A 68856-nucleotide genomic window follows, 5' to 3' on the forward strand; every position below is an offset into this window, starting at 1 on the left:
GGAGCAGCAAGGGGAAGTATTTGTTTGGTGACCTCTTCCCATGCTCCATCGGCCTGGCAGCTCCTCAGGAGACTCCACCCATCACCCTGACCAAACAACGATCTTCTCATGCTCACGTAAAAGAGCCAGTGAGAGGCACTGAGCATGTGCACACCAATGCATCAGGGTAAGCCAGAGCTTCTCCTGCCAGTTCCCCATATCCTGCTATGAGGGAAACGCAGAGCTAGACTTCCTCCTGAGAGGAGAATCTCTTAGTCCGCTGGAGAAATGGGACGCTTGAAAGGGAAATCGGTGGACACAAAGTACAGGTTTGTTATATACTTGGGTTGTTGCATATGCTGGAGATGAAAGCACTGTACGTAATTAAGCAAAACAGAATATGTTAAAATTCATCCTCATCTTCATTTTGCCTTGGATATAGTTTCGGGCACTCATCTTCAAAATAATTGATCTCAAGTATTGATATTAATCCACCAAGAATTCAACAGTGTCTGAGAAGAGTAAAGATAAAATACATTAGATTGAAATTTCTTCTAGACTTCGCAGTCTTCTGTAAACTATTCAGTCTTTACAGCAGATGTGCTTCATTTCTTTATCCTGAAAACAATGGCAATGATTTTTCTTTCCTTAGCATGTTTCACGCAAGGAGAGCCAGTGATGTGAAGCAGCCCCGTTGGTGGTGTTGGCACCTTCCCCTGTATGCAACTCAGATTCCTTTTGGGGCCGGGTCACTGCGGTGCGGGAGTCCCGTCAGACGAGGAGGACAACTTTGGTGGTGACAGCCCTGGTGGTTTGGAGGAGGAGGGTGGGGAGGACGCTGAGAGCCACCCCTCTGGCCCCAACCACTGACTAACCAGAAGCAGATCCCCACACTGTATGCGACCAGGTACAAGTGAGCCCACGTGTCGGCTGCGTGGACTCCCCAGATGCCAATGAGTGTCCCTGTGATGGTGGGGCTGGCGGGTGAGACGGAAAGATCCACAGCATCGTCCACGGCTACAGCCAGCGGGAGCGCTGGGGACTGTGGGGCAGACAGCTTGTGGGGACGCACTGATCCTGGCTGTGCCTCATCCCGGTTTCTGTTTTCACATTCTTTATGCGTGTAAATAATAAACCATCCAACCTTTTAAAAAAAGATTTTATTATTCATGAGAGACACACAGAGAGAGAGAGACAGAGGCAGAGACACAGGCAGAGGGAGAAGCAGGCTCCATGCCGGGAGCCCGATGCCGGACTCGATCCTGGGACCCCAGGGTGGGGTCGCGCCCTGGGCCGGAGGCAGACGCTCAACTGCTGAGCCCCCTGGGCGCCCCTACACCAGCCGACCTTTAAAGAAAGGGCACAATGAGACTGTCGGCCACTCTTCAGGGGGAAGCATTGCTGAGGAAGAAACAGCACTGATGGAGCCAAGTCAGTTTTGATCCGGATGAAGGTGAAGAACACAGGTTCACAGCTCATATTCAGAACAATCCAGAGCTCTCCGGCACTGTCTACACTGCAGCACCTGCTGTGGGAACCCCCTGGGTGGGCTGCGCTCCTGGCCTCGGGGGAGCCCCGTACAAACACAGGAGGGGAAAGGGAGGAAACTCGAATAATAAGAGGCGGATGGAGACATCAGTGGACTCAGCGAGGGCGCGGAAGGGGTGAGAGCCGCTGGGAAGTCAGACTGGTCACCCACGGGAATGCCAGCCGGCCTTCTGTGGAAAAGGCAGCTAAAAACCACCAGAGGGAGACTTTCCTGACCCTGCCCACGGAGTTAGTGTGTCGCTGCCCTCTGTGGAGCCTGGGGCCGGGTGAGTAGCCAGGACTCCTCACACGCACCTGAGAAAACTCAGCGGGAAGGAGCTTCAGCCAGGACGAGCCTCACAGGCACAGCCTGAGGGCCCCAGGGCTGAGTGGGGTCGGGGGCTCACCTTCACCCTCTGGGAGCCCCGAGGCACACAGACACCCCCCCCCGCAGGTGCAGGAGGAGCACAGACCCCCCCGTAGGTGCAGAAGGAGCAGACACCGCCCCCCCCCCCCGCAGGTGCAGGAGGAGCACAGACACCCACCCCCGCAGGTGCAGGAGGAGCACAGACACCGCCCCCCCCCCCGCAGGTGCAGGAGGAGCACAGACACCCACCCCCGCAGGTGCAGGAGGAGCACAGACACCGCCCCCCCCTTAGGTGCAGGAGGAGCACACAACTCATTCCGATGAAAACAATGCTTTGGAAGAAGACAGGCCAGAGCGATGTGTCCCCAAACCTGCGTGTGTGCAGTTATGTGGCTTAAACATCAGGCCCGGGGACATGTTTTTCCAATACTTAACTCAGTAAAGACTGAGAATTGTGGCTTTAGGACTGTAATTCCAGATTTCCAACATGGTATTATGTGGCACTTAAATTTTAAAGACGTGACTGTAGAACTTCTCTTCCCTTCATAGTCACACGGCGTCTTCACCGGGATCCTGTGAGAGGCATAATCGTGGCTAACAGCTTTGTTAAATTTAAAAGAGAAAAGACAAAGAGGAGGCCCTGGACGGCTGAGCCCCGGGCTGCCCTGTGCTGGGGGGGGGGGGGGGGAGGGCGGTGGGGGGAGGAAGCCCGTCCAGGCTGTTCCGGGTGCAGAGGGGCGCGGGCCGCCTTGGTGGCGCACTTGCCCTCGTTAAACGCTTTCTCCAGGTAAGGATGGATCCTGGCCCCGGACGGCGGTGGAGCTGCCTCGGAGAGCAATGTGACCTCGATCGAATGGCTCAGGGCTTAGGGGTGACTGGTCAAGTCCCCCGCCCGGGGTCTGGATCCCCTGGAGAAAGGGCGCAGCTGGCAGTGGACGTGGATGCGCAGATGCCCACACGGTCACCCCTGCAGCTCCCGTGGGCCACGGCACCCACTGTGCTTGTGGGACGGGCACCTGGCGTGTTCCTGGCAGGCGGGACGCTGGAATAATAACCTGTTTGGGGGGATAATGGAGACACAGGAAGTTTCAAGGATTATTAAAAGGACAACAGAGGAATGTCGTGAATATTCATCGTTTAAGGATCGAGGAGGGAGAGACGCAGAACAGTGAGTCGCAGGGAGGACGGAGGGAAGAGGCCACCCGCCCCCTGGGGGCCGGGCCTGGGGCGGACACGGGCACGGGTGCCGCTTCTCGGGCTCCCGCTGATCTAAGGCACCCGGACAGCGGGTCTGCACACAGATTAAAGGGAAATAGTATGAATCGTGAATAATTACATCGTGCTCCTTTAGTTTGAGACGGTAAAAGGCCGCAGGAAATGCCGTGTGGCGAGAGCCTCACGGGGAGTGGGTGACTGTCGTGCGGCCAGTCCGCTCACAGGTGGCCGCCGAAGCCCGAGCAGGGGAGGGCGCTGGCCTCGGGTCCAGCGCGTGCACAGCCGCTCTTGTCGCCGACCGCAGCAACACGGTGTCTTCAGGACCCGGGACTTCCGAAGACCTCCGCGGTGGGGGCCACGCGGCACGAAGACGACGTGCCGTTGACAAGCCACTGAAACCCACAGATGCAGGAGGAGCTCTTCACCTGCCCCCGACCACCCAGGAGTGTCAGATGGGGGACGTGCTTCGGGAGGGGCGCCGGATGTGGCCTGGGCAGGTGCACGGGGACGAGCCCGGCAAGGCCTGTGGGTCTCCGTCCTCCGTGTGTCCCGCGCTCCTGAGGGGCTGTGAGGACACATGCTCTGTTCCGTTGGCCTCCTGCCCCCTGCTTGGTCCCCGGGGACACGCACACCTCATCCCGCCGACGGCCTCGGAATCGCCGGGTCTGTGTCCCCTTCTAGCACGTGCTGCCACAAGGAATTGACTCTCCCATTTCCCAGGTGTGACCAGCTGAGGCCCCGAGTTCACAGAACCCATCCAGGGTCCAACAGAAGTGACAGGCCGAGTCTGCAGGAGCACGTCCGGTCACGTTACGGTGCATCTAGAGCTGAGGTTTGTCCCAAGTATTCCCCGTCCATCCCCCGCCGTTCCCTAGAATGACGTTCCCACGGTTAGGTCACGCCACTCTTGTCTTTACCCAGGTCCCTGTGCCCACGCCCCCTTCGGGCTGGACGGCCGCCACTGGCCTGCCTCCCACCCCACGGCCGCGCTGCTGCACCAGCCTCACTTCCCAGCAAATCTTCATGTTGGGCGGTGTCTCCCCTCAACCTCACTCTTCTTCGAGACGTTCTGCTGCCCCCGGTCCCCTCTGCTTCCGCGTGAACTTTACGTCAGTGGGTATCCTGTCACCAAGCAACCAGCACCTGCTCTGGTTTAGGGAGAATTTCTCTCCTCCGTGCATCGCTTCCTGCAATCCAGGAAACAGCATGTCGTCCATGCAGCTTGGCCTCCACGATGTGTGAGTGGTGTTGCTGGCAGAGGCCTTATGCGTATCTGCTGTCTGCGCGTGATGACTTCCGATGTGAGGGCTATGGTAAATGGGATCATTTCCTTTTTTCCTTTTTTTTTTTTTTTTTTTAAGATTTATTTATTTGAGAGAAAGCAGGCAGGGGGCAGAGAGAGAGGGAGAAAGGATCTCCAGCAGACTCTGCCGAGCACGGAGTCAAGGCAGGCCTTGAACCCACGACCCTGAGGTCATGACCTGAGCCGAAATCAAGAGTTGGCCACTTGACCGACTGAGCCCCCCGGGCGCCCCAAATGCGTCCTCTCTATCACAGCTACGATAGGGAAATGCTTCTGGCTGCGTTGGGAACTCCATCTGGGATGAAGATGGTTGCTTCCTCCTTCCAGGATGGTCAGAATGAAGAACTGTCCCAGCGGAGCCGAGCCCCTTGGACCCCGCGGACACACAGCCCGGCTGTCAGCATGACCTACGTAATCTGTCTGCATTGGACGTCATGAGAACACACAGCTTTCCCGAGAATCACGTTGTGTGCAGGACCCCCAGGCTGGCCGGGGGCATCCTGTCCCGCCTGACCCACACCCCGTCCCCCGTCTGCTGTGGACCCGGGAGAGCCTCCCTTCATTCTGGCCTCCACTCAGGAGGCCCCACCAAGTTGAGGGCCCCCTCGCTCTGCATCACAGCCCCCGTGGAGGCGGCCTGCGCTCGCGTCGCAGACCCGCTGTCCTCCAGCAACGGCCGCCTGCCGGCCCGTCACCAAGAACGCAGTCCCCGCAACTTCAAATTGACCGGGGACGTTGTTTCTGTGCAGCGGGGGCTGGAGCACAGGAAGACAGGAGGTCAGCGAGCGTGCAGGCCCGTCAGATGGCGCGGGGCCTCACTTCTGACGGGTGTGCAAAACGGCAAATGAGGAAGAACCTTTATGAAACTGGGATGAATACTTTCTGTGATACGCTTCCAAGTGGGAAGAACAGGAACTCAACTAGGAAACTGGTCCCGGCAGGAGAGAAGGCCTGAGTCTCGGCACCTCCCAGAATTCTAAATTAACTTGTTTTTTATGCCAGAAAGAATTCAAAATAGATATATAACCCCAATCCCATTTATATTCCCAATGAAAAAAAAAAAGAAAAAAGAAAAAAGAAAAAAGAAAAAAAAAGGAAAAAAAAAAAGAAAAAAAAATATATTCCCAATGAAGAGCAAGTATAATGAGGTGAAATAAGAAATAGCAAATATTACTCTCACGTAAATAATTGGGATTCCATAAGAGCTAAGAGAAGATTATAGAGGGGAGAGATGCTTGGTCCTCCCTGAAAATAAGTAGAGAGAGTGGGGCGTGTCTCCCGAGACACAGAGGCCCGCGGCCGTGGCGGTGCACACGGGGCAGCCTGAGCAGGTGCACACAGGGAGGGGCCGTGGTTTTCGGCTGCTGCGGTCAGCGCGTCCATAAAACAGTCCAGGGGCCTCTTCTGTAGTAAAAGCTCTTCCCAGGTGTGTGGGGGACATGTATTTGGATGGGCTGAACCTTAAAATGATGAAATTGAACTTAGTATAAATTTATGAAGGTTAAAGGAAATGAAAGCATGCTCTGGAAAGTGATATGGGACAGAGTAATTACTAAATCAAGAGAAAGACAAGTTCTTGACTTTCTCACGTCCCTGTCATTCAGCGTTAGTCTCTCTGGGTAAAGGTAATTATTAAAACACGCTTACGTTAGACGTCTGTGAGGAAAACGTCACATGCTAACCAATAAAGTAAAAACAGGCTCGGTCTCTCCAGCAGAAATAACACACCAAACCGATGATTATTTAACAAAAACATTGCTTGAAACATCAAACTCTCATTTGCAATGTAGACTAGGTATTTGAACGGTTTCATTTGAGGGAATGGTTTTATATCTATCTATATCTATCTATATATTTTTTTTAACAAGTGTCATTCTAGCGATGTCCCAGGATGACAACACGTCCTTCAGCCCAGGACAGAGCAAACTTGGCAGAAGTGTCTTCTGCACAAGCAAGGGAACCCGGCCTGTTGCATCCCGTCCCCTCACCTGAGCAGCGTTACTCCTTGGTTGGTTCATTCAAAGACCAAGACAGCGCTGACCGGAGCAGGAAGACCCAGTTTTATGTCTTTTAAGGAGCCGCCCACAGCCAGGGCTCACGGAGGAGCACAGTAATTTCAACCAAATGTCATTCGATTGTAATTAAAGAAAAAGAAAAACCCTAAAAACACCTAAATGTAGATTTTTTTTTTTTTTTTGGAATACTGTCTCTGTTGTTAGAACTATGATGAATTGATCCACATTTCCCTATTTAATGAGGATGTTGTCTCCTGAAATTCCAACTATTTTATGCCGAGGATAGTGCAGGAGTCTGACTGACCAGGTGCACAGTAAAGATCCCACCTGAGCAGGGGCACACGGGGGAGATCCCGCCTGAGCAGGTGCACCCGGGGAGATCCTTCCTGAGCAGGTGCACACGGGGAGATCCTTCCTGAGCAGGTGCACCGGTGGAGATGGACAGGGATCTTCATGTATCTCTCGGAATTAGTTAGACATTCGTTTCCAAATCCATCAGGGAATCAGTGAAGAGGGACTTAAGGAAGATTTCTAGTGATGACGATTGAAGGAGATGCCTGAGCGCAGATTTGAGTCTCATACGAACACGCGCCGGACGGTCCCCTGCACAGAAGGCTTTCAGCAGGGAGCTCCTCCTCGGCGGGGGCTGGTGAGCGTGGGACGGGGGACCGTGGGTTGGCACAGTGAGCCCGGCTCTCCTCCCCCACTGTCTGCTGCTTGCTGTGTGGACACAGGAGGCCCCCCTACAGGTCGGCTCCTGGCAGGGACCCTGTCCTGGTGGCATCGCCAGAAACTGCAAGCCTGGTCCTCACCGGGTTCCTCTGGGTCACTCACACTGTGATGTCTTGACTCGTCACTGAAATTTCATGTAAAACATCATTCCTGAGGACACCACTTATTTATAGCAAAAAAGTAAAGCCATGTTGGACCCGGTGGTCTGACCATGTACTGTGGTACTGGAGTGATCCTATAATTTATCATCCCAAACGGGGCCGTTTGAACACAAAGGAGGCTGCTATTAGTAGTCACTTCCGCGGCAGGGTGTAACCCAGCATTTTCCAGGGTAGGCCAGGACATGCAGCCGTCCTGGTTCCTCCTAACACCTGGCCTCCGAGCCGTGACACGCGCATTGATGGAAACGCGGGAGTGCAGCTGCCTGCGAAGGGAGGGGATGCCCGGCGGCCTCGGGAGGCTGGGCCGTAGGCGATGCGGGGTTGTTTCTTCCTGACCCGTGGCACGGGGTCTGGGCTCGCGCTGAGGGACACAGACGCGCACCCTTCCCTGCTGCCCCCCATCATCGGCGAGACGGCCGCTTCTGTGCTCACAGCCGGTGTCCTGCTGGCCTGTAGCTTTTGACTTTCACTACAGAAAGTACCAAATCCTCACTGTAAGATTTTAAGATGACCGAGGGATATTGAATAGGGAGATCTTAATACACAAGTAATGGAAATGAAATTCAAATTACAAATATCCAAATCAAAGGCAAATGAGAAATGTCATAGTCTGGGGCACCCGGGTGGCTCAGCAGTTGAGCGTCTGCCTTCAGCCCAGGGTGTGACTCTGGGGTCCTAGGATCGAGTCCCACATTGGGCTCCCTGCGGGGAGCCTGCTTCTCCCTCTGCCTTCATCTCTGCCTCTCTCTCTGGGTCTCTCATGAATAAATAAATCTTAAAAAAAAATATGGTCTTTTTAAAATCCCAAATTCACATAGTACACTTAAAGAAATGAATCAATGTCGACTGTTCTTCAATCTGCAGCCCTGCTCTCTGACTTCACATCCTATCGTGCTGTTTCTCGGACCGCGGTGTGGACGGCTGTGACCTTTGCTCCAGCTCGGATCACTCCAAGCAAAGGTCAGGCTTTGTGTTAAGCTGCCTGCGTGACTGCAGGGCCTCAGCGACACGCAGGGGATGAAGGAGACAGCCTGGGGCGGGCGGGTCCCTGTGCGCAGAGCCGGGAGTCTCAGCTGCATCCTGATGCGAGACACACGCCCCCATTGCCCTCAGCTGGAAGGTCCTCCTCTCCTGCCTCGTTTGCACTTTTGTGCACAGCCTCCGCCCACTAGGAAAGCCTGCCAGTCTCTGGGGAGCCAACACATTTCAGTTGTCTCTACAGGTGCGTGGCTGGAGTGTGCCTGGGGACGGCGTGGAGAGAGCATCCTGGAGCGAGAACGGGGCAGAAGAGGGGCAAGACTCCTCCAGCTCTGGGAACAGAGAATGGGCGCCAGCTGCTCAGTGCTAGGCCCTGGCCTTCCAGACGTAAGTGAAGATGCAGACTTCTCCTGCAGGGAAACCACACGTAACCAGACTGAACGAGGAACGCGTGGCTCTCCCCCGAGGCCCCGGGGAGCCCGCCTCAGAAGCCTCGACTGTCACACAGAGAAACTTGTCTCCAGGTGGCCCTCGAATCCGTGACCGACCCCATGTCTGAACGCGCCGTTCGTTGCTCTGCTTCGTAGGGAAGCTGCCGTCACAGGAAGCGCGAGTCCCAGCATGTTTGCTTTTGCACCACCGGGGCCGCGAAGGGGCCGCAGACACGCTGCCGCAGGACCACGAGTGGGCAGTGTGCGGAGGGGGCCGTGAGCAAAAGAAGACTGTTTTGGGGGTGTTTCTTGGTGATTGTGTGCTTTTAAGCAATAATTGAAGAGAGCTTCAATGACCACCCCGCGTCCGGGAATCTGCGAGGCTCCCGGGGGGCCTCCAGTCTCACGCTGTGGCCTGCAGTTTCTGCGAGTGGTGGCTGCAGGAGAGGCTGGCACGGGCTCGGGCACGGACCACGGGTGCCAGCGTGCCGGGCGACAGGGTGCGTCCGGGTCCAGCGGGGTTGACCTTGTTTCCAAAGGGAAAGCTTCAAATGGGCCCCGTGCCCGCTGCAGGGGGCGCGGGAGCAAAGATCCACGGGTGGGTGAACTGATGTGGTGTGCAAGCTCCACAAAGCTGTAGGATTGTCTACGTGTATCATCGTATTTTAAACATGTTAAGAAGCCTCAACTTTAAGAATGGCTCTGCCTGGCTAGAAGCAAAAGCAAAAAATGAAATTAAGGTGCTCAGGAGACTCCGAAAACCTTGTTAGGTCTATTTTATTTTCTTTATTTTTCCTATCCCTTCCGAGCGTTTGCAGGAATATTTCTCCTAAAAGAGGTCACTCGTAAGTCATACTTTATTTACCTCACTCACTTGGTGGATCTTTCCGTGCCGTCTTGTATTTTGCTGTGGCCCGGGGGCTCTGGGCACTGCGGCCTGCACGTGCAGGTCCCAGCGGCAGCTGCATCTTTAGGAAAAGTTTATACAACCGCGTGCATAACGTAGGCGAACTGGCTCTGAGCACTCTCTCTGCCGCAGCAGACACCGGAGGTCCGGCCTCGGCTCCCGGGCCGAGACACACTTGATTTTCTCAGCGCCTTGTGCGTGTGCTCTGCACGATCGCGGTGGAGGGGGAGGGCGAGAGCGAGAGAGCGCGCGAGAGACAGATGGTACAACTGAGCACTTCTGGAGGGAAAGGAGGAGGCTCCCTAAGGAACTGCCGGTGGGGCCGGCGAGGCGAGGCGGACGGCTGGCCCCGCACGTCCCCCCAGCCATCCCACAGGTGGCATCCCACAGCCGCCCCACTCACGGACGGCGTCAAACGCCAGTGTCAGCCTCGCTGCAGCCCCACGTGTGGCCGGGACCTGGTGTCCCCTGGCCCGAGCGCACGCAGCATCCGCCAGCACAGGCGGGACGGCCTTTCCCAGGAACCCCACCCCCAGGGGGCGGCGGCCGCCTGACTCGCAGGCCTGTTGGTGCCTGGGACGGAGGTGGCCGGGCCGGCGGCCGCGGAGCCCACACTCAGCCGTCAGGCCTTTGCGCGGTCACACTCCGCGGCCAAGAAATGAGAGGCGGCGTTCTCCCCAGGGGTGCACGGGCCCCGAGCAGTGTCACCCTAACCCTGGCACCTCCTGGCCTGCGGCCCGGGACAGGTGCACCACCAGCTCCTCCTTGCCTCACTGGGTGCAGGGACAGGGTCTGACGACCTCTGTCTCCAGGACGACCAATTAAGTTAACTGAATGCCGAATTTTCCAAAGCATGGACACGACTCCGTCTCCACCCCTCAGGTCACTGTTCCTATTCCCGCGATCCTGGGTGTCCACCGGCCCGTCACGCAGACACACCGGGTCAGCCCCTCCGGCCTGGCGGTGGCCCAGCGTCCGGTGGGAGGCGGGCCATGCTAGGCGGCGGCCAGGGTGCAACAACCGGACGGACGTTTCCCAAGCGCCCAGTTCATGCCAGAGCCCGGTGTGGACGGGCCTCCACGGCTGTGACACAGGATGGCGGGGGACAGAGCCCGACCTGAGGCCTCAGGCCACGCCGCAGGGACATTCGTCCCAACGTCCGCGGCCCCGTGGGCCCTGTGCCCAGGACATCACTGGGGCGTGCTCTGGGCCCGAGCTCTCCCAGAGCGCGGCGAACACCCCAATGCATGACGCTGTGGCCCAGCTCTCAACCTTGCTTCGGGGTGTGACCCACCTCGGGGCAACGACACAATCAAAACGAGAGGCGCGATAGCTCCAGACGCAAACGCTGCTCTTACGGGGTGACCAGGAGCCAGGAAGCTCCGCGGAACCCTGGGGCCTTGTGGACCACGAGCCCCTCCAACCCTCCCAGCCGCGCTCCCGGGAACTCTGCGGTCTCCAGCACCCGGCTCGGGAACGAAGCGGAGGGGACGCCCTCCACAAACGTGTCGGTAGTGACTCAATTTTCCCAAAAGAAGACATAACTGCTTGTCTACGGATGAAAGGGAGGCCAAGATCTCCAGGGGTGCTCCCCTCGGGCTCCCTCGACAGCTCCTTTCACCGGCAGCTGCTGAGCACTTGCGGGGCTGAGAGTAGGACACGTGGGCACAGGGCTCGCGCCCCGGGAGGCCCAGGCCCAGGCACGGGGGCAAACCCGCTGAAGCCCACACGCGACCTGAGCCGTGAACCATGGTCTCCAGTCCTGCGAGCGCCCAGCTGCACACCCTCCTGGAGGGCGGAAGCTGTCGCGTCGAGGGGCGCCGGGGGCTCCAGGGTGCAGCGCCGGGCTCTTGGTTCGGGTCAGGTCAGGACGTCCGAGTCCCGAGATGGGGCCCCGCGCTCAGGGGGCGCCTGCCCCTCCCTCCGCCCCTCCCCTGGGCTGCTCTCTCTCTCTCAAACAGGTAAATTGTCAAAAAAAAAAAAAAAATACGTAAAGTGAAGATAAGATATTAAAGTTCTTGGATTTAACCTATAAACTTTTATTATCCATAATCACAGAGTTTTCACAAGCATGTTTTTAAACGACTGGCATTCCGCAACGGCGATCCACGAAGTCAAAAATAACGGGTCTGAACGATCCCATGACGCTCAGAAAACATTTCTCCATCTAAAATTAAAGGACGCCCGTAAAACCTGCCAGTGCGACAGCCGCGAACACGGAACACTGTTGCCAACAGTCCCGAGGCCGGGCGCGTGCTGCCACCTGCTGCCGCCCGGTGAGGCGGCGACTGGACCCGTCCACACGGGCTCCCCGACCCCGTCCGCCTGGGGACACGGCCGGACAGGAGAGCGGCCCTGGGCCCAACACGCGTGACACGTCCCACCTCCGGGGGGCCCCGGCGCAGGGGCCGCTGGACACATGGGAGCCCGGGCCTCAGTTAGGACGTGGGGGACACGTGCACGCTGAAGGGAAGGGACGTGGCATGGGGCGGCGGGGGGGCAGGGGAGCAGGGGAGGCCCCGGGAAGGAGGCGGGAGGTGTGCAGCGGGCGGACCGGGCCACCATGGGGGTTTCTGGAGGTCCCCGCGAGGCGGGGGTGGGGGGCAGCAGAGGGGGCCGGGACCCCACTCCTGGGGCAGCCCCACAGGCTGGTCCACCCAGGGCACGGACCTTGGGGTTGACTTGGGGTTTGATCCTGTAGTTCAGGAACCCCACCTGCCGAGACGCCGGCCCTCCACCCTGGGGGCCCCTCCTCCGCCGGGTCCTGCCGAGACTCCGCCTGGGACCCAGAGGGTGGGCTGTGCCCCGGGGGACCCCGGCCGGTGAGTCTACGGGTGGCCACGCTCACCCACCCTCGCCTGCTCCTGGAACCCTGGGCCCTGACTCGACCCGAGGGCCCGGCTCCCACGCCCTGGACCAGGCACCCCGAGCCCACACCTCTAGGCCAGGGTAGCGCCTGGGGGCCTGCCCCCCTGCCCCCCGCCGTCCCCCCAGCCTGCCCTCACCTGAAGCCCCGGAGCAGGGCCTTCCGCACCGCACCTGTGCTCCCCGGGCAGCGCTCCGACGGCCCAGGTGTACAGCGACCACAGCCAGGTGACGTGCACCCACCCACAGGGCATGTGCCACCAAAAGGGGGTCCCTCCCAGGCCCTGTGTGGCCCCAGGAGCCGGGACACGGTCTCCCCCGATCCCTCTGGGTCCAGCAGTGTGGAGAGTCACCTGGTAACCCCCAGGAGCACGGACACAATCACCGTCCCCCGCGGTCCCCCGGGCGCGGTCACGGTCCCTGTGCCCTCCGTCCCCCCGGGGTGCAGGCAGGACGCGCGCCCGCCCCGGGTCAGGACGCGGAACCGTGGACACCGACGCGCCCCCCTGTCCCGCCGGGAGGGAGCCCATCCGGGACCTACTTCCGGTTCCAGCCCCAGACGCCTTCTAAAGCCGTGGGATACCGCGAGACGCGACTCCGGTCCCCCACAAGCGGATATCGCGAGATGGCTGGATCCGCGCAAGTTTCGCGACAAGTGGAAATGCCGCGAGAGGCGACGCCGGAGGCGTTCCCCGTGCGAGCGGTCTGGGCGGGGACAGCGAGGCGGAGGGGGTGAGGGTGGGCCTTTCCGGAACGATGCCGTCCGCCTTCTCCGTCAGCTCCTTCCCCGTCAGCATTCCTGCCGTGCTCACGGTAACTCGCCGCCTTCCTGACGGCGCCTCGGGCGGTGGCAGTTGGGGCCGCTCAGGGTTTGCCCGCTTCCGCGTGGGCGCCAACCGCACCGGACGGCGCGTGGGGGCGGGGCTCGGCGGGCGGGGCTCCCGGGGCGGGGCTTGCGTGCGGTGGGCGGGCGCCCGGGGGCGGGGCTTATGTGCCGTGGAGGGGCTTGGTGGGCGGGGCGTCTAGGGGCGGGGCTTGCGCGGTGGGCGGGGCTTTGACGGGGCGGTGTGTGGTGGGCGGGGCGTCTAGGGGCGGGGCTTGCGCGGTGGGCGGGGCTTGGTGGGGCGGGGTTTGCGCGCGGTGGGCGGGTCCCCGGGATGCTGGAGGCGGTGTGGACAGCCCCGCGGTGGAGTTGCTGGGCGGGGCGGCGTGAGCTCCGGAGCGGCCCTGGCGGGGTCCTGCACACCCCGTCCTCCGCCTGTCCCGCGGGTGCCCTCCGCACCTGGTGGGGCAGGGAGCCGTGGCCAGTTGGCCCTGCGGAGGCGCGGGGGCCCTCCGAGAGTCCCCAGGGCTCTGCGGGACGCGGAGGCAGGGCCGGCCTGGGAAGGGCAGACCTTGGGTGTGAGCCTGCATCAGGACGTCTGAGATTGGGGGGGCTCTGAGCACGTGGGGGGGGAGCTGGGCACCTGGGGGGATCTGAACACCTGGGGGGGGGACCTGGGCACCTGTGGGGGGATCTGGGCACCTGGCGGGGATCTGGGCATCTGTGGGGGGGATCTGGGCACCGGGGGGGGGGGTCTGAGCACCTAGGGACGAATCTGGGCACCTGTGGGGGGAAATCCGAGTACCTGGGGGGGATCTGGACACCGGGGGGGGGATCTGGACACAGGGGGGATTTGGGCATCTAGAGGGTGAATCAGCACGTGGAGGGTAGGTGGGCATCTGGGGGTATGGACATGCCCCACAGAGTTGAGGAGACCCGGCATCTTGGTGCTATTTGGAAGGCTCACAGAAAGTTTGGAGAAAAGAAAATCTGGTAGACTGGGATGCCTCGGATTTCCCAAGGCCTTAAGTACTTGTGTAAAAGATTCAAGGTAGTTCTTGGTAAGCCTTGGAGTCACCAAGTGCATCTCCTGACCGAGTCACTTAATGTCCTCCTCAAGTCACAGGATGATCCTTAGAAACACCATTCTGTTCCCTACATTGACGGGGCAGGTCCACAGGCACAGGCATCACACCGGCGGTGTTCCTCTTTAGAGCCAGGGCAGAGGGTTCCTGCTGCATCCTGCCCTTCCCTTCTCCGGCCCCCGTGTCTACGAAGCCTGTGGGGAGGGCTCTGGACCCCTTAGCCCAGGGAACGCCCAGTAGCGAGGGACCACTGCCCTCCCTGACCCACAGACCCGGAGCCCCACCTGAGCTGACGATGAGACGACATGTGTCTTGTAGCAGACGGACTGGACGGAGCCGTGGCTCCTGGGGCTGGCGGTCTTCCACGTGCTGTGCCTGCTGCTCACGTGTCTCTCGTCCCAGAGGTACAAGCTGCAGGTCGGGCATTTCCTGTGCTTAGGTGAGTACGACAAACAGCTGCGCAACGCCGATTGCTGTGTGATATGGCCAGGTGCGGGTGGGACACCTGAGGGCTGTCGGCAGGTGTGCACCTCCCCTGTCAGCGCTGATGAAGTCGTTTCCAGTCTCCCTGCATTGCCATCAACTGCGATGAGTGCAGTGAAGGAAGAGCACCCCAGGTATTGTGAGGCGCCCTGTCCACATTGCTAGAGGTAGCTGAGGTGGGCCGCGAGCATGATCCGTGCACGGCCCAGAGGCAGGCCCCTCGAGCAGCACGATGGCCTGATCAGAGCAGCTGACGGGCTAGAAACAGCCTGCAAACTTCAGAACTCTGTGGGTCTGTTACTGTCTAGGGAGAGGACGGGGTGCTTTGTCCACTCACAGTAATAAATAGACACTGTTCTCCATGTGCACACACACTGGTCATTTCACTCTCAAACCAGCACAAAATTAACTTTAATCGGTGCAGCATCTCTTGCTACACTTTTGCAGATGAAGCAGAGAGGTTCCCTAACCCCCTGGGTCCCTTAGCGCCTGGGTGGCACGGCGGAGACTCGGGGTGGCGTTGGAGGCGCAGCGCCTGGCAGAGATGGTGCCGTCCTCCCCCCCATGCCTTCTGAGTCCTGCCTGCCTCCCCTCACCTGGCTCTTGGGCTTTCCTCATGGGCCCCGTTGGGTCCGTTCATGGAGGCAGGAGTGGAGATTGCAAACCCGGTGTGATCTGTTCTGTGATTTGGGTCAAGGGCAGCAAGGCTCACACGTTGTAACTTACCGAGGAATGAAAGCATCGGTGTTGAAAGCAGGTTGCCCTGTGCTGGTTTGTTAGCAGCAGGCTGTGGGGCCGCCTGCCGGGCTCAGGAAGGCCCTGCCGGGGAGGCTCGGGAGCATCACGGGTTGTGCCGTGGCCGCTGTCCCGCTGGGCAGGGCTCAGGAGCCCAGGAGCATGGCCCTGGGAGGCCGTGCGGGCAGGAACAGGTTGCTTGGAGCTCTGGGCATCCCGCTGCCAGCATCTCCAACAAGGGAGCCCTGATGGGTCAGGTAGGGGCGCAGGCAGAGTTGCACATGCGTGAGCCCTGGGTGTTCGGGCACAGGACGTGGATGCCGCCCTCTGCACCTGCTCCGCAGCTTTGGACTCAGACCACTGAAGCTTTAACGGGTCTTGACCTTTCTGGGTTTTCTTCTGTTAAATGGTTGGGGTCCATAATTTTAAAATCTTACAATTTTGACCTCATGCTTTCTGTAGAAGTTAGTTTTCTCATCAAATTCTTACTTTTATATTTACGTTAAATGTATCATCGCAGTAAGAACGTGTGCTTCTGTAATGTCAGCTTTGGTCACCCCAATCCTGATGCGTAGTTTCTCTCTTTTCTAGTGATTTTAGTTTATTGTGCTGAATATATCAACGAAATAGCGGCGATGAACTGGAGGTAGGCCCCTCCCCCCGTTGTGACTGTGGTGAGGGACTGCACTGCGGGGGGGCATGTGCAATGGGCACAGCGTGCAAAGCACCGGGGTCAGAGAAGTGCGGGAAGCCAGGCTGCCTGAGCCCCAGGGACACCGAGGGCCTCTGCACTGATAGGTGTAGGTTCGAGGGCTGGCTTGTCAGCTGTTCCGGGGTTTGCAGATCGGCTCACACAGTTCGTGGCTGTGGGACAGGGTTCCCGGGGCCTCTGTACAGTGGCTCTAGCTGCAGAATAAAGAAGGCAGGACCTTGGAGAGAGCTGGGAGTGCATGTGGGCAGGGCGGCGGGGGTGCCCGTGAGACCCCACGTCCTCTCGAGGCCTCGGAAACCCCTGGCCACCCTCCTGAGGTGGGGGCAGCCCAGGACCTGCAGCAGGTCACCGCGGGCGCCCGCATCCCCGCCCTCTGTCCTTCGCCCCTGTGTTTAGCTCTCGCTGCATCCTGTGGAGAGTCAGGCCTGTGCCTACGGCTGCGCCCGCGCAGGACATGCTGTGCCCACCGGGAGGGCTTCACCCGCGACCCTCCCACTGCGTCTACACGCGGTTTTCAAACCGAGGTCCACAGACCCTATCTGGGCCACAACGGCTTTTATGTGGCCTGTGAGCTGGAAAGGGTTTTGGCGTTTCTAAGCCCTGAAACGTTTAACGCTCTTAAACATAAAGAAAAAAGAAAGACTAGTTCTGGACTGAACAGGAAGCAGGTGACGCCTAGACGTCTGGCCGGTCCAGGAGGTTGTGGCACGCTGCGCGCGATGCTGTGCATGTCCCGACCAGCTGGAGCACCTGCTCTGTCCACCCCCCGCCCACCTCCTGCCCCCGCGGGTACTGGGGACCGTAGAAGCCAGATGGACGAACACTTCCTCCCCTGCCACCCACCACCCTGCCCTGCACTTTCGGGGCTGCCTGTGGCCCAGCACCTCCCACCCCACAGCCCGACAGTCCCCCCTGAACCCCTGTCCTCAGCCCACGAGTCGGCAAGGTACCACCTCGTGGTGGTACCGACCCCCATCTCTTTCCATCCTGAAACCACCGGCTCGTGGGTTCCCAGGACCCCACCTGCCAGTCTCCGCCCTTCTCAGGGCCACCCCACCCCCCAGCCCTCCGCAGTATCCTCCGTGAGCGGGGGCACCAGCCTTCCCTGTGCGCCACCGCCGGGCCAGCCGCTAGGATGGTGATGCACATCCGGAGTCACCCCGGGCAGGGCTGTCCCCATGGCGCTGTGCCCCGTCTCTGTGCTTGCGGCAGCTTTGATCACTTGGACCGTGGGCCTCACTCGCCACCCTGAGGTTCCTCGGGAGGTTGTGGCCTTTGACACAGCACGAGCGAGGCTTTCTCCATCCCGCCGAGGTTTGCCCTCGCACCCGCAACAGCAGCCACCTCCCGAGCGGTGCCCTCCTCGTGCTCTGCTAGTGGCGAGTGGCTCAGCGTGGCCACAGCAGTCTCTCCACATGCGGGCCACCGTGAGCCATGTCCTGAGCCCGGGCAGCCCCTTTCACACACTCACGGAGTGCAGGGGCCTTTGTGCAGTCCATGCCCGAGTCCATGCCCGAGTCCACGCCCTCCCTGCTTCCTTTCTCTCCGGTCGATCCCGACACGTGTGCCCTGACCGTCATGATCTGGCCCTTCCCTGATGCCTGGCCCCTCTGCCGCCGTCCCTTCCTGAGTGACGGTTCTGCGTGTTACCGTGTGGCCGCAGGGGGACCCTGGGTGCAGCCGGGCCTGCCTGTGGCGGGTTGAATTCCCCGGTGCCCTGAGCCTCCTGGGTGTGAAAAAGCCGTGTGGGCGAGTGTTCCGCAGGCGGGGTGCCCGCCCTGTGCCCGGCTCGGCCTGGTCCTGCCTGGTGGCCCGCAGGAGCCCGCAGAGCTGTGACGGGAGTAGAGCATTCCGGGGGTCAGTTCGCCGTTACCCATGGCGCGCAAGTGTGTCCCTTGCCCAGCATGCCCTTGGGTTGGTTGCGGTGCTCCCGGTCCCCCCGGCATCCTGCCCTGTTCCCCGCAGGGCTGCCGGCCCGTGTCCCGAGGGGGTCGTGGGGCAGCAGCGCAGAGCCAGGGGGAGCCGTGGGCGGGTCGTTTGGAGGCAGGCAGGAGTGCTCCAGGAGCCACATGTCGCAGGGTGTCCTACCGACACCGGTTCTCATGCCAAGTAATTTTTCATTTTTTCCTGGAACAGGTTATTTTCAAAATACCAGTATTTTGATTCGCGGGGAATGTTCATCTCTATCGTGTTTTCAGCACCGCTGCTGCTCAACGCCATGATCATCGTGGTACGTGTTTTATAGCCTTCCAGCCTCTAGCTCCATTCTGTGTGTTTGCTGCTTCTAAAGACGTCTCAAAATGATTGTTTTCAGATTCTGTGGGTCCGCAAGACTTTGAATGTGATGACTGACCTGAAAACCCTGCAGGAGAAGAGAAGAGAAAGGAAAAGGAAAGAAGAGTGACGCTGGGACGCGGGTGTGGGTGTTCCTAGGGGCCTCTCTCCTTGGCATTGTCCTTGGAGGGCTCGCGTGTGCGTCCTGGGGCCGCCTCGTCAGGCCCACCCCCGCCCCTCATCGTGGCGCCGTCTCACCCAGCACACGCGGAAATCATCCTGAAAATAAATGCTGACGTCCATGTGGGTGTCTCTCGAACCTGGGTCTGTTGGGACTTTCCAAATGTATGAACCCGTGGTGTCTGCGGAGCGCTTCCGGAGTCCCTCGTTGTTCGTGCCCTTTGTGTGAGCGGAGTAACTATGAAGCATCTGCAGTGTAAAACCTTCAACAGGTGACGAGCCGCACTGTCGTGCATAGGCACCGTCACCCGCGTGGCCTGCACACGGTACATGGCAAAGTCGGTGACGTTCTGGGCCGTCCTGGGGGCTGGAGCCCGGGGCATGCCGGGCAGCCCCCGCGCTGGGGTGACGTGGCCCAGAACCTGCGCCGAGCCGCAACAGGGAAGCCCGGGCTAGAGGACCCTACTCGAGATGCCGGGAGTCGGGTCCTGAGGGACGCGCGCGCTTCTGAGCGCAGGGAACCCAGGCCCAGGAGGCGAGGCTTCCGTGAGCGTCCTGCCGCCCGCCCTGGGACGGGAAGGTCATGGCTCCCTCGGGCCCTCGCAGCAGTTGCAGGCGCTACGGTAGGAAGGCCTCGAGGTCAGGGTTCCCTGGAGAGCGGGTGGTGGCCTGTGGAGCGAGTGAGGATGTGCAGCGACGCGTGCAAATGCCAGCGACAGCTCGGCTGTTGCAACAGGTAGATCCTTCTACCCAGTAGCCAGGTTACGTCCCTTCCACGCGGATCTGCTGCGACTCCGAGGCGTCCACTTCCAGGCTCCCGCCCAGTGTGGGACCCGCTGGGGTCCCGGGAGTAGATCCCAGGGGCTGGAAGCGCACTGTCCCGAACAGCAGCTGCCGTGCTCGGGGGGTTTGACGACAGCCATTTGTGAACAACCGTCTAAATGTCAAAGATTTTTCTCCTCTAAGTGAAACCTATTCTTCAGATTTCAAATAAACCAACGATATGAAGCACCTGCAGGCAGCGCTCTGGAAGACGTTGCAGTTCGGTCTCGAGATGCAGGTGATGTTTCCATGGACCGTCGGGTATAAGCCGAGGAACTGCCTCCGGAGTTCTGACCGCGCTCCCCCGAGCCCAGGGGACCTTCCAGGTGGATCCTGCACGCGCTTTACCCTGACCCGTGCCGGTTCCTGCCTGACGTCTTATTTTTGTGTCGAATGTAAAAATGACACGGAAGCAGCGTCCTGCATTGGGCCGGGTTTCCAGTCTGTGGGGCGTGGATGGTGCCCATGGGCCCTGGGCTCCCGCGGCCTGGCAGGCGGGCAGAGGGAGGGCCAGGACATGCTTGGTGGCCCGCGTCCGGGTGTGAGCTCCCCCGTGTGGCAGCTCCGTGAGCGCGGCCTCTGCGGCCTCCGCGTGTGCGTGGGATGTTGAGGGGACACTTGTACTTTGTCTTCACACGGAAAAATTCTTTTTTTGACTGTCTAGTACGTGCCTACTTGGTGGCTTGAATTGTGGCGTTAGCACAGGTCTTCCGTGCCCAGGAAGGTCCCGCGTGTCAGCTGGCCGGGCGCCGCGGGGTTGAGGCCTGTGTGCCATGACGGGTCCCCCTCGCTCTCGCTTGAAGCAGGCGTTCAAGGACACGTTCACGAACAAAGACGAGATTTGTGATAAGAATATGTTTTGTGTATTCCAAATCTGACACCTTTGGTTTCTTGATTGTTGGAAATAAAATATATATTTAATAATATATGGCTTTTTCTCCTGAAATGTTTGCTTTGACCTTTCTGTGCAGGAAGCAGGGGCTCCCAGGACATGGCTCCGCATCCAGCCCCTGGCACCGAGCGCCACAAACCCAGAAAGTCAGACGGTCCGCGTGGAGCATGAGCAGCACGGCAACCACGTGGGCTGACGGTGACCGCGGCAAGGACGTGCTACACGGGCTCACCCGTCCCAAAAAGTCACAGTCAAAAAGTTTTAACTTGGAATATTTATTGAGTAGGGATTCAGAATAAGGAATTTCAGTGCAGGTGACACTTAAATAGGGAGCTGTGGTGACCCAGGTGACCCGTTGGGGGAAGGACCTCCTGTTCCAAACACCCTTCTTTTACCCCGTTTTAGAGAACACGTTTTCACTGCATCCTGCACCACTCTGTGTCGAGAGGATGAGAAGCCTTACTAATCGTCAAAACAGGAAGGACAAATGGCCTTTTTAAAGATTTATTTATTAGAATCCCAAGCAGGTTCCCCACCTGACGTGGGGCTTGATCTCACGATCCTGAGACCATGACCTGAGCTGGATGCTCAACGGGCTGCTCACCCAGGCTGCAGGGAGGGCTGCGGGGGGCGGGGGGAGGGTGGTGGGCCACAGGGAGGGCCAAGGGGACGGCCGCAGGGAGGGCCGAGGGGAGGGCTGGGGGGTGGGCTGCACGGTGGGCCTCAGGGTGATGGGCTGCAGGGATGTGGGCGCAGGGTGGGCTGCAGGGGAGAGGGCTGGGGGGTGAGCCGTGGGGTGCTCGGGTGGGATGCAGGAGCCCTTCCCTGCGTCCTCCGGTGGCACGGCTGGGGCCTGATGGCCGTGAGGCCCAGAGGCCCCGATGCTCGGATTCCCTTGTGATGCGTCGGGCTGCCTCCCGCTGGCTCTTGGGTGGGCCACGTTCCACCCTGGGGACGTGCCTGCTCTGCTCTCTGCGGCGTCCTTGGGAAGCTCAGTGCTCCACTGCCAGGTCCGGGCTGGTGGCCTGGGTGCACGCTGCGGGGACCGGGTGCCGGGGAGCAGCTCCCAACTGCCGCGGGCCGGCCAAGCTGCGAGCCAGCGGGCCCCAAGGACCTGCGCCCTCCCTGCACTGCCTCTGCCCACCCTGTGCTTCAGCATTGCCACGGAGACCTGGGCGCAGCCCCCTGCATCCGGCCTCCTCGTCGTCTCCCTGCCTGGTGCATCCTCGGGGCTCGAGCTAGCGCGATCCCACGCACACGAGGACCTGTGAGCCCCGAGGACCCGTGAGCCCTGACTGTTGACACTGCCCGGGGTGGTGCCTTCTTGTCTAGGGTCGTGGCTCCCGTTTGTGCTGATCTTCCTTCCCGTGTCCTCAGCCTCCAGACCTGGTTCAGAAGGGCCTGGTGATGGCATTCGGGGCTCCGGTTCCATGGTGAGCCTGTGGGCGGGTCATTTGCAGACACAGCGGGGGACTTGCTGTGTCCACCTGCGGGCAGCAGGCTGACCCCGGTACGTCTGTTTTACTGTTTCCTCTCCCTGTCCCCATGTTTGGGTCTGGCTGTGGTCTGCGTGGACTTTGTCCGCCCCTGGGGCCCGAGTGCGTCCTCCTGGGCCGGGGTCTGCTCGCCACCGCCAGTGGTTTGCACATGGTCCTGAACGTGGGCTGTGGGGGCTCCCGCCGGCCGTGTCCGCTTGGCTTGTACATAATCGCCGGTGTTTTCGCCGCGGAAGGAAATTGTCCAATGTCCATTTGCTGCCCCCACGTCTTTCCTGAAAGTCCATTTCTTTTTTTTTTTTTTAAGATTTTATTTATTTATGAGAGACAGAGAGAGGCAGAGACACAGGCAGAGGGAGGAGCAAGCTCCATGCAGGGAGCCCGACGCGGGACTCGATCCCGGGACCCCGGGGTCATGTCCTGGGCTGAAGGCGGCACCAAGCTGCTGAGCCCCCCGGCTGCCCGGTCCATTCCTTATAAAGCATTTCTTGAGCCCTTTGAGCACAGTCACGTTTCAATATGTGGCACCATTTTCAGTGGCGACGTAGTAGCCAAACCACGTAAACTCCATTTGCTCAAGGACCTCCTGGTCCTGGAGATTCAGAGTTTCTCTACGTGTTTTCCTGACATGAGCGACACACTGATGTGTGGCTTCAGAGGCAGATGTTTGCACGTTAGTTATTGACGTGGAACGAATCCTGCAAGGGAGACGAAGCGAAATACGGGCGGACGCTTTAGGACCGTTGATACAAACCGCGAATCCGGCTCAGGATGCCGAAAGCAGCATCTTGGCCCCCGTTTCCCCGGCCCCGTGCACTCTCGGCGGCGGCGTTACAAACCTACCCCGCTGGTGAACAAGCACAGATGTTAGCTCCTTGTTTTAATTTCCATTCCGTTGATGACCAGTGAGGCTGACGGTCTTCAAGCGACTATTGACAGTTTGTGTGTTTTGGGAGTAACTTACCCATGCACTTGATTCTTCCGCAATATTGCCCCTTAAAATACGTGGTGCTGGTTTTATGTATTAACGTCAATAACACATGTAAGGCAAAGCTGTCTTTCTAGTTTGGGGTTGGATTTCGGCCGTTGTCAAAAGAGTTTAGAACTCTGGGAAATCCCTGTGTTTTCTGTATTTCTGCCCCCGCCTCGGAGGGCGCAGGGTCTGCGACGCCGCAGCCCACCAAGCGAGTCTGCCGCCATCGTGTGCGTCCCGGCAGGAGGGTGACACCCAGTGACGACAAGGTCACTTCATGGCCGGTGCTTATTTTACGTAGGTTTTGGCCGACGTTAAATGCCTCCGTGGTTTGTTTCGTTTTCTTACCCAGACTTGCACCACCACGAAGGTTCCTGGGAGCAGCTCCTTACTCTTCATGTTCTGTCCTGTGAGGAGTTAGTGGAACCAGAGTGACAGGAGCCAAGCTGTCACTGCAGGTGAAGGTACGTGCATTTTATGGTGAAACTGGTGATGGTTAACAAAAAAAAAAAAAAAGTAAATTCAAACCATTTCCTTTTCATGTAAAAGTCTACCCCCAGGATCTCTGAGGACCCTCTTGCTGTATGATATTATCCTATTATGTTTACATTTTTGAAATCCATTTGAGGGCACCTATGGGGTTTGTCTTTTTTCAGCCTGACCTTCGGCCTGAGTCACTCGCCTCGCAGCTGCCGTCGGCTCTGGTGCCGTGGGAGGAAGGGGGTGCGTGTTCGTCCGGCCGTTGGGGTGCCAAGCAGCATTGGACCCTCCACCGAGCAGAGTAGCTGTGGCGCTCAGGGCAGCAGAGGTTCGCGTTGGTGCCTCACATCCGCCCCCCGGGAGAGGCGCTGAGGCCCTGGGCCTTCCACGGCCCATCCCACCCGCATGGCAGCTTCGTGCCGGCAGCAGGTCACGCACGGCCCCTGGCCTGAGGTCCCCGGTGCGGGCACTGTGGGACACTCGCTCCTGGCGACTCTAAAAAGGTGCTGCGAAAACAAGGTGTGTTTTGAGAGCGGTTAGCACGTAGGACAGAGGCCCCGGTGAAGACGGCCACGTTGGCCCTAGCCCTGACCCGCGCCGCGGGCGCGTCCACTCCCGGCTCCGGCACAGCGGACAGGGTGTAAATGCGGGTCCCGGGGGCTCGCTCACAAGCCGGCACGGACGGAAATAGTGTCTTACGGGAAATGAGGCCTGGAGGAGGGCGTCTTGGGAGGGGGTGGGTTGGTTTGCACTTCCAGCTCTTGGAACTTGTTAGAGACGCCGCATCAGCCAAATCGCTGTTTTTTCCTGAATCTCAGTTTCCCCTCGAGAAAGAAGTGCGTGTGAATGGCTGCACAGCCCTCTAACGAGGCCTCGGTGAGGAGCGAAGGATGCGAGGAGTGCCAAGTTTCCGTGGAGCGCAGGTGGGGCTTCTGGGGGGCTGGCTGCAGACAGGCTGGGCTGAGCCCTGAGAGCCGTAGCCGGCGCCCGGAGGGCGCACGGGGGGCACGGAGGGCACAGGCCACGAGGCCGCTCACCTGGGCGCTTGCTTACTGCGGGCTCTCCGGGCTGCTGAACCCTCGTTCTCGGCGAGGAGGCATGTCTTCACAGACACCTGCACAGGGCGCTGCAGGCTGAGGGAGGCGCCGTTGGAAGCCTGGCGCGAGGACCCGGCCGCCGTCTGATGGAAGGCAGCAGCCCCGGGCACCGTGCTTTGCTCTCCTGCCATCGGGACGCAAGCTCACCGGGTCCTGGTTATGCTGTCAGGTTAGTTTCCAGTTTGCCAGAAGCTGACCAAGGACATGCGCCGCCAGAGGAAGACGAACAAGCGGGGTCCCGCGCATGCGCCTGGGAACCCCCGGGAGGCACGCGTGCCCAGACCCTGGACGCCACTGGAATTAGTGCACACATTTAATTATAATGTATTTGCTAGTTTCTGGAACACTTTTTAAAGATGAAGCTTAAGTAAAGGCGATTGAACGTGGAGGGGATAATGAGGCTGTACCGTCTGCTGCTGCGGTGCACGGGGAGCTCATTACCGGCCCGGTGTGTGGGGCCCCGAGGCGTGCGGATCAAAGGCCTGGCCCTGGCCCTGCAGTTTCCTCTCAGGAGGGCCTTTTAATGATTAATTTAAGTTGGAAGCTGCGGGGAGCATCTTGGTCCCTCGCGCCACGTCTGAGCTCAGAGGGCCTCGCGGCTCCGGAGACAGACGAGCAGCCTGTGGGGACCCCTGGGCACACGGACCCCCTGCCCCCCGCACCCGCGTTCCTGCTCTGTCGGGGGCGCATCACCACAGACCCACACACAGCAGCGCACACACAAGCAGTGCTTCCCGCTGCGCCCCAGGCCCCGGGAGTCTGGTGTGGACGTGCTCCCCGAGCCAGCAGCTGCGGAAGGTCAGCAGCAGCATCCGGGCTCCCGGTCCGCTTCCCCCCGGGCCCCCGACACGGCCACCACCTCATTCCGCGCCGCAGTTAGACGTGTATTGCGTTTATATCTTCTCCCTGCCCAAAATATTATCCGAGCTCCAGACATCCTCGCCCCACCCCACTCCCAGCAACTACTGATGTTTTCACTGTTTTTAGGAGTTTTGCTTTTTCCAGATTACTGTATAGTAGGAACCATCAGGGGTGTGACCTTTTCACGTTGGCGTCGTTCACTCGGTCATGAGCACCTAGGTCCTCCATGGCTTTCATGGCTTGTAGTTCATTTATTTTTAGGGCAGAATGACATTCCATCGTCTGCCTGGAGCACAGAGTATCTATCCATCCCCGGGTGTGTGCGTGGAGCACAGAGTATTTATACGTCACCCGGGGTGGGCGTGCACCATGGGGTATTTCCCCGTCACCTCCTGAAGGTCGTCCTGCAGCTCCCAGTCTGGCCAGTTAGGGGTACAGCTGCCGCCAGCCTCCGTGTGCGGGTCTCGAGTGCCCATAGGCTTGGGCCCCCCGTGGACCCCGAGGGCTGCGAGGCTGGGGCACGAGAGCGTGTCCCGTGCTGCAGGAAGCCACCAGCCGTCCTCCACCGCGGCCACACCAGCTGCCTCCCCTCCTGCGCCCAGCCTGCCCCCCCCGACGCGGCCTGGGTCCCACAGGTGTCCTGTTGCCCAGGTGTGCAGCGGCATTACATTGTTGCTTCAGCTCGAAGCCGTGTGACGTGCAGCATCGCGTCATGTGCTTCTTGCTGCCCTTCCTCCTTCTCTGGTTACCTGTGTGCTCAGATCTTTTGCCCTGTTTTAAGCTGGGTCATGCGTGTTCTGCTTGCCGAAGACTCTTGTGTTTTGGATGACCGCCCTGCCTCAGGTGCGCTTTGCAGCTGGCCCCTCGCAGCCCGTGCTGCCTTCTCACCTCTCAACAGCGTCTCAGCGAGAAGGCTTCAGTTCTGAGGACTCCAGCCTGTCTCTGTCGCTTCCACAGATGGTCCTATCGCGACTGCATCTGAGAAGCCGACCCCTGGGTTGCCCGCCTCTTCTCCCCTCTGACCACAGCCTGGGGCCCAGAGCGAAAAGGTGACGACGAGGCACCGAGAATCTGAAAATGTAGACTTGACTTGAGAAGAGGCCCCACTCGGGCTGCTGGGTGGCGTCAAGCAAACAAGGGGAGGGGAGGGGAGGGAAGGGGGGGGCCAGGCGTGGGCAGGGTCAGGAGGGGTGTTGGCGGGTTGGTGAGCAGGCGGGTGCTCTCAGGATGGCCCTGTCTCGCCCGCCGGAGCCCACGCGTTTCTTCTACACACGTTAGAGCAGGGGGAGCTTTCCCCTCTAAGGTCCGTGTGCAGGTTTGCATCAGGTATAGCCGGTGTTCTGGGGATGCCGCTATTTCCTTCTGGTCCCTCAGAAGATTTTCTGATGTAGAATAAACCAGGAGAAGGGAATAAATAGAGTCTCTGCTGGTGGGTTGGAAGCAGGACAGTCACGCAGGGGAGACGGTGCAGGACAGGGCGTGTGATCCGTAGGGTCCATTTGTCACACGTGGCTGAATCGTGGCCACGTGGGCCCGACACGGAGGCCCTGGACAACAGGCTCCCACTCCCGTCCCACCAAATGAAGGAAACGGAAGGTGGTGTATGAGGCCGGCTCTCCGGGGCCGCGCGTGCCCAGCCCTGAGCCTTGCAGACGCCGGAGCTTCATGGTTCCCCGAGGTGACGGTGACGTGATTCACAACCAGAGATCTTAGAGAAACGTATCCTGGAGTTTGCCCAAGATTCAACCTGAAAAAACAAAATTTGGTTTGGTTGTCGTCACAATAAGGTCACTAAGATACGGTGAAGGCTGGCGGCGAGGACTTGCACGCAGAGGAAGCTGTAGGTGGCGACTCAGGCTGCGCTTTCAACAGAAAATAATGCTTTTCAGGGGATCCCCGGGGAGCTCAGCGGTGGAGTGTCTGCCTTGGGCCCAGGGCGTGACCCCGGGGTCCTGGGATCGAGTCCCGCGTCGGGCTCCCCGCATGGAACCTGCTCCTCCCTCTGCCTGGGTCTCTGCCTCTCGCTCTGTGTCTCTCATGAATAAATAAATAAAATCTTAAAAAAAAAAAAAAAGAAATGCTTTTTCCGTTAGCACATTATTTTTCCTTTTCTTGTTTCAGACTCTTTGTTGAGAACACCTCTGCTTTTAAGAAGACTTCTGTGGTCCTTGTTTATTATGTAGGAGGCTCGCCCGTTCCCAGGCCTCAAAGGACAGTCTGTAAGTTCTGGAAGCTTCTGGCGGCGTTGGGTTGTGGTGCCTGCGCGCTCGCTGTCCGCCCCCCTGCTGCCGTCTGCCCTTTGGGCCATCGGATGGTCAGGCCGGGGCAGCCTCGGGAGCGCTCCAGCAGGAGGCTAACAGCAATCCATTGTGGTCGACACGACCGTGCGGACGCCGTGCTACAAGCCGAGGACAGAATTAGGGGCAGGCCCTTGCCAGGTGCTCAGCGTGCGCAGCAGGACGGGCTCCACAGGCACACCAACGATTCCGCGATGTGTTCAGCGTCCACCCGCCCCCTCGTGCCAACGCAGGCCCCTGCGTGAGCCCCGTCGTGTCTCCTGAGGCCTGGTCTGCACAGACAGTCCGCGCAGATCCTGGGTGAGGACTCCACGCAGAAATCCGCCCGCAGCCGACTATCACCCCATGGGTCTACCCCCTCTCCAGCACGCCAAGAACACTCGACGATCTAGGGAAAATACCACAGAACAGTGTTCTGATCTCGGTGGAGAAAGAAACTTTATCCTTAGACAAGATTCTTAAAAAATCTATTTTTTTCCTTAAAAAACCTATTAACAGCAAAGGGAAAATGTAAAACAGTGACTACGTTCATGTTATGAATTTTTCTTTCTCAAAGATGCCTCGAAGACCGTGAATGGGCAGCGTTGGGAGAAGCGGGCTATGCACGAGGAGCATGGGGAGCACGGGGAGCACGCGGTCCCGGTGGGAGCACACGCAGGGCTCGCACATCCACCGGTACAGAATCAGGCCAAGCGTGGACAGGTGCTTCCTGGGGTGGCTCGCTGGGGACGACGGCACACGATGTCCACGGCCAATTAGGCTGTGAAATCAGAGAGACCCAGAGGAGCACCGTCAGCCCGTCCTGCCCACTACGCCTGAGTCCCCCAGTGAGACACGGGGACGCTCCTTCGCCCAGGACACCACAACTCGCTCTGAGCCTGAACATCCTTAACGTCTCAGAACCAAAGTGTGAGCGAAGAAAAGTCACAGAGAAACTTGATGCACGTGTGTTGATTCACAGAAAGTTGAACTCACGTGAGCTGGGGCAGTACGTGACATGGTGCACGCACGCCTGTACAATTACGGAAACCAAGGACACGGGAAGGGCAGGTTGAGGATGTCACTCGTTTCTGGATGCAGGCAGGGCTGGAGGCCACGGGTCCAGGGCATGCAGGGAAGGGGTGAAGCCAGGGGGTCGGGGGGTGCAGGCAGGGATGAGGCCAGGGGCTGGGGGGTGCAGGGAAGGGGTAAAGCCAGGTAGCCGAGGGGTGCAGGGAAGGGGTGAGGCCAGGGGCTGGGGTGCAGGCATCTTGACGGCGTCCTCTGTCCTCGGGGCACAAGCTACAAGGGTCCCGGTTTATCACCACAGCTCCAAGTGTGCTCTGCTTTTTATTCATTAATAAGATGTATTCTAACCGGAAGTAAAATAGTCGTAAAATAATAATAATTTTATTAATATATGATAATAATTTTAGAAATTACAAAGTTTAAATGCATCTAATGTTTATGTTTATACTGTTGATGAACATTTGCTCCTATATCCAGTGGGTCACCTATTGGTGGGAGGGAGGAGGGGAAACAGGGAAACAGGCCAGCGAGCTGCCTGGTGGGCCTGCCCAGGGGCTCCCTGCATGGCAGGGACACACAGGTGGGGGTTACTATCTACCAAATTCTGAGCTGAGTGCCAGCGGGATGGGGGGGGAACCTCACCTGGGGGAGCCTCACCTGGGGGCACCTCACCTGGGGGACCTCACCTGGAGGAGCCTCACCTGGGGGAGCCTCACCTGGGGGAGCCTCACCTGGGGGACCTCACCTGGAAGAGCCTCACCTTGGGGAGTCTCACCTGGGGGAAACCTCACGTGCGAGAGCCTCACCTGGGGGAGCCTCACCTGGGGAGGACCTCACCTGGGGGAGCCTCACCTGGGGGGGACCTCACCTGAGAGAGCCTCACCTGGGGAAGCCTGGCTCTGTCCTCATCACCGACCCCACAGCCACGGCCACCCGCACGCACGTCCTGGCTCCGCTTCCCCTTGTCCACTGAGGAGCACCTCTGCTGGATGCACATGTCCCACCTGCGGCCCCAGACCCTCCTCACCGGGGGCCCCCGGGACCCTCAGTCTCCTCCTCGTTCTGCTCCCCTGCAGCTGCCCTCGCTGAGCGGTTCCGGGTTGGATCCCTTGGTTAGGTTTTCTGATAATCACTTTGTCTACTCACCTGTTCGCTCCTTAAAAGAAAAATAATTACAAAACTTCACAGAAAAAAATATGTTTAGTGATGGGCTTCATCGCAGGTGAGATTGCCCCAGCGACTGTAAATTCCTCGTGAGGGAGGCCCCGGGTCACAGGGTCACAGGCAGCGCAGGTGGCCCCCCTCCATCTGCCTGCGGGTCTGCCCCAAGGGCTGAGGAACCGAGGGGCTCCCACCCCAGCCCCCGCCTCCCGGCGGTGCCTTCCTCGCTGGGGACGATCCATAATCCAAGCCGGGAGCTCACCCTGGACCCCAACACCGCGAGTGTTTGCGACGCCGAGAACACGGGCTGAGCTGGGTCCGGGTCCCACCGCACCTGCTGCGCTTCCCCACGGCCGTCACCTGCGGCCTGGCCTCGGCCACACGCGGCAACACGCTGGCTCCTATGGCCTCGCCAGGCCCCCGGCTGCTGCAACCGAGTCGCTAACGTGCCTGGATCTCTAAGCCGCAGCCGGGAAATGCACCGACGGGGCGCACGCGGCCTGAGATCCAAGGGGGCCCTCCCGACACGTGCCACTCCTGACGCGGCGCAGCCGCCCACCCACGACTCGGGAGCAGCAACAGCTGTCGGGCACTTTGCGGGTAATCACGGGGAATACCTGGTGCGAACACCTGTATCCGTTACCTATTCTGCGAAACACGGCGCACGAGCTCAGGGTCTGCGGTCCGGCCGGAGGGAGCGACAGGCTACGCTGGCACCCGCGGGCCTCGGCCGTGGAGCGAGGACGGAGCCCTCAGCTGCGGGGACCCCAGTCTCCCCGCCCTCACCTGATGAGGCCTGGACCACCGGTGGCTCAGAGCCTCCCGACCGGGAGCCTTCATGAAGCCCGCGGAGCCCCTTCCCTACCGGAGGGGACCCCACCCTGCGGGGGGACGGCCGCACCCAGGCAGGGGCCACCGGGCTGTGGCCGTGTCCCCAGGAGACTCGGTGGTGCCCCGAGCAGCATCTCCTCACTGCCCGCCCTGTCCTGGTGCTGCGGGGCATCCCTCCACGGGGCCCAGGCGTCCCCTGGAGACGGGGGCGGGGGTCGGCTCGGTGCCCACAGTGGGTCTGCGCTGGGTCAGCGCCTGGCGCACACTCGAGGCCTCCTTGAATCGGGAAAGCCGTTTGTTCAAGTCTCCAGCTTTTGGTAGACGCCAGACAGCGGGTTGGTGGTGGAGAGTGGGCTGGAGGGCCCAGGGAGGGGCGGGGAGAGGGGTCTCAGCGGGGGAGCCCGGCAGGGGGTGGGGTGATGGGGACCCTGGGAAGTCCCCTCCCGCCTGGTTCCCAGGGCTGCTGGGGGCCGTGTCAGGGCCGGGGCCCCGGAGAGGGAAGCGGACCGGGGGCTCGGTGTGTCAGGCTCCTTTCCAGCGGCAGCGTCCTGGTGTGGGGCTCACCAGATAGCGGCAGCCCCCTACACCCACCCCCCGACTCGCAAACATTTTAGGATCCATTCCAGAAAAATCACTTCCTGGCTTTCCGGGTACAACCGGTATTGATTTTGTTGCCTCTCCCCGATAAACGGAGTACTGTAAATACTGCAGCTTCCTAGGACTTGGGGCTACGTGACCCCGACAGTGGACGCTTGGGGCACAAGGGACTCGGTGCAGGGAACGTGCTCAGCGCCGGCCCCACGGACGGGCCACCCGATGACGCAGATTTCCCGGAGCTTGTGGCGGGGATGGTGCCCTCTGCACAGCTGCTCCGCACGGCGCGGGAGCCCCAGGAGGTCAGCCGGGCCGCGACCCGGGGCCCCTGCACTTGGTGGGAGGCCTCCAGGCTCCCTCGTCCTGTGCGACGTGCGGGATCATGGTCCCCGGGATCCGTGCGCAGCTGCCTGACCCCGCTCGGTCTTCAGGCCCTGCCCTGGCGCCACGTGTGATCCGCACAGGGGCTGGGGTCGTGCCAGGGCACCGGGCTCCAGGCCCTCCCTGGACGCGTCCTCACCCCCACCAGGCGGCCGTCAGGGCAAAGCCGGTCTGAGCCAACACCTCTCTCCCAAACTTCCTGTCGTCCCAGAGCTTTACATCTTTTTTTTTTTTTTTTTTAAGATTTTATTTATTCATGAGAGACCCAGAGAGAGAGGCAGAGACACAGGCGGAGGGAGAAGCAGGCTCCATGCAGGGAGCCCGACGAGGGACTCGATCCCAGGACCCCGGGGTCACGTCCTGGGCCGAAGGCAGGTGTTCAACCACTAAGCCGCCCAGGGAACCCCAACCCTGAGTTTCTGTTGGAAAAAGCCCTGGCCAATTCCTCCCACAGCATTCTGGAAAAACCAGAGAGAATCGTAGGGCACCCCCGTTCTACTTGAAGTCTGGCCTACGGACCTTGCTGAAAACCACACGTGTCGTGGTTTCGGGCGTCTCTAAACGCCGCCTTATCATCCATCTACCCAGATAATAATTTCCACGAAGCGTAGGAACCAGGTCTCACGCAAGATAAAGCGCTGCCCAGAATACCGCCAGTTATTTTGAGGTCGGAGGCTTGCCGTGGCTTCCACATCGTCCCCGGGGCACGCAGGGCACGCGGGGCACCCGGGGCACTGACCAGGGAATTCAGGCGACCTTCCGCACATGCTCGGTATGATTCTACAGGGAAAAAAAAAAAAAAGAAGCAATGAGGAGGTTTGGCCTGAACTGTCCACCGGGCGGGAGACTGGAGCGGCAGGCGCGGCGGCAAGGAGCGCCCCTTCCATCAAGACAGACGTGCTTGGCGCAAGGCCCGAGTTTCGGGAAACGCAGCGACCGGCCTCGGTTGCCCTAAGGGCCTGCGGCTTCTGAGAGCTCGCGAGCCCACCTGAGGGGACAAGTAGCTTCGCTCGCCTGCAGGTGCGCTGTACTTACTTCATTAAAGATGCATTTCAGAGTCATTTTGAAAATATTACCTCACCGATGCGGGCGAGGGGCTGCCAGGAAGTGTGCACCGCGCGGACCCGCAGCTGCTTGACAGCAGGATCCCGACCGCCTGTGGTTTCCGGGGGCATCCCCGGGGACGCGGGTGGATTGGGATTTCGGGTAAGAGCTTCCGCAGCCACCTCCTTGCTGGCGTGCCCCGGCCCCCCGCTCGGCCCCCATCGCCTTTGCTCGAGGTCCTTTTCACCAAATCTGTATTTGCAAAGAAAACCCGGATTCTGGCTACCGAGTCCCATCTGTCAGCGCACGGGGCGAGGGGACACCCCATGGGCTTGAGTCTCGTTATGCTTTGCATTTTACTTGGTGTCTGGTGGGCAACCCGGGCGGCCTCACCGTTCTCAGACTCAACTGCTTTCACACGACCCGTGAGGCCCGGGAGATCGCCCGGGACAAAAGTTGTGTCTCCTGCACTTAAGAGGCTGCAGCTCGAACCTGACCCGTGAGCATAACTGTCTTCATGTCTTTGAGGTTTATGGATAAAATGCACGTCCCATTGGGACGCACCGCGCCTCGGAGTGTTGCCCTCCCTCGCACCCTGGGCAGGCGCATCCCGGCCGCCTTCCCTCCGCAGCCCGTTGCTCTCGATCGCGATGTGGGTTGCGACCTGGGGCCAGTCCCCCCCTTCCCTCCGCCCCCAGCGGCCGGTCTGCTGGACGCAGGGAGGAGGCGGCATTTCCGGGGAGGAAAGAACCAGTTTATGAGGAATTTACGGGAAAGATGTTGGGCGGGGAGAGGAGCGGGGAGAGGAGCCCAACCTGAAACCTGCTCAACCCGCTGAACCAGTCACGCCTCGTGCGGGGTATCCATGCGCATCCCCTCCTCCTGCTCCAAGAGCAGGTTGGGAGGTGACAGGTTGAGACGCACGTTCGTCCAACAGTCCCAAGAAAATAAAGCCCCTCCGGGCGGATGAGGGGAGGCGACAGGAGGAGCTGGTACCTGACAGGGCGGCCCTGCCCCGGGGGCACAGCGCCGTCCACCCCCGCCCCCAGTGACCACCCCGGGAGCTCGCCCTGCTTCCCGGTGTCCAGCACCAGCTGACGGGGGCCGCGGGTGTGGACTCACTTTAATCCAGAAAAAGGCAAAAGGGCAGCTTCCGGGGCTCAGGCCCGGTGACACGGCCACGCAATGGTGGGTTCCGCACGGAGCTCTTCCCACACCGCAGGGGAAGTGGCACCTGGGGGGGGGGCAGGTTTACCGGGCGGGGGTCACCCTGGGGCTCGTGGTGACATCCTGGGGCTCGCAGTGACCCCCACTAGTGTGCGGCTGGGCTAACAACCCTGGGAAGTCAGCTGGCCACCCAGGACTGGAGTGAGGGCCGCAGGCCACCGAGGGGGTCTGTGGGGGGCGGGGGCCAGGGGCACCCCCAGACAACGCCCACAGCCAGGTCCTGGACGGTGCGGCGCCCAGCAGTCGGAGGGTCCTGACTGGCCTGCGGTTGGCTCGTGTGCAACCCCAGCAGCCGGCCGGGCCCGGGTCAACCTCTGGCCCTGCGCACACCGCCCTACGCATACCGCCCTCACCTCGGGGTTTCCTGCCCGTCAGCAGAGGCCGAGCCGAGGGGTGGCGAGGGGCTGGCGTGTGGTGGTGGGGCGGGGTCCCCCACCTGGCAGCGGGGGCTCTCCCCGGAGCAGACGCCACCACGGCTTCACGTGAGCCCCGCTGGGCCCCGGGTGCATCTGGGCCACAACCTCCGATCGCGGGGTGACCCCAGGCCCGGGCCGGCCTCTGCCAAGGGGTCCCCACGACACGTGTCTTCAGATGTGATTGCAACCGCGTGGTGACCTCTGACCTCACTGCCCGGATCCGACACCTGAACCAGGTGCTCGTCCTCTCAGTGGTTCGCAGGTCGGGTTCGGTGGACGTGGGTCTGTCTATTTGGGTAAAACAGATGACTTTCCCGCGTGGGAGTCTGCGTCTGCTCGCGGGTTTGAGGCAGCCGCCCCGCTGTTGGTTGCTCTGAGCTGGGTCTGGGTCCCCGGGGTGCCCCCCCACCCCCGCCGGCTGCAGAAATAAAGGCATAACGTGAAAATGCCACGTGGCTTTGTGCGCCCGGGGGATGGGGGCAGGGGGGCACTCAGCCTCCTGCAGAGGCTCCCCCTGTGCCTGGGGAAGCAGCTCCTGGTTCCCGGCCAACCCTGGGGGGGGCGGTGAGGGGCAGGGTGGCCCGTTGAGTCCAGGACACGGGCTCCTGCAGCAGTGACCTCGGCGGTTCAGGCGGGCTCAGACAGTGCAGCCGCGGGGCAGGGGGGTAGCTGGCCTTGCTTCTGGAACCTTCTTCAGGACGCCCCACCCTCCGGGCCAGGCAGATGTGGGGTGATGCGAGGAGGCCCCGGGAGCTCTGCGGGGAGCACTGATACCCCATCCTGAAGTCGCTCCTTTTGTGATGAATTAAGGGTGAGTCCCGGGGAACGATGGGGCCGGTTCCACCTGTAACAAGACATGATGTTTACAGCAGCTCAGGGGTCCCTCTGGGGATCCACCGGGCCGCCCCACTCAGGACGCCTGGCTGCAGGCAGGCATTTCCTCAGAGCCGGGTTCCTGCCCGCCCGTCGGGCTTGTCCACCGTCCACACCTGCTTCCTCCCATTTACACCCTTTACTCCTCATGGTCGGGTCCCCACCCCCCTAGCTCGGCACCCCCCCACCCCTCTGACCTCGGCCCCCTTCCCCGCAGGTCAGCCCCTCCCCCCAGTTCACCCCCCCAGCTCGGCCTCCCTGCCCCCAGCTCCGCCCCCAACTCCGCCCCACCCAGGTCAGCCCCCCTGCAGCTCGGCCCCCTGCCCCCAGCTCGGCCCCCTCCCCCCAGCTCAGCACCCCCCAGGTCAGCTCCTCTCCTCCCATCTCGGCCCCCTACCCCCAGGTCACCCCCCGCAGGTCCGCCCCCCCCACCTGCCGCCAGAACACTTTGAGTAGCATCTGTCCCTGTTGGAGTCGGGGCTGGATTCGCCATTTGGCGCTGCGATACCTCTGTGCTCGTCCCCTGGGCTCCAGGGGGGCCGTCTCGTGGGGGCCTGAGCTTCCTCCCTCTGGTCTCTGGGTGGAGCCTGGCTTCCAGGCTGTCCCTGTAGGGGCCCGCGAGGAGCCAGCTGCAGGCTGAAAGCAGCAGGTGGCACCAGAGCTTCTCCTTTTAACAAATTCCTCACAGGAGTCTGAGGCCCTGGGGATGCGTCCGGGCGGCAGTCAGCGGGGCTCCCGGGGCCTGACGAGCCCGCTTGCCGTCTACACCAGCCCTGGTCTCAGCAGCTGTTCCAGGCCAGAGTCTGGCCCGGGGGAGCACAGGCCCCTCGGGAGAGCAGGTCCCATTTCGAATGGCTCCTACGGGCGCCTTCTGCAGACTTGCCGTCCGCCGTGTAGAACAGCCTTTCCTTCTACTCATCTCAAACGTACCTCTTCTCTAGGAGTCCAAGGTTCCCCTAAAATTCCTGTATTTGATATTGGGGATGTGGTTCGTCCAGCATATCGTCCCCGTCTGGTGACCTCCGAGGCCTCCCTGGACTGCGTCTGCGCCCTGAGCTGGGGGGGCCCAGGGTGGGCGGGATGCTCCAGCTGGGGGGTCGGGGGGGCACGAGCACCCACCACCCTCGGGGAAGAGGGGCCCGAGCAGTGGGGCTCCAGCCTGGGCAGGGCCCCGGGGAAGCAGGTAGCCTGGCAGGGCCTGGCCGTGACCCCTCCGTGGAAGGCGGGGAGCCGGGGGCTGTCCTGCCACGGTCTGGTCGCACGGGGCAAACCTCGTGCCGTGTCCTGGTGGTGCACGCCGGAGCCATGCCGGACTCCTCCCTGAGTGTCCTCTGGATACTAGGCCTGACCTGAGCGTCTGTTTGTTGGGGGAACCCTCTCCCCACCCCATCCTAGGCCCTGGCCACGCCCTTCCATGACTCTGTGACCCCGCTGGCTCTGTGACCTCATGACTGTGACCCCCGTGACTCTGTGACCCTGCTGGCTCCATGACCCCTGTGACTCCGTGACCCCATGACTCCGCTGGCTCCGTGACCCCGCTGGCTCTGTGACCCCCGTGACTGTGACCCTGTGACCCCGTGACACGTGAGTGGCCGTGGTTCCCGAGGGGCCACGGCTGCCATCGGCCAGCGTGAGGGTGGGGACCTGGGTCTGGAGGCCTCATCCTTGGGGTCCCAGCGGCTGCACCTGCGTCACCCGGGAGCCTGGGAAAGCACAGGTTCAGACCCGGCTGGGCCTCCCGGGTCACTGGAGCCACTGACCCGCATCCGTGTTGGGGCTCCAGCCTCTCTGCTGTGTTGCCGCCCTCGCTTCCCCAAGTCCCCCAGTGTCTCCTGTCCTCACTCAGCGGGAATGGCCATTCCCTGGGGTGGGTGACACCCCAAGCCCCGTGGTCCAGGGGCAGCTCCGTCTCGCAGCGCTCCCCGGGAACGCCAGCGCTGGGATGACCTTGCCTTTGACCTGCTTCTGGGTCCCTCAGACTCTCCGTCCTGGGAAGACAGTCTGTGAACCAGTGAGATCCTGGCTGTGACGGTGACTGAAACATGACCCACGAGGTTGGAAGGTTTGAAAAGTGGTGCCGGCTGCTAAAGAAAGTGCGATGTTTCTTCGGTTCTGCTGCTGGATCCACGTGCGCGTACGACACCGTGCACACCGTGCTGGACAGACGGCGCGGAGGAGTGACCCAGGCCACACAGGTGCTGGGACCAGGTGTGCTCTCCAAGCTCCTCAAGCTACTCCCCTACAGCTGGAATTCTCGCTTTAAATAGTAAGAGAAACACACCATCTAAGAATGGGATCTTAAAGCTCCTTTTGTTCATAAAATAAAGTCGTAGTATAAAAGGAATTGTAGTCATTGGAAAATAATATATGAATGCAAAGTGATGTTTTAAAAGACAGCGGATTTAAAGTCTTAGCGAAACAGACATAATCACCTGAATTTTAGCGTTTTGCTGTACTTTACATTTAAACAGGCAATCTCAGTCCCCGGCAATTGTTATAAAGAATGGGGCGTATAATGTGTGCTTCGCTCTCGTTGTAATGAAACCTTATTTATCGTCCCACCTCCTGTATTCCACCAGGGTAGGACCTTCCCGGGAGGTGGCGGAAAGTGAAAACACGAGGAGGAGCGCGGCTCGCAGCCCGAACACGGGCCCTCGGCCACAGGCTGTCGTCACCGTTAATTAAGCCGGGACGGAGCCCTCGCCTCGCTCTTCCTTCCCGCAAGCCTGAGCGAGACAGAGGCAAGAGCTTGGCATCTAATCCAGTAGGTTCTAAAGATGCTGCTGGAAACAAACGGAAAGGCTCCAAACTGGGAAGTGGGGGTAAATACGATCTTGAGCTGAACCACTCTCAGCAGAAAAGAATCAAAATAAGTGAACAGAATTAAGATATTTTGAGGCTGTCAGTGTGAACTATGATGCGGGAGACAATGCAAGCAGGAACACTGAATGTCCTACAGCTGGCCCCAGGGTCAGCACGGAGGGAGCGGACGGAAGGACGGCCGACGGGCCAAGGCCTGGGCTCCGCTCCCTGCCCGGACTCCCTCCCGTCCTGTCCTCCGTCCTCCCGTCGCCCGCCCTCAGCTCGCTCCCTCCTCTCTCCCCGAGGAGTTTTACCCACTGACACGGTCAGCCATGGTCAGCCACGCGAGGACCTGGTGGTAAGGGAGGCTGGTGGGACCTCTCGGCCAGGAAACCTTCACGTTCATACTTTTTGGCCTTTAAAGCAGATAATGAAGAAATACAGAAATACACACATGAGTGACTGCGTAGATACGGCTCCGTGTACCCAGCCAAGTGGTCCCTGGAGACGCAGCCTTACGTCCCACCCGAGGCCCCAGGCCCCGCAGGCCTTTCCCACATCTGACGTCCCCACAACACTGCGTGTGGCTTCCTGGGGGCACACGAGTCTGGAAGCTCCTGAGGCTCAGAGACAGGCCCCCCAAATCCCTGAAGACCCGGGAGCCCAGTGAGCACACCTCCAGTCCTGGTGACGGCCCCGGGTGGTGTTCTTCTCTGTCTGGTGTGATTGGCAAACACCCTTTTAAAGGTCACATTGGCAGGTGGGAAACGTGAGCTGTGAAGGGCGTGGGGGCTGCACCAGGATGTGGGCCGAGGACCCTCAGCTCCCGCCCCTCACAAATGGCTCAGGGACCTTGTCTGCACCCACACTGTGCTCACCTTTGCATTCATGCGTTTAGTCAGTCAGCAAACACCGGCTGGACACCTCTCAAGCAGCAAGCACTTGATAGAGAGATGGGTGAGAAAATAGGTTTCCTGCCCCCTGAGCAGACCTGCTCAATGAAGGACCTAAAGGAAGAAACAGACAACGAAGCCGGACACTTCCGATGCTGACAACAGCGTGGAAAACAGCCTGGCCTCGATGCAGAGGCTCCCGAGACAGGGTGGGAGCAGGGACGATGAGGAAGCCCAGAGTGGGAGGGCAAAGAGGAAGGTGTGCCCCGCAGGCGACCCGGTGCAGAACCGTAGTCACCAGGCTGCGCAGCTTTCGATGAAGTTGGAGAGGAGGGCGAAGGGTGGTCCGGGGCCCCCAGAAAGTGGATTGGGGTGCATTGGAGGGGGCCCACGGGGAGCAGGGACCTCACAAGGCAGCCTCTGTTGCCAAGGGTCACTGCATCCAGAACAGACTGTGGGGCAGCGCCAGACCCGGAGCCGCCGGCGCACAGCGCTCGTAGCACCACCTGCCAAACGTGGGAGCCACGTAGGAGCACATGGGGGTCAGCTGCAGAGTCACAGGATATATTAGAAAAGGAGGGAAAAAAAAGAAAAGGAGGAAGGCTGAACATTAAGTCATCCTCTCAAGAAGTTAGAAAAATATCAACCAGATAAGAGGGGTAATTAGTGAAATAGAAACCTCATGCAATGGAAAGCCTAAAGCCAAAGAATAGATCTATAAAAATACTATTAATATTGACAAGTCTCTACAGAGCCTACAGAGGCCAATTCAGAGTTGCCAATATCAAGAATAAAAAGGACATCTAATTATATAAACTGCAGATTAAACAAAATATAATAAAATAATACTATTAAAGTGTTGCAATAAATTAATATTTCTTAGACAAGTATGACTTACTAAAATGGACCTACCAATTTCCCATCAAAACAGCACTTTGGGACTTATTACCTTTGGATAATGTTTGGATACATGTCAACATTTCAAAAATGGTCACTAAAAAGAGAATAGGAAATCAATAAATAGCTTTGTAATTACAAAGAGCGAAAAATATGAAATGAATCAATCAATTCAAAAGCAGTTAGGAGAGTAGGAAATAGAAAACTATCAATACCTGGGTCATATAACCATGAGACAAGGTGGTTGTCCGTGCAAATACATCTCTCATCAAAATACGTGCACACAGGTGAAACGTGCAAGGTCAGATTCAAATGGTTGTTCAGCTGAATACAAAAAAGATAGAGATAAAAAATATACAAAAAACAAAATAAAACAACCCCCCCCAAAAAAAACAAAAAGGATACAGATAGTCAAATTCACCTATAAGAGACTAATCAAAAAAAAATTTTTTTTAATTAATTAATTTATTTATTTATTCATGATAGTCACAGAGAGAGAGAGAGAGAGGCAGAGACACAGGCAGAGGGAGAAGCAGGCTCCATGCACCGGAAGCCCGACGTGGGATTCGATCCCGGGTCTCCAGGATCACGCCCTGGGCCAAAGGCAGGCGCTAAACCACTGCGCCACCCAGGGATCCCCAAAAAAAATTTTTTTAAGGCATTTAAAAAATATTCCCTCATATTTATTCTCTAAATGGTTTGTAAAAGTTTAGGATTATCCCTACTTCGATGCATTGATGTGATTCATATAAAACCTTTGAGCCTGTTAGTATTTTTGTAAGGAGGTTTTAAACCAGTTCTTTAATTAGTTTAACGGCATACGCATTTAGTTATATTCTTAAACCATTATTTTTCAGCCTTTAAAAAAAGTATCTGTGCTGTGAGCACCAGTGGCCATAAATTGTCCTCTGTACACTGGTTTCCCTGTCTCCAAAAGTTTAATACGTAGTATTTTTGTTAATCATCTGCACATATTTCCTAACTTTCTTTGGTATTTCTTTCATCTGTGAGTGATATATGTATTTAATTTACTTTATAAATGTATGCCATTGTATGTTAAAATGACATTCAACTTTTTATTTCTAACAACGGTGCCATGGTCAGGAAAGTTCTATTTCTTACACTGAATTATTGTAATGACCTCAGCTTGTTTACAGCTGGTACGTGGTCAGTTCTTAAATGTTCCTCATGTGCTTGAGGAAAATATACTCAAGTTGGGTGTGGATTTTTATATCTGTTGAGTTAAGATTGTTAATTTTGTTGCTCAAGTCATCTGTAGCAAACCATAGACACTTCGTACACAACAAAGCAAAAACAACGTATCAAGACAAATTTAGGATGATCCCAGAAAGGACTAGATGGTTTTAATATTACAAATATATTAATGTGATGAGAAACTGCTCTCAAGCTAATCAGAAAAACCACATGGGCTTCCTACTAGATATAGAAAAAAAACAGCATTTGAGCAAATTAAACACCCATTTATGATTTTTTAAAAAAATAACTCTTAGGAAACCAAAAGAACTAAACATTTTATAAAAGTCGTGAAGGCTATTTACCAGAAAATGGAGTAAGCATCATACTTGGTTTGAAGACAGCCAGAGATGGCCACTAGTAGCACTTCTACTCAACATCACACTTTGAGTGATAATCCATTCTGTAAACTAAAAGATAACAAAAAGCCATAAAGACTAAACAAAAAAAAAAAAAGGCCCTATTTTGATTTGAAGATAATTGCTTATTTAGCAAAACCAAGAGAATATAATGAGGAAAACTATCACTTTTTATTAAACAAAATTAAAGAATAATCAATGAACCTACATGCCATATTCATGGACAGGCACACTCATTATCAGAAAGATGTCACCCACTCCCTGATGACTCTAAATTCTCTGTAGTTCTAGTGAAAATCTCAACAGGTTCTTGTTGGATGGATCTTGAAAATGTTATTTCAAAATTTATGTAAACAGGCAATTTTGGAAAAAAAATGGCATGATGACTTTTCCAAAAAATGTGTATATATACATATATATTAGAAAGTTGTAAGGAGCTCATGTGGTCTAAAAAGAATTAGCAAGCGTGTGCTATGGAGCCACAAGTCGCAGAACTGAAGCAGAAGATCGAGGACACGTTGTGCCCTTTTGGCTTCGAGGTTTACCCCTTTCGGGTGGCATGGTATAATGCACTCTTGCCTCCAGCCTTCCACCTACCCCTGCCAGGACCTACCCTGGCCTTTCTGGTACTGGGCACACCTGCCACGTTTGACCGAGCCTTCACACCCTTCCTTCAGAGCTGCCACCTCCGACAACTGACTGACCCGTGGACCAGTGCGTGGCCTACCACCTGGGCCACGCTAGAGAGAACCTCCCGGAGTTGAAATAGAAGTCATCACTGACTACAGGGTACACCCTAATCGGCGCCCCAAGATTCTGGCCCAGACTGCAGCCCATGTGGCAGGAGCTGCTTACTACTACCAATGAGAGGATGTGGATGCTGACCCCTGGGGGACCCAGGAGTGTGCATACACCCCAGATATGGGGGCTGGTGTGCCACCAGAGGAGTGGTGCTGCTGCCGGGAATAGAGGTGCCAGATCTGCCACCCACGAAGCCCCTGGACTGTGTACCTAAGAGCTGATTGAATCACCCTGCTTGAAGGCTTTACTTTCCATTGACGTGATTGGACATACCGGGAAGCCGTGACACCACAGGAGCACTACTCGGAAGAGCAGAAGGCCTACTTTTCTACTCCTCCTGCCCAACGCTTAGCCTTCTTGGGCTTGGCCAAGCCTTCAAAGAATACCAGCTCTCCATCTCCTGAGCTACCTTTTATCACATTCAGACCCAAAAAGCCCCAGAATGCCAGCAGAGCCCGGGGCTGCGTCAGCCCCAGTGTCTCCCCACCTGCATCCCCTGGCCCTTGATATCCTTCCTCCCCTGGGATCCCTATTTATAAGTGGTACTTGCTGGGACTCATTTTGCCTTTTGGCAAAGCAAGAGATTTTATTTTGATACAGTATTTATTCTTGATAGAAGAATTATAGTAGAGATCTTGATAGAATTATAGTAGAGATCTTCAATGAAGATAAGGCTCAGAGAACTTAATCAAAACAAAGGCAAGACAGATTCAGAATTCCCACCTGGTTTGAAATATGTTTGAAATATGGGATTCCTTTTTTTTTTTTTTTTTTTTTTGAAATATGGGATTCCTGTTACTATTTCTCTGCTCTGCTCCAATAGGCTACTTGTTACAGAACCTTTATAAAGGGTAATCATCCCCTAATGACCCCTGCCTCAGAGGCTTGTTGTGGGGACTGAATAAACGTCTGTAACACACTTCTGAAAAAAAGAAAAAAAAAAAGAATTAGCTTCTACAGAATGGGTAATGTTGATAAAATTATACAAAAATGCTGCAAACCCAATATAATGGGCAAAACACACAAGAAGTCTGTTCACAGAAGAGAAATCCTCAATGATCATCATAAGTATATTGAAAAATACAGGAAACCATGCCAGTAATCCGGGTGGTACAAATGAAAGTCCAGTGAGATGCCATCAGACACTCATCAGGTGGTTAACAACATGCAGGTCCCAAAATACCACATCTGAGGTCACATGAGACCCCAAGCCTGGATGTGCGACGTGCCAGTGGCTCATCTGCCTGCAGTGGCCCCTTAAAAACTGAGTTCAGGGGGAGATTTGTACGTGTAGTGATTCTCCTCCTGCCTCTGCACCCTGGGGATCCATCACCGTGTCCCAAGGAGACCTACAACCATCTTTATGGCCACATTATTTGTAAGAGAGAAACACTGGAAATGTCAGTGACCATTACAGGAGAATGGAAAACTACATCGCATTAGATCATTGCAGAAAGTCATAATATCTGATTTCCAGTTAGGTAGTGTTCTTTCTTAAAGAAACGAAGTTATCTTAATTGGATTCCTCATGATTTCAAGATATCAAATTATCATAATTTCGAATTCTGTTCCTAATAAAACTATTTGTTTCAAGCTTTTTCCTCTTAAACAAAGGGAATTTCTGTTCTCTCCCCTCCTCCCCACCCCCGTCTCTCTCTCTCTCTCTCTCTCTCTCTCTCTCTCTCACACACACACACACACACACACACACACACATATTCTATCCTTATAAAATGAAGAAGTGAGAAAATGTTAGCCCCTTAAAATGTAGGCTGCCTACTTGGAGAAAATATCAGGGGATTTGCAAATCGGTGTTCGTGATCCTGGACCTCCTGGTTCAACAGGTTTTTTGGCATAAATTCTTCATGGAAGGAGACTGGATATCCAAGCGACGTCCACTCGACATTAAACTGCGTGATTCCCATCTTCATGGGTTACGTCTTCTTCCACAATAAAGGGCTTTCTCCACTCCCTAGATGGGAAAACAAAAGATGTAAAAACCCTTTAGGCAAATACCCTGTGCCTTGCCCTGAGTCCCCTCGCCAGCTTCCACACCCAGGTGGTTCCCCTCCTGCACTTTTCTCCTAAGCAACGCATATCTTCCTCTTTTGTCAGGTTTTACTGATTTGTACTGATATGATTTGTGTTCATTCTCTAGCTAGCATTTCTCCACATCTTAGTTTCGATGTAGTGCTATTCCAATTATATGGCATCTTTAAAAAAAAGAAAACAAAACAAAAAAAACCTTTTTTTTTTTTTTTTTTTTTGCCACCTCTGAGTCTGGGAGCTGCTACTTCTTCCCATGGGAGGCGATGTTACTGCATCTTATTTGAAAATTGAGATACCGTAGGAATTACATTCCTTGCAAGTAGACTACGTACCTGCATTTAGTGGCAGCATCCTGAATGGGCTGATGATAAATATGGTTTTAATTATCAGTATAAATATTATTTTGTATAGTGGGACCTGGACATGTTGTGTTTGATCATTGACGGTCTGTAGTCCTAGGAGACTGCAAGTTCAGGGGTGCAAGCACTCTGCCCGCCGCTGACTGTGCGGGCACACATGACGGAACGAACCCCCTACAACCACGTTAGCACGGGAGCATCGCACGAGGAGCACTGAACCAAGGTATGAGACTCCCAGAGGCGGCGTGATCAGTCCCGGTGCTACGGGGGTCTGAGCCCGCCGAGGGCCGACAGTGGGGCTCACGGTCGTCTCTCCTGAGCTATCGGATCCCTGTGGTGGGTACAAAGCTGGAGCGTGCAGGGCCACGGGGCGGTCTGTCCAGAGTTTAAAAACTATAGTAAGGGGTAGCTGGCCGGCTCAGCGGGTGGAACATGTGGCTCTCGATCTCCAGGCTGTGAGTTCCAGACCCACGATGGTGTAGACATTACTTAAAAAGAAAGTCTTAAAAAAAGCAAAACAATGATACGAGTCACCATAAGCGACTGCTTTTCTACGGCCTGCAATTCGACACGACTCAGGTGCTAATAAGCTGTGCCTGGTACTAATGTTTCATGGATCTCGGCACCCGGGGCTCCGGGGACTCCTGCCACCATGTCTCCAGAGTTACGAGGTGACTGCATTTTAGGGGCGCATCTGTGACAGGACGTGACGGCGGACGGCGGGCAGAGGGAAAGGCTGAGTCCAGCTCTGAGCAAGGGGACAGGCGGCGAGAGCCCAGGGGAAGATGCCGGGGTCAGGGCCCCCGCAGACCCCCGGGGTGGGCGCCCCTCCAAGCACTGGCTCAGGCAGCGTCACCCAGACATGGTCTCGATTTAGGAGGAGGCGAGAAACAGGCAGCTTTACTGGACGTGTCAGGAAATTCCAACGTTCTCTGTTGAAGGTGTCCTCGCAGGAGCATATGGAAGCGGGGGACGCTGGAGAGCATCTTGACTTGACCGTGAAGAATCGCAGACACGGACGGCATTGCTGTTTCTGGGATTTGCTGTGGAACGGGATGCTTATAAATTGTGACCAAAACTATCCTTTTTAAAAAGATTTTACTTATTTATCCATGAGAAACACACAGAAAGAGGCAGAGACACAGGCAGAGGGAGAAGCAGGCTCCATGCAGGGAGTCCGATGCGGGACTCGATCCCGGGACCCCGGGGTCATGCCCTGAGCCCACGGCAGACGCTCAAATGCTGAGCCCCCAGGCGTCCCAGTGACCAAAATTATCTTAAGGCCTGAGAGGTTTCCTATGGGCACATGTATCTGTTGCTTCACACAAAAAATTCCAGATGAAAATGTCTGAAATGTACTTTTCCATCTCCGTGGAAAGACTGGCAGCTGTCGGCTACACGGCCACACGCTGTGACCACGGGCAGCCGTGACCGAGTGTCCGCGGCGTCTGCCTTCCAAAGCAGAACCTGCAGGCCAGCGGCTCACCCCGGCGGCGGCCAGCGCGACCTCAGAGCGAAACAGTTCCCGTATTACCTCCTCCCTGAGATGCCCCATATTATTTCTTAATTAAAAATGATTGTAGTGTCTTAGTTAAACATACGACATTCAGAGAAAGGAACTTTTCACTGCTTTCATTTCTTTTCTGGTTATTATTATTATTATTATTTATTTCCTGACTATAATGGAGATTTTTTTTTTAATAGAGGTATGTTGAAAACCATCTGCTTTTTGTCAAGCGAACACGGTGCCACTGGTGGAGAGGAACTGGGTGTTACTTCATGCCAACTCTGCAAGTCGTAAATTGTTCATAAGAGTGTTTTAAAAGCATAAGTGGGAGGTAAGCACTTTTTAGGGAAGTTCATTGCTAAGGGGAATGGAGAGGTTGGATTGTGGCTGCGTCAAAATATGATGGAGATATGACCATATGTAGGAAAAGCACACACAGGGAACATGCATGATAGATGAAGATACACAGTGTGGCATAGTTCACGGAATTTTCAAGTTAGCTACAAACTGAAGCATTAATAATTATTACAGTCTTAATATCTTTTACTTTATTTAAGGCATAAAATAATTGGTAAATATTTCACTAAAAGACACCCTTCATATATAACTTCATGTTTCACATCACCCTGAAGGTCTTGCCGGGAACGCCACGCTATGAAGTATTAGACGCTCTCCCCGTCCTCTGTTTTGCAGTAATTAAGATGTGGACCACAGGATATATATTTTCTGATACATGAAATTGTTCACAACATGCAAATTCCAACAGCTTTGAAATTACACGGTTTTTGTCACCTTGGGAGATTTGAATTTTTTGAAAATTTGCATGTAAATTACATTTTAATGTAATTTTTTAAAGTTTCTTTTTAATTTATTTGTTCATGAGAAACAGAGAGAGAGAGAGAGAGAGAGGCAGAGACACAGGCAGAGGGAGAAGCAGGCTCCCTACAGGAAGTCCGATGTGGGACGGGACTCAATCCCGGGACCCCAGGATCACGCCCTGGGCTGAAGGCAGTGCTAAACCGCTGAGCCACCCGGGCTGCCCCATTTTAATGTAATTTAAGAGTGTATTTGCGTCTTTCCATCTCAGGGTTGGTTCACTTGAACGTCGCCCCCATCATTGCCCTGCGGCTTCAAGAGCCCTTCAAGCATCTATTCTGACTCCTGCTGCCTCGGTGCAGCGACGCACCTCTCGGGGAAGCACGGTGGTGCTGTGGGCGCCACGCTGCCCAACGGAGGAACGTGACCTGCTCTGAAGCGTGGCCATGGTGAGGCCCCTTCCCGTTCCCTCGTCCCCGTCCCCGCTGCAGCCTCCGGGTCGGGCCCTCGCGGTCCCGGAGGTGAGTGGGGTGGTCACGAGCTGCTGTGCCCGGTCGCAGCTCTGTGGTTGCGGCCTGGCGGGATCTGGTCCCCAGGCCCCCGGGGTTCTCCAACTGCAGGGACTCCGGGTGCCTCACTGGGGGCGGGGGCAGACGAGGGTCCCAGCAGGGCCACCGTCTCAAGAGGGGCCACCACTGTGTGGCCCACCGCGGCTGCCCGGGTTCCCAAGCTCCGGGCACAAAGTGCGGCTGGATCACCTGCTGGACGCAGAGCAATCTCATTTAAAACGACGCACGCTTTCATCTATTCAATTGCTCACTTACTTCGCGTATTTATTGAATGTCTATTGCATATAGTTTTGAAAGAGTTGTATTTTTTTAAAAAGTCTATTTTCATCTTAATTAGATTGATGAGAACTCCCAGAATCATGTTTTAAAGGTAACTGAGGTTGTTGGAATTATTGTCCTGCTTATATTTATTAACGGGATTACCCATTAATATGATTTCTACGGTTGGTTTAGATACCTTTTTATCCGGAATGGGTGCAAGACTTTATTTTTATTTCTTTTTTGGACTCAATCAAATACATCTCCCCACTCGCCTGAACGACATAATAAAGCACGATACTCAGCCTCCGAATATCAAGCCTCCTCATCTGAGCAAGTGCGTCTTAGACATGGGAGACGTCTCGCTGCTCGGGGTTCCCGCGGGTGCTGCAGGTGGGACGGGCCCGCGCTGTCCTTCTGTGCAGGGCGCTCGACAAGCTTTGGTCAGTTCTTAGGATGAACTGGGTAGTTCTCCAGCCCAGAACAGACTCTGGGACAGACTCAACGCCAATTCACACAAGCTGCCAGAGAGAACTCGTGGGCCTAACCTTCCGATTCCAGAACCACGACGGGGAATGTTCATTATTTTAAACGTTTCCGTATTGACTAGAGAGTCACATTTCTTTTTAACTTAAATGAGTTTTGGCCAACTGTATTTTTTCATAAAGTAATCCGTTTTATTGACATTTCCAAACTTGCCCGTGCCCAGCTACATGAGGTGACGGTCGCCAGTCCCAGTCCTGCCCATACGTCAGAATGGCCCACAGAGGTCATCACGGATGCAAGTCCCGGGCTCGCATAGCCAGAGCTCACAGTCAGCACCCGTCCCCCTTGGCGGCCGTGGACCGTTCTTCCTCTGACCCAGCCGTTAATGAGCATCCGAGGCTCGCGACCCACCGCCACTTGCTGACCATTATCTTCGAGACTCAACTCTCCCCCTGAGAATCACCGCATCGTACTCTGCATCTTTCCATTATGTTGTTTCCTTAATAATTTGCAGAGTATCTTTATACGTAATAGATACTAGCTTCTGTTAGTTCATTAACTTTTTAGTAAATCCTTGTATTTAATAGGATTGTCGGGAGTAAACCATGATCAATACTAACAGGATCAATAATGGAATTCCTGCAACCGGCATTCAAAACAAAACATATGGTTAAATCACCCGGTGTGAGGGTCCTTTTGGACATTTGCTCTGCACCATCGTTGGCTGTTCTGCGTATCACGTTCTGCTAGACGACTTTCCAGGAAAGATGCATGCGACTAGGCCCGGCCGTCCTCACCAGACCCACGCCTGGCCCATGGCGGCGAATCTGCTGAGACGGGGGGAAGTAAGCGAGATAAACTCGCAAACACGAATGCCGGGAACTGTGTCCATCACACCGGTGTTTCGGAATCAGAGCTCAAGGCAGGATCGTCCGGGGCCGTGTGTGGTCTCTGGCAGCTTGTGTGACCTGGTGCTGGCGGCGGTCACCTCCTCCATGCTCCCGGCCTCCACAGGACTCTGAGATGTCACAGGGTTCCTCAACCGGGAATTTGCGACTTGGAATACGACGTCCGTTATCTCAGCGGACAATCCAGTTGGAATCATAACATCTCCACACCCCAGGCATGCCTAGAAAATACAAAAACATTTGCTTCATTTAACAATCTTTACTGTTCTATTTCCGAGCTCGATACCGACACTCTGCCAGAGTCAGTAAAGCAGAATTAACATAAGTGGGCAAAATTGGAAATGTGAGCCACGTAGCAGAGGGAGAAACCGGGCCGCTGGGAATGTGCACCTCACAGGGCCGCTTCTCCTGCCCCCAGCACCCAGCGGCTGATATTGCCTTCCTGGCTCGGGTCCTGGCTCGGGGGGTTGGTCCCTGCACTGACAACGCGGGGACAGGCATCAGGGACAGGACAGCCGCCTGCTGGGACTGGTCTTTTCCTTTATGTCAGGCTGAAAGCCAAAAAAATGATGTTCTTTATCACAGCAAGATCGGAAAAAGAGTGGCTCCCAGGAGTACAACGCCTGCCGCCCCTGCCAGAGTGGGAAGAGCGGGATAACAAAGCGCCTCGTCTGCGAGGAGCAGTAGAGAAGTCAAGAAATGCTTTCACGTATGTGATTTCACATCCTCACAGTTATGAGATTTTTAGAGGCTGCTTCGATGGCGTTTGGGAGGCTGAATGTCTTGCTTCGGATCAAGGTGTTCTATACGACTCTTTCCCTGAGAGGTCACTTTTCCTTGTGAGCCTGTTTCCTTACCTGCAAGAGTAGAATTTTGGTTGAACAATGTTGGAATTCTGTTTCTTCTGTGATATTTTATCAAAGTCCTCTGGTCCAGGTCATACACACGAAAACTGGGTCAAGGAAGCAAAAAGTCTGCGTGGGTCTCACCTGTAAAAAGGCGCTCCCACTTTCCTGCTCCCACACCAAACCGCGTCGCCTAAACCGTGATCGATAATCGCCCCGGATGCCGTGCCAGGGGCGCTGCTTGACGTCCAAGTAAAACCAGGATAGAAGAGGCGCCGCGCGAACACACCGAGGTCCAGGGACCCCTGAGGAAATGCGCACAACCAGCGACCCCTCCTCGCTCAGCACCTGATCGGGGTCAGTTAACCCTACATTGAAGAATCCCGGAGTTAGGTTGACCCTGACTCTACCTGGGACACGACTATTTTCATGTGGAATAAGCAAATTCAAACGGATCGGTCTTCAGAGTAGCTCATGTGAACACAGACTCAGAAACAGGTGGTCACAGGTGCCCACAGCGGCCGTGACAGGTGCCGTGACCTGGCGGCGAGGAAGCAGAGGCCGCTGCGTGTTCCCCCGGATGGGACTCGTGACGGACGCAGGTGTCACTGGACCCCCGGCAGCCGGAGCTTCTTGAGAAACCACTGATGTGAAGGAAGCTGGCCGTCCCCGGTTACCCTTCCTGAGGGGCGGCCTGCCCACTGGCAACAGCAGTGACGGCAGAGGGGACACGGGCCTGCCCCCAGCCTTGGTGGGGACCGCCCCGAAGCTCAAGACACCAGAGACCGCGCCCTGTAAACCTGCAGCTTTCCTGGGCAAGCTGACTGTCCCGGGGGGGGGGGGGGCAGCCCTTCTCTCCATGTTACAGGAGGGCACGCAGCTTCCGGAGTTTTCCCTTACACTTTATGGGGACCCCCAGGCGCTGACCACTAGGCAATTCATGTCCTTTTACACACAGACACACGCGGGCTAGTGTCTCGGCTCTGCACGTATAGTAGGGAATATAAGGCATGTATGGAAATCACATAACATACAATATATGCGGTATATAAGATTACGTATGTGTTATATTTAACACGTATCATTAAATTAAAATATGCGATGAGAAAATATATGCTGTATTTCTTTTTTTAAAGATTTTATTTATTTATTTATTCATGAGGACACAGAGAGCGGCAGGGACACAGGCAGGGGGGGCGGCGGCAGGGACCCCGTGGGGAGCCCGATGCAGTTGCTGAGTCCCGGTGACGCAGACCGGGTGCACCGCGCCGACCTCAGTGCCGGTGGGGACCCATGACACGGTGACCGAGGGGGCAGAGGTGATGCCCGCCAACAGAAGCAGAGGGGCCGCCCGGGCTCCGGCCCTGTCCTGCCCTCGGCACCTGCCGCCCTGCGCGCGATTCCGCAGGAAACCCACCCACACCATGGGGGCACATGGGAAAATCGGAGGCAATGAGAGAATTGCCAGCATTTCTCCCAAACGAAGCCGCATCGCCCCACAGACGCTGGTACGTAAATGGGTGCGTGTGTAAACGCGGTCGCTGGCGGGGACGGGGCGGCCTGGGATGGTCGGCAGGCCCCTCAGCAGCTGGGCCGGTCCCCACGGTCCCTCCTGATGCGCCGACATGTGCCCGAGGACGCGGGAGGGCCGGCACCTCCATGGGCAGAGGCCGCAGTGCCCGGGGCCAGGGTGGGCCGAGGGGATGGCAGGGAGCAGTCGGGGCGCCTCCTGGGCTGTGGGGGTCTGTGCCCACCAGCGCGGAGAGCAAAGGAGGACGCCCTGGAAGGAGCATCTGGGCCGCTGGGAGGGAGAGCAGCGGTGGGCACAGGGCACCCATGCCCCTGGGCCTGGAGGCTGGCCGTCGGGGTCGGGGGCACCTGGGCGGAAGCAGCTCAACCTCTGCCTCCCCAGAGGCACCTGTGGACTCCAGGCTGTCACTGCTGCGGGTCCGCTCACACCCTCGCTGGCGGTGAACCCACTGCCCTCCCCGCCCCCCACCCACTGCCAAGAGTGAGACCAGCCTGTGCAGGGGCCCGAGGTGCTGCAGGTTCCCCTGGGGGAGCCCTGCTTGTGGGAACGTTACCCAGGCCTGTCGGAGGCCCAGACGGGTGGGGCACCCCACAGCGGCAGCAGCCCCCGCCCCCGCCGCATCCAGGTAACTGCACCCCGAGTGGCGCCCCTGGTTAGAGGTTTGCGGTGGGAGCCACTTATTTGGGGCCAGAGCCTCCTGGTTAGCTGACAGCGACCCCTGCCCTCCCCGCCCCCAACGCTGCCCCAGCCGCGAGCCCCGGGAGCCCCACTCGCAGGCGGTCACGTCGCAGGGCGCCTCCCATGACTGCAGCGGCCGCGTGGCGGGACCTCCGAGCCCCGGGTTAGGGTCTTCCTTGTGCTGGGCCCGCACCGCTGGTGGACGCCGCTCTCTGGGAGCACAAGTGCGCCCTCCTGTCACCACCGGGCCTTCTCTCCCAGACCTCCGGCGGCCCAGCCTGGCCACTCTTGTGGAGCCGTGCGTGCGGTCCAGAAGCACCCGGGGTGCCGTGGTCCCGCCTTCTCTGGTGGATCTGCAGGGCCAGGTGGTGCCCTGGGACCAGGAGGAAGGTGGGCAGACGTGGATCAGGAGCGGGAGCGTCTCTGCACGCAGCTCGTGGCATGCGGGTCGGACCACGGGGCTGGAGGCTGGTGGCCCCACAGCGCCCGCAGCAGCCTTGAGCTGGAGGGGGGTGAGTGAGCCGCCCGCAGGCTGCTCGGGGGGAGCCGGGACCTGGTGGGACCTGACCCAGGGGTCGAGGACGATAATACCACGCAAACCAGGGAACTGGAGGGCAAAACAGGACCCTACTAGGAGCGATGTGGCGACCAGGGCTCGTCGGCATGGACAGTCGCCGGGTCCATCTGGGTGGCACGCGGGGGACAGGCTGGCTCTGTATGCGGCTCTGTCCCTGCGGTTGGCCCGGGGAGGCCCTGGGTCAGCAAGAACCGGGGGGGCTGGGAGCCTCTGCAGGGCCGGGCCGGCCTCCACCCCAGGACGCTTACACGGCAGCGTTCTCTGTGTCAGGAGGGACAGAGCTGAGCCGTCCTCTTTCCTTGTAAATACGTCTTCGGGGATGATCGAGCCCTTTAAGATAAATTGCTGCTTCATCTTTAGCCAAACAGAGCTATTTAAGAACGAATCTCCCTTTCCCTTTGCAGCAGGGTCTGACGTCACAGTGGCACGATCACGGTGTGCTTGTACTTTTCCGAAGTCCGATGTCCTCGCGGCTCATAGCCGGGTCAGTCACTCCTCTGGATGTCGACCCACTGAGGTGTCGCCACTGGGCTCCTTGCCGCCTTTTCCAGATCGTTACTAACCAGATAAAGGACCGCAAACTCCCCGGAACCAGCTCCTGGGGCAGCGGGCGGACGTCCTCCATCGCAGCTCCGGCCCTGGCTCGGGGTCCGGCGCGTGTCCGTCCCCACGCTGCCCGCGGCGGGGGACAGGGCGGTGGCGAGTGGTGGCAGCGCCTGTACTCCCCCCGCCCGCCCTCCGGGCTCTTGGTTCCTGAGATCCTCATTCCCCTAAGCATGTTAGCTTTGGGTGATTTCATGCTGTCTTCATTCCCAGGTGAGAACAAAGTCTCGCTACCCACGCGGCGGGCGGACAGCCTCCAGCCTCCCCCCGGCCCGGCTGCCGGCCTCACTGCGACTCCCCCGAGGGACCAACATCTTCCCGGAGTTGTGACCCAGGCCCCTTCCTGGCTCCTACATTAACCAAAAATCAAACAAAAGCCAAGCTCTCCCTCTGAAAACTGTGACAGGAAGTAGAGGGAAGTATAGGTCACAACAGGGTTAGATTTAACTTAAAATCGTGTCGTTTGGGTGCCTGTCTCCCCATGGATGTTTGTGTGGCGGTGCCGGGCCGCTGACCGACCGATCCAACAGCGCGAAGCTGAAATCACGCCAGGTCACGAGAAGCGACAGTGACGCGAGGAAGCGTCCAGCTGCTCATAACGCCTGCGTGTCGGGGGGCTCGGGCGCCCGTGTCCGGGTGGAGGGCAAGCCGTCTACCCCGCACGCGGAAGCAGAAGGGGCCCTTTGTGCAGACCGTGCTCTGGCCGCTCAGGTGCACACCCAGTCCTGCCCCCTGGGCCGCGTGGGCCAGGCCGGTCGGCTCAGGCGCCAGCCCCACGGACGAGGGAGCCCCCAGCCCCGAGGTCGCTGCCCGGGCACACGGGTCACACGCGGGCCAGCCCTGCACGCCCTCCTCCTCCTCGGGAGGTTGGCTTTTCCTTTTGCTTGAGGCCTGCGCTCCCCAGCGCGGGAGGACGTTGTGCGACGTGGAGGGTGGCGCTGCCCGCGGGAGGGGGCTCGGGGCGGGCGCGGGCCGAGTGTCGCTGGATTCTTTTGCAAATACTTTAATTTTTCTGCACCGTTGTTAGTAAACGCAAGTTGTTTGCAGTTGCACGGCCCCAGGCTTCGTGTCTGGAACGGACGCTCTACCCCCGGTGAAGGGGACTGGGAGGCTCCCCTCGTCTCCTCTGCTCCGTGGAGCTTAGGGGGCATCGAGATAATCAGGTTTATAACATTTCATAGCAATCCCGTCAGGCCATCTGGGCCTACGGCTTTCTACGGCAGAGATCTTGAGTAACTTAAGGCCGTCGGTTCGAACTTTCTGACGCTGTGCTCAGTTTTATAAAATTCATAAAATGAATTTCAACCTTTCTTTCAGTTTTTACATTTTATGTGCGGACACAAACTGTCGCCTTGGGATATTAAATTTTCCTTCTGATTCATGGCGACTTTTCTTGTGTCATTTCTGATTTATTTGTTTTTTTTTTTTTTTTCCTCCTCATTTCTTGATTGAGTTAGCCTTTAGGTCTGGCTGCTTTTGTTAATTCCCTAAAAAAAGACATACCTGATTTATCGGTTCTGTTCTTTGTGTTCTTCTTCATCAAATTCTTCTTTAATCTTTATTGATTCCTGCTCTTTGCTCTCTTTTGCTCGTTCATCGTCCATTATCTGAATTTTTAAATCAGATATTTGTTCTTTTTGAATTTTTTTCTTTTTAGGTCTTTGAAATTTTTAGGTTTTCTCGGGGTCCAGTATTTAAGAGTGCTCCACATGCACTTAACACAAAGATGATTTCTCTAGTTTCAGGTGCTCCAGTCCTCTGCATCCCAGCCCGCGCCCTCTCACGGACGAGCTCGATGGTGGCATGTGCCCTCATGCCGCGGTCGGGCGCCTCTGCCCACTTCCCTTGCCCCTGCAGCGTCGGGGCGGAGCCCTGAGGATGGAGCCCCGGGGACGCCGCCTTCCCCGCGGCCTCCTGTGGACCGTGCCCACCCCGGCCCCCGAGCTCACTGCCAAGAGTTTCCTTTAGGTCACAGCCTCTCAAGTCCTCTGTTTTCCTTATGTTTCCTTTATAGAAAATAGCGTTGGATTTGGTCTCTTCATCGACTCAACATCTTCTGATAAGAACACGAAGCGCGCGGACCCACTGACGCGGAAACCATCACCTCTGCGTCGCCAGGTTGCTCTGCGCCGTGGTCTCGGGGCTGCCTCTGGCTGCCGCCACCTCCCCCCGACGGAGCACCTGCCGGGGCGGGAAGGCCTGTCTCTGCTGCTGTGTTCGCTCACTCACTCCCCCCGACCCTGGGTGGGAACCCCGTCCCCTGGCTCTGCCCAGCAGGTGGCCTGGCCGGGGGGGGGGGGGGGGGGTAGGCCACTGGCTCTTCCTCCTGCCATTTCCCTGTGGATCCCACACTCCAGGCCGGTCCCGAGACCTGGGGGGTGAGGAGGCAAGGCCCAGCCCAGCCCTGGGGTCCCAGATCCTCATCCCAGCCCCATATGGGGTCCCAGCCTCTTACCCGGGGTTCCCAGATCCTTGTCTGGGAGTCCCAGCCCCTCACCCAAGGTTTCCCAGCTCCTCACCCAGGAGTCCCAGTCCCTCATCCCAGCCCCTCGTCCCGGAGTCCCAGCCCCTCACCCAGGGGTCCCAACTCTTTGCCCAGGAGTCCCAGCCCTTCACCCGGGGGTCCCAGCCCCTCACCCGGGGGTCCCAACCCCTCGCTCAAGGGTCCCAGCCCCTCACCTGGGGGTCCCAGCCCCTCGCCCGGGGGTCCCACCCCCTTACCGGGGGTCCGAGCTCCTTGCCCGGGAGTCCCAGCCCCTCACCCCAGCCCCTCGACCAGGGGTCCTGACTGCACCGTCCGGGCCTCCTGCCTGACTCAGATCCGAGCCCTCCTGTGTCTGAGGAACATGATTTCCGCATTTGTACAAGCTTTTAACGAAGGTCTTTTTCAGAAGACTCATTTCCCCTTATTTAGACGTGTCTGCAGTAAGTTCCATAATTAAACTTTGAAAGCCCCCTCATTTCCATGGACATAAACGCGCTAAGAGGATGCAGCTGGGTCGTTCTTGGCGCCTTTCAAAGAAAACACACACATTAGAAAGTGTAGAAAGAGGCTAAGTGCCCGGAGCCGCTCCTGACACGGCCCCACCTTCAGCTGCTCTGGATCGGGGTGCTCAGCCCTCCCCGCGCGAGGGCCCGGCTCTCACCGGGGTCAGGTCGGGGGGCTCCGGCCTCAAGCAGTGGGAGACGTCACTCCTCGCTTGGAGTCACCAGGATCTCGATTGTGGCCACTCTGGTTTGTGCTCTCAGGGGGACAAATCACCGGCCTTTCCATCAGCACAGCTGCAACCCCGACAAAGGGACGGCCCGTGTCGGTCCAGGCCACCCACCCCGCTGGGCCAGCCTTCCCTGGACTTGGGGACAATGAACTAGGCCCTCAGTTAACAGCCGGAGCCGCAGCTTCTCTACAGACGCGTGGCAAGCGCGGACCCTGTGTCTTTGCCCCCCGAGACCCCGAGCGCTCCCCTTTCAGCCCAGCAGAGGTTTGGAGGTGAGAAAACATCAGTAGGACAGGCGGGGTCCCCACGAGGGTGCTGCATGGACCGGAGGCCCTCTGCACACGGTTTCTTTCTGGGTCCAGCAAGCCGCACACTCAGGAGGCTGGGACGCTCGGGGACGCGCCCCCCACCAGGTAAGAACCGTGGAGACGCCGACCTCCAAGTGGCCTGGTACCTTCAGGCGGGTGCGGTTGGGATCCCCTCCCAGAGCTGGTTGTGTCCCTCGTCGGCCACTGGGCCATGTGGGCCCCATGGGGCTTGGGGCCACCGCACCAGGTCAAACAGAGACGGGAAGCTACATCACAACAACCCTGAAGACCCTACAGCAGCGTGAGGCTGGTCCTCCCCTAGGGCAGCCGAGCGCAGGTGGTGGCGTACGGGGTCCAGCAGCACTGTTGGCGGCGGCTCCCGCGTGGCCAGGCCCTGCCCCAGCGGCACAGCCCATGCCCTGCCAGACACCGTGGCTGGGACACAACACAAGCCCAAGGCCCTCGGCGCCCGCACCCCACTGGAGGAGCTGCCCCGGGAGGCGTCTGAGGAAACGAGAGAGAGTCTGTCCCCCAAGGAAGGGAAGGCGCAGGACGGGACGAGAGTAGCCCACCAGGGCCTCCAATGCCTTTCCTCCTCTGGGTAACCTTGTGCGAGGTCCTGTTTCACCAAATGTTGCAGAAAAACGTGGTTTTTACAGATCTGCATATGTTGCAAAACTTAACATGAATCAAGAGAAATCTCGAGGATGCAGAGAGTGCCAACCACTCGCTTCTCGCAAAGCTTTGAGAGGCAGGTGCACACCTCGATGTGTTTATAGCCCGTTTCTGTCCCAGACAGCTCCTGCCGGCCACGACCAGGCCCGAGTGACCTTGGCAGTCGGCGGGATGCTGGGTGAGAGCAGACGCTGGGGATCCATGTCTGACTGTGGCAGGGACGCAGAAGGGGGGGGCGTCCCCTCTCCCTGCGACCCTGACGCCCGGCCCCGGGGCCCATCCGTGGCCAGCGCGGCCCACCAGCCCCTGCCGACGCGTGCGGACAGCGGACTCTGCACACCCGTCCTTGTAGAAGGATGAAGGATGTTCTATGACCTTTAAATACATCCACGGTCTTTACAGATTCCACCCACACTCCCAGGGAATGCTCCACTTCTAAACAGGGTGCAATCTCAAAGTCTTCCATTTAAAAGCGACTCTCGTAACCCTTTTCATCAAATGCAAACGCTCTAATAGTTCGCATGAAAGCAGACCTCACTGGGCTTGATGAAGCGCAGACTTAAACGTGCAGGTGATGATTATTTCCAGAACCACACACTCTAGGTTTCTTGGCACAGAGAGAAGATTGTGTCGAAAACAGAGAGAGAGAGAGAGAGAGGCAGAGCGTGCGGGCGAGAGCCACGGCCTTCCATGTACGGGACCCCAGCTGGCCTCAGGCCGGTCCCCGTCTCGCGCTGGCCTCCCCGAGGCAGGCGGTGGGCGCACGCAGCGGGGCGGACGTGGGGTGGACCGTGCAGAGGAGGAGCCAGACCCCTGGCCAGCGGCCGCCCCGCTCTTCTCCGGAGCTGGGGTCCCTCCCGTGGCCACTGCTCAGCCTCAGGCCCCCGGGGCGGCCGGACACCCTGCTCGCCCTCGTGATCTGGGCATGGTCGTGTCCTGGAAACGGCTGTGGAGGGAAAAGCAATGAAGCCCCTCCTCGCCGAGAGCCCTGGGAGCGAGCGTAGCCGCCGGGCGCAGCAGGCCCTGCAGGGGACGCGGTGGGTGACTCCCCCTCGGACTCAGGCAGACACAGGCCCCCACATCCGAGTCCCCGTGGGCACAGCAGAGACACGGCCCCGCAACGTGAGCCCAAGGACGAAGGGGGCCTGCAAGTCAGTGTTACGTGAAAAAGCAGTATTTTTTTCCTCCAAAAAAGCGGTATTTTCTACTCTTAGAAAAAAAAATAGGAAAAATCTCTGACAATACAGTGAGGACTCAGATTTTTTGATATTTGTGCTGATGTCAGGAAAATTGATACAATATGTCATAATTAGCGCACAATGCTGCAACATGTGTTCATGGTTTCAAGGAAAAACACTTTTTCTTCTTGTGAAAGCAGTTGATGTGCGCGTAGAAAGTCCAGAAGACAAATGCAAGTAAGCTCGAATCACCTGCAGCTCATCGCCGGGAATAATCGCTGACATTTTGGCATGTGTCCCTCCGGATTTTGTCATTTGGACACATTAGAGTTTTCAAAACTAAGATATCATTGTATTTTATTCACCCGTTCATAAAGTTAATTTTTCAGTTAATAGTATGTTGTCTGCATTTCCCCCAAGCCAGCCTGTATTGTGGTCTTTTTTTTTTTTTTTTTTAAATTATCGTCATTTTCACTTTGATTCCAGCGCAGTTAACGCCCAGGGTCGCCTGGTTTCCGGTGCAGGCCAGCGCGTCTGCCGCGAGCTGGACCAGCAGCCCGAGGCGCCCGTGTTAGGACCTCGACGTCTGCGATCTACCGGGTGGATTGGTCGTGATTCCTACTTCGCTGTTCTGCTAAGTGACAGTCACTCCGTTTCCAGGGGTTGGTTTCTACTGGTACAAACACCGCCGTAAAGATCATCCTTAAACATATGGATTTGCTTTCTTCTCACTTTTTTTTTTCCTTGCAAAAAGTTCCTGGAAGTGTTGTACGTGTTTTGGATACTGTTAGTACACGTCTTCGGGTGAGCCCTCTGAATGGGCACCCGGGCGTCCCACCGGGACACGCGGGACGGTGCCCGTCCTCTCCCCCGTTCGCGGGACCGGCATCCTCTTTGGTTTTTGCCAGTCTGGCTGGAAAAAGAACATACTACTGTTTTAATTTTTAAAAAAATATTTTATTTATTCATTCATGAGAGACCCAGAGAGAGAGAGGCAGAGACACAGGCAGAGGGAGAAGCAGGCTCCATGCAGGGAGCCCGATGCAGGACTCGATCCCGGGACCCCAGGGTCACGACCTGGGCCGAAGGTAGACGCTCAACCGCTGAGCCCCCGGGCCCTGCTCTAGGGAGATGAACTCACTTCCTCTCAGGCCCCGCAGCCCCTCCTTGCAGGGATGAGGCCGCAGCAGCTGCAGGCTGAGCTGAGCACCCCGATGCCGGAACCCGCTCTTCCCCGCTGCGCTCCCACCTCCCAACAATAGCACCCGCACAACCCTGGTGCTTTATTGGTAATTTTGCTGTTTTGACTGATTTTTTAAGAAACTATTTGTGCATTAAGTGTACTAAGCATTTTAGTAGATGGTATAAATATTTTTCAATTTTTCAATTTTTTTTAGTTTTTCATTTTTAATGTTGTTTATGGAGCACTTGGTGATGGTCACAGAAGGATCCTAAAGTGAACCCCTCATCTTTGCCTCTCCGCGGCCGTGCCCAAGTGAGGGCAGAGGCGGGGACCTGCTCCTACTTGGGAGGGAATGGTGAGGAGGAGGCGGGTGCCCCCCCCCCCCCCCCCCGCCTGGGTGACCGTCTGTGAGAACTCACTTGAGCATACGGGAGCCCGAGGGTCTCCTGTTGGCTTGTGAAGTGAGGCCCATACGATGGATGCCCACTGGCCGGGAGCTCGGGGCGACCCCTGGGGGCTTCGCGACGGCCGAGCAGTGGACCTGCCCCGGTGAGCGGGCGTGGACCCCGCACTGTGGCCCGCACGGCGGCTCGCAGCCCCTGGACGCCCACCTGCAGGCCCTGCGACATGGAACACACGTGTCCTTTAAGCCTCTGGGTGCGTGAGGCTGGGCAGTGACCCAGGATGTGGTGTGACGAGCCGCGGACCGTGCACGCTCCAGTGAACTGCTAGCACCAGAGATGCGTAGGAACTGCCATATTACGTTTTTTTAGAGATGTATTAAGGCAAAGAAAAGGCAATGGGGGGGGGGCACCAAGAGGGCAACGCTGACACACACGTGTGCAGAACTTCGAGAAACCTACTGCAGAAAAAAACCAAAGGAGGGAACAGAGAGTGCAGCCGGCGAGCGGGCGACGGGACGAGCGGCAGCGGGGGCTCCGGGGCTGGAAGGCTGCCGAGGGAGCCCAGCGGGCCCAGGCGGGCGCCTCTGCGGAAGGAGGATGGAAGGAAACCCAGTACAGGAACACCGAGGCCGGGGCGGCGCCAGAGCGGTCGGCGGAGCCCCCCACCCTGACACCCAGCTGCCCCCGCAGCCCGGGAGGTCGTCCTCTCCGTGTGTCGCCGTGAGGGCCAGTGACCCCACAGGGGAACAGGCCAGTTCCCAAGAGCAGGGGGGCGGCCGTGCCAGCCCTGCCCGGCTCTTCGTCCCTGAGCTCCCGGCCCGGAGCAGCGGCTGCGCCCCATAAGGGAGGCCCCGCCCCGCGCTCACGGGACACAGGGACTTGCACCCTCCGCAGGCAGTGCGGGCACCTTCCGGAGCAGGACGTCCCAGCCCTGCGCAGCCCCTCCAGGGCCCCCCATGCTCGAGCAGGACAAGCCAGGACGCCTTCCCGGAGGAGGGTGGCTGCCAAGGGGCGCCTGCAGCCTTCTTGGGCCCACCCGCCCCTCCCGGGGAAGACACGGGCCTCCAGGAAGGCCCCACTCACATCAGCGCTGCCAGGAAATGCGGGGGGTGTCGGGTCTGAGGTGCGTGACCTCGGGTCTCACGCTAAAGGCCAAGCAGTGACTGGCCTCAAGCCCACGCTCCTGCGTCCTTATGGATGCGGCACGAGAGGCCGGGCTCACCTCTCGCTCACCTAGACACGCGCCGCAGCCCCTCCTGGGACGTGGCCCCAGGGCGGGGAGGCGGGGAAGAGGCATCCTCGGGACTCGGGAGCACTGATACCCTGGAAGAGGCCTCCATGCGCCGAGCCCCGATGTGCTCGGACGCGTCCCATTGGGTCAAACATCCAGCGCGTCCGTCTTGTCCGTCCCCGCCCCACACGGGGTGCGCTGATTACAGGAGCAGGCTGGAAAGGGGTGCTCGGGTCACGCAGCCTTTGTCCACCCGTGTCCGGCGCCGCTCGCCGAGCCACGAGCCTGCAGGCTGGCTGTGGTTGCACAGGGCGGCATGTCCCCGTTCCCAAGGGCGAGAGGTATCACGTGTGTATAAAGGGGAGAGACGGCCCAGCACGTGGCGTGTCACAGGCCATTATGTGCCGTGGGCCCTGGGGTATCCTTACTGCGTCTCTACGTTTAATGCAAACGTCCATCCCACGGACGCGGCTGTCGCACCCCGGCTGCCCTGAACACGAGGGCATGTGACATAGACGTGTCCCTGGGACACTGATTTCATTTCCTTTGGGCGTAAACACAGAAGTGGGGCTGCCGGATGGGAGGGTGATTCCATCCTTAGGTTTTCGGGGAAGCTCCGTGTTGTTTCCCCTGGTGGCCGCACCAGTGTACGTTCCCACCCACTCAGCCGTGCCCCTAAAAATACTCGAGATCGTAAATGTCGCGTCGTATTTATTTCCCCCAGATAAAAACTTGGAAAAGCAAGAGAGGAGCCTCGTTAGCCGCAGACACGTCACTCATCCCGAGGCAAAAATCTTGCAGACCCCACGTAAGCCATCCTCCCTGAGATGAGGGCTGAGCACCGGGGGCACATGGCGGGCATGAGGCTGGGAGATCCGGGTGGCGCCATGTGGAGGAGAGGGCGACCATGGGGGGGTGACCCCGTCCGTGACGATTATTCCGTAGTCGTATTGCACCTGCTGATTGAAATAAGGTGAAAACAAAGGCAAAGACCAAAAAAAGTGTATGAACCATGAAAGTTCATTTTTCAAAAATGTCAAAATAGGCGGACAAAGAGGGGAAACCGAGAGTCCCGGGCTCTGCTTATGGTCCAGAGGGCGCGGGGCCTGCAGGCCTCGGAGGAGGAGGGCCCGCGGGCAGCTCCTGGGCGGGCATGGGGTCCAGGTGCGGGCAGCCTGTAGGATGGCGTCAGTCCGGGCATCCCGACGCCTAGGGGGTCGGGCGGGGGGGAGCTGGGCTCTGCATCCCCGGCGGCCGCGATCCACGGGCGGGTCGTCCTTGGCTCCTTGGACTGCGGCGACGCAGGCGCCGTCTTCTGTGCTCTCGCCTGCGGTCGACTCTGCAGGTAACGTCTTAATCTCCCCTCAGCGCCCCGCTGGCCGGGGCTGCGGGGAACCAACAGCTTATCAACGCGGCCTGGGCCTATTCTTGCGTTGCCAGCTGGGCCCCCGTGAATGCCGCGGCCAGCTGCGCGTGAACACTGTGCGCAAACAACGTGTAAATGAACAAAATGGCATCGGGACAAGGCGAGAAGGTCCATTTAGAGGCTCGACAGCAGCAGATGTGCCACGGACGGGAGGGGCAGGCGCGCGGGCGGGCGTCGCGGGTGTCGGGCACCCTGATGAGTCGACAGGGGCGAGAACAATGGCTCTGGACTTGGTTAACTCGCGCATCTGAAAACACTTATCCAAGTCCCTGGAATAAAGTTGAGGAGGACTGTGATTTATTTTTTAGGGAAAAAAGTAACTATCGATCACTTTTTTTTTACCCCCCGAGCAGATGTTAGAACGTCCCGGGCAACAGGGAAGGGGGTACTGGAATGTTGTTGTCAGTTTTTCAGCAAATGGCTTCACTTCTTAGCCTGGAGATTTATTCATCTATGGATATGTATGCGTGTGCCTGCGCGGACGAGAGACGAGCGTGCACGACATCTGTGAACAGATCCGTTCTCATGCCGCAGCCCATCTTTTAAGCATTTCTTTTTTTTTTTTTAAGGCAGTTGTTGGTTCCCAGCAGCACAGAGGTTCCCATAGAGCCCCGGCCCCGGCGCAGCACAGCCACCCCGACCACGCACCTCCGCAGACGCACCCCAGTCACCCACCTCGGGGTCACCCTTGGGGTCGCACGTTCTATGACTCAGGACAAACGTACAAAGACGAGTGTCTACCATTATGGCGTCGGGATGACTCTTTTTTAGAACTCCCTGTTCCTCTCCGTGTCTCTCCTCCTTCCCACCCACTGGTGCCCCGACCTTTACTGTCGTCAGAGCTCGGCCTTTTGCAGAACATCACACAGTCGGGATCGCACAGCCTGTGGCCTTTTCAAATCGATTTCCGCCGCTTACTCATATGCATTTAAATTCCCTCCACGTCTTTGCACCACAGCTTGAAGCTCGCTTCTTTCTCGCGCGGAGTCAGGTTCTGGTCTTGGGTACCTTCACTCACCTCCGGAGGGAGGCCCTCTCCCCCGGGCTAGCGACCGTGAATAAAGCTGGTAGGAACCTCCACTGCAGGGGTCTGTGTGGATGTGACTTTTTGACTTTTGGGGTCAACACCGCGGAGTGCGGTTGCCAGACCGTTTGGTGAGGGTGTTTGCTCCTGTGAGAAGCCGCTGCACTGTCTTTCGCGGGGGCTGTACCACTTGGTGCCCCCACGGCCCCACGGTGCCCCCGGTGTCATCTGAGGGCCCGACTGGGGCCGTCACGGAAGCATGTCGCGCCGTCTCACCGCTGTTTTAACAACGTAGGTGAACAGAATGTGAAACGTACTGATACTAAGAAAAAAAAATAGGAAAAACCACATTCTACTGAATCATATTGGTCTCAGCGAGATCACTGATACTCCCAGAGCCTCGGCTTGTGGGTTCAAAGTGATGTAACGATAATGCGTCCCGCGTGGGGTTTTGTAAAGACAGGACGCGGCGATGTGGAGTGGTTGCCACGGTGCAAACTGCTGAACACGTGTGTCTGCGGGCACGGCGCCGTCCGGGCAGCCACACTGTCCCCGGTGAGTGTGTTTCTGAGGACCTTGGGAGAGAACCATGGGGAAATGCCCTGCGGCCCCGAACTCACCCCTGCCTCCCATTCAACCGTCCCGGGGGACAGCGGGGCCATCCAGGCTGTGGCAGAGGCGCAGGCTCTGGGGCTCTGGGCCGGCGCCCCTCCGGGGCTGGGGCTGCTGACGGGGCGTGGCTGCGCCTCCGGTGACTCCGCGGGAGCGCAGCAGACTCTGAGTCACCGGCACGTGCGGCTGTTGCGGGCCGGGGACGATGTGGTCATCGGGCTGCATGTAAATCATCCAATTTCCTCGTCTTTGTGAGCCCGGCGCCCGGGGGAGGCCGTGCATCTGCTGCTTCTCCGCCAGCAAGAGCCTCGTCCTGCCTTTGGAAGCTTCACCGCTTTCCTTAAAGTGGCCGCGGGGCCTGTTCGGGGGGAGCCTCGGCGGGGCTGGTGCGCGGGGGGTGGGGGGGGTGCAGGGGGGTGGATGGCATCGCTCCGACGCCGGCGGGCGGCACCTGTCGCTCCAGCTCACGGGAAGGGACACATGTGGTGCTGCCCTCACCCCTGGGTGTGTCCGGGGGGGGGACCCTCAGCTGGGGAGGAACCTGCAGCCCCTGGTTCCACACTGGTGTGTCCTCCCGCGGGACAGCTCGTGGGCCAGGCGGGGCCAGGGATCCTGCACGTGTCCCCATGTTTGAGCACTGTCACCCCATTCCCTGTGGCATCCCTCACCCCAACTGACACCCCCGGTCCCCACCCCTCTCCACCTCCACTGCCCCCTCCACCCCCTCCCGCCTCCCACCCCCCTGCACCCCCCTCCTGCCTGCACCCTCCACCCCCTTCCCCCTCTGCCCCCCTCCATCACCTCTTACCCCCCTCTGCCCCCCAGCACCGGGGCCGCATCCGCAGGAAGGACATGCCACCCACGCCCGGCTCGTCAGCGTGAGGACACAGACTTCATAGGTCAACTGTCAGAGAAAATCAATGACCTGTGTCAGCAAATAGCACGTATCATAGCTTCAAAGGGTTTCCATCCACGTAGGTGGAGCACACGGCAGGGGCGGGAGCCGGTGAGGCAGCGACACGACCCACCACAACCCCAGGCAGAGGGCTTCCGTGGATTTCCATGCCTCACGTGACCCCAAGACCCCGCGGTGACCTGGGCAGGGCGTGCATGGGGGCCGGACCCGCGGGGCCACCTGACCTGGGGCCCCACGACCCAGGTCTTGGCACCTGGGGGGGAAGGAGGAAGGGGAGAGGGGAAGAGGGGGAGGGGAGGGGGGAGGGGACGGGGAGCTGGCCGCTGCCGCCTGCAGGGAGGGCTTGCTCATCTCCAGCTTCTGGCCCCGCCTGGGCAGAGTCACTGCCCTTGATAATAAAGATGAATGACAATTTTTGAAGTTTCTGACAATTTACAAAAACCAAAGTCCTTTTGTTTCAGACTGAAATAAAATCACTCTATTCGCTCACAGCAATTCGGTTCCCTGGGCCTGAATCACCATGGTAATAAATACGATTCCCCGGGGCGCACAGGCTTGGAAAGTCCAGCATGATTCTTGCCTTTAGTATTTGAGGGTCTGCAGCCCAGGGCCTGGCTCCCGCCCCCACTCAGGGCCACCTGGGGACAACCAGGCACCTGCCCCACATCCTCCTGGGCCCACGTGGGCCGGGCCTACTCCCAGGGCGGGGGACCCCGGGGTCCAGGTTGCAGGGCAGGGGACTCCGGGGTTCAGGTCCCAGGGTGGAGGACCCCCGGGTCCAGGTCCCAGGGCAGGACACCCCTGGGGTCCAGGTCGCAGGACAGGGGACCCCCGGGTACGGGTTGCAGTCTGGGGACTCCCGCCGTCCAGGTCCATCCCGTGGGCGAGGATGCAGCCATGAGCCCCTTCCAGTCAGGAACAGGCGATGAGCCGGGAGGTCAACTTATGGGGCTCCCGGCCCGCAGCCAGGCGACCTGGGGACACAGGGGGGCGTCCACGTCCTCTCTGCTGCGCCTTATTCCCACTTACGCCCCCGGCCTGTATCCGCTGGTAGCAGTCGCCCTCCTTCTCGTCTCCGTGGACTCCAGGGGAGGCTCACACCCCGGGAGCTGTGAGGGCCGTACCCCTCGGCGTGCGACCCTGCAGACGAGCAAGCTTCCTTCTAATCCTGGTTTGGCGGATCCCGTTGGTGTTACCGGTGACGAGTGCACGTTGCATTTTGCCAAACCCCTTGTCTGCATCCCTTGGTACACGTTTCCTCCTCCCATCGGTCCTGCAAAGTACGTGGATTTGTCCCGGGACGTGCAACTCTCACATGGGCCTTTGCTATTGGTCCCATCTGGTTCCGTCTAAACCGCGTTCCTTTATCATTTGCTTTTTGCTTTCCGCCGGCTTTATTGAGGGGTGACTGAGGACACTGTGTGCACCCGGTGCACGCTGCGGGCTTGCCCACAGCCTCCGGGGCTCTTCCCACACCCCTCCTGTCACACAGTGTCGTCTTTTGAACAGCGAGCAATGCGCCGTGAACGCTTCCCACCCGCCCTCGGGAAGCGCAGGTGCGCGTGGGGCAGGAGCCCACCGGCCTCACTAGCGGATCTCTCCCGCCCTCCTTCCCCTGGGGGCCGCCAGGAGCGGACGAGCGTGGTGTCTCTCAGGTACTGATGACGTCCCTGGGGCCGACCCCCAGCAGCGCGGTGGCCGGGGCCTCGGTGGCTCCCCGGGCCTCCACACCTGCTTGCACTCTGCCGACCGTGCTCGGGGTCGCCTGTCTCTGCAGCCTCACCGGCACCTGCCATCTCTCATCTGTTTCTCAGCAGCGTCCCTAACTTCTGGTTATTGTGGAAACGACTGCTGTTTGTCTCTCGGGATGACCGTGCAACTACACACGGTTCGAATCGTCTACTCCCCTTGCAGACTGAGCTTTCGTTATCATGCACGTTCTTCGTCACCGCTGGTTGTGCGTGTCGCCTTAAATTCCGCGCTGTCTGGCATCAGTATAGCTTCTCTGGGTTTGTTTTATTTTATTTTTTATTTTTATTCTTATTTTTCATTTTTTATAAATTTATTTTTTATTGGTGTTCAGTTACTCCAATAAAAAATAACTCCAATCGGGTTTATTTTGCATGGCATATATTTTTCCCCTATTTTTATTTTCACACTTTCATTGTGTTGAAGGTACGTCCTTTGTAAACCACACACGATTGGCTTATTTTGATCGACTCTGTATGAGCGGCATAAAATCAGATTCCTTATTGACTCTGAAAATTTTTATCTTTAAATTGGAGAACTTAGTGAAGTAAGTCAATTGGAGAAGGACAAACATTATATGGTCTCATTCATTTGGGGAATGTAAGAAATAGTGAAAAGGAATAAAGGGAAAGGAGAGAAAATGAGTGAAAATATCAGTGAGGGGGACAGACCATGAGAGACTCCTAACTCTGGGAGACAAACTAGGGGTGGTGGAAGGGGAGGAGGGTGGGGGGTGGGGGTGAATGCGTGACGGGCACTGAGGGGGGCACTTGACGGGATGAGCACTGGGTGTTATTTTGCATGTTGACCAATTGAACACCAATAAAAAATAAATTTATTTAAAAATAAATAAATAAATAACATCTTTAAAAAATAGAAAAAAATAAATTGGAGAACTTAGGTAACTAACACCTACTGCAATTGTAATATATTTAGATTTAAGTCTTTTTATTTGTTTTCTATTCACCTTTCCTTCTATATGCTTTTCCTCTGCTTTCTTAATTTATTTTGGATTTGTTCGGTTCATTTTCCTTCTATTAGCTTGTTAAATACACATCCTTTACTATTATTTTCACTATTTACTATTATTTACTACTATTTTCACCATGAATAATTTTCATGGTGATGGTACTGAACATATTCTTGAGTCACTAAAACTAACACAAACTAGAAAATTAACGTCTGTCAAATAAAGCAAAGGCCTTATAACATTTTAGGTTGTTTGCCAGGCTTGGCCTTTCTTATCATGTTGTCACATGACTTTAAACATACTTAACCCGTAACATACGTCACGCTATAAACACACCATCTCCCGCCGCCCGTCACCGCCGCGTGCAGTCAGTGTGCACTTGGATGTGCGTGTACTCACTCTTTATTATTCTTTCTGTCTCGTATCTTCCTGCTTCGATCTGGGTTTATTTTCCTTCTATTCTAAGGGCATTTCTTTAGTGTGACCCCGGGGGGCCAAGCGGTGGAGCGTCTGCCTTCGGCTCCGGTCGTGACCCCGGGATCCTG

The 68856-nt window shown here is 57.7% G+C and overlaps 1 protein-coding gene, 4 long non-coding RNA genes and 1 pseudogene across 20 annotated transcripts; 4 read left to right on the forward strand and 2 right to left on the reverse strand.

The window, feature by feature from the left end:
• Window positions 1-4427: 4427 nt before the first annotated feature.
• On the reverse strand, window positions 4428-12880 carry LOC144281347 (uncharacterized). Its single transcript, XR_013349919.1, has 2 exons — window positions 12621-12880; window positions 4428-11782 (listed from the first exon to the last, which is right to left on the reverse strand). It is a non-coding gene; the product is annotated as an uncharacterized LOC144281347 (long non-coding RNA).
• A 252-nt stretch (window positions 12881-13132) lies between these two features.
• Window positions 13133-18911, forward strand: TMEM18 (transmembrane protein 18). The gene is made up of 5 exons (XM_077844315.1): window positions 13133-13293; window positions 14707-14827; window positions 16198-16252; window positions 18455-18548; window positions 18633-18911. Exons 1-5 carry the CDS (start codon window positions 13237-13239, stop codon window positions 18720-18722), a joined length of 417 nt encoding a protein of 138 aa, XP_077700441.1. The 5' UTR covers window positions 13133-13236; the 3' UTR covers window positions 18723-18911.
• A 2360-nt stretch (window positions 18912-21271) lies between these two features.
• Window positions 21272-29077, forward strand: LOC144281348 (uncharacterized). 9 transcript variants are annotated; one of them, XR_013349927.1, is made up of 6 exons: window positions 21272-21996; window positions 23308-23419; window positions 23612-23954; window positions 24254-24358; window positions 24532-24701; window positions 26351-26552. It is a non-coding gene; the product is annotated as an uncharacterized LOC144281348 (long non-coding RNA). The 9 variants fall into 9 exon arrangements; XR_013349928.1 differs by having other exon boundaries at window positions 24546-24701; XR_013349921.1 differs by adding an exon at window positions 27515-29077 and having other exon boundaries at window positions 23612-24701; window positions 26351-26442.
• A 2825-nt stretch (window positions 29078-31902) lies between these two features.
• Window positions 31903-36837, reverse strand: LOC144281350 (uncharacterized). 5 transcript variants are annotated; one of them, XR_013349934.1, is made up of 5 exons: window positions 36497-36837; window positions 35912-36190; window positions 35658-35830; window positions 32742-35196; window positions 31903-32445 (listed from the first exon to the last, which is right to left on the reverse strand). It is a non-coding gene; the product is annotated as an uncharacterized LOC144281350 (long non-coding RNA). The 5 variants fall into 5 exon arrangements; XR_013349932.1 differs by having other exon boundaries at window positions 32742-32961; window positions 33103-35196; window positions 35658-36190; XR_013349933.1 differs by having other exon boundaries at window positions 35734-36190; window positions 36497-36836.
• Window positions 36816-50836, forward strand: LOC144281351 (uncharacterized). Of its 4 annotated transcripts, none has more exons than XR_013349936.1 (8): window positions 36816-37491; window positions 37805-37989; window positions 44740-44862; window positions 45581-45707; window positions 46344-46477; window positions 47234-47411; window positions 48083-48182; window positions 48499-50836. It is a non-coding gene; the product is annotated as an uncharacterized LOC144281351 (long non-coding RNA). The 4 variants fall into 4 exon arrangements; XR_013349938.1 differs by having other exon boundaries at window positions 36816-37433; XR_013349937.1 differs by lacking the exon at window positions 37805-37989 and having other exon boundaries at window positions 36816-37092; window positions 37204-37491.
• LOC144324742 (cyanocobalamin reductase / alkylcobalamin dealkylase pseudogene) lies at window positions 41900-42869 on the forward strand (annotated as a pseudogene).
• Window positions 50837-68856: the final 18020 nt, after the last annotated feature.

The sequence above is a fragment of the Canis aureus genome, chromosome 12 (genome assembly GCF_053574225.1).
Source record: "Canis aureus isolate CA01 chromosome 12, VMU_Caureus_v.1.0, whole genome shotgun sequence".
Taxonomy (NCBI): domain Eukaryota; kingdom Metazoa; phylum Chordata; class Mammalia; order Carnivora; family Canidae; genus Canis; species Canis aureus.

Excerpts from the sequence above, each read along its gene's own strand:
- TMEM18 (XM_077844315.1), top strand. The coding sequence starts at position 13,237 with ATGCCGTCCGCCTTCTCCGTCAGCTCCTTCCCCGTCAGCATTCCTGCC. Across the intron at positions 13,294-14,706 it reads GCATTCCTGCCGTGCTCACG|CAGACGGACTGGACGGAGCC; the intron begins GTAACTCGCCGC and ends TGTGTCTTGTAG. Across the intron at positions 18,549-18,632 it reads TCAACGCCATGATCATCGTG|ATTCTGTGGGTCCGCAAGAC; the intron begins GTACGTGTTTTA and ends GATTGTTTTCAG.